Here is a 72,089-nt window from a genome sequence, read left to right on the forward strand (position 1 = left end):
CTGTGAATGTGGTTTTCCTTCCACAGGCTGCAGAATTGTAGTTCTTCTTGCTTCTGTTGTCTGCTCTCCAGTGGATGAGTCTATCTTAGAGGCTTGTGCAAGCTTCCTGATGGGAGAGACTGGTGGTGAGTAGAGCTGGGTGTTGCTTTGTTGGGCAGAGTTTTAATCCGCTTGTCTGCGGATTAAATAAAACTTTAATAAAATGTTTAATCCACTTGTCTGCTGATGCATGGGGCTGGGTTCCCTTTCTGTTGGTTGTTTGGCCTGAGGCAACCCAGCACTGGAGCCTACCTTGCTCTTGGTGGGGCTAATGACGGACTCTGGGAGGGCTCACACCAAGGAGTATTTCCCAGAACTTCTGCTGCCAGTGTCGTTGTCCTCACGGTGAGCCACAGCCACAGCCACCACCTGCCTCTGCAGAAGACCCTCTAAAACTAACAGGTAGTTCTGGTCATTCTCCTACGGGGTCACTGCTCCTTCCCCTGGGTCCTGATGTGCACACTACTTTGTGTGTGCTCTCCAAGAGTGGAGTGTCTGAGTGGAGTTGAGACTCTGAGACTCTGTATGGAGTCGCACAGACTCTGGGTCCTGTGAAGCTTCGATGTTTTGTGGTTCTAGAAATCCTATAGGAGACGGTCCACAGCAGGTGAAGCTAATGCTGTCAGTAGAGGTGATGAAGCCAAAGATCAGCAGTTCCGACTAGAGGTGCCAATGTACATACAGGACAAAATCATCTCGTGTGAATGTAGTTCAGGCATGTTTAAGATGAATGCAGCCATGTTAATGCCTACCATATTCTATCTTGAGCCTCTCCTCAGGGACCCCCTCCTCAGTTTCTGAGTCTCCTGTAAGTCATGTACAGGGGACTGGAGAGTGGACTCTGTCCAGTCTGAGCCCTGAGTTACGCTGTGTGTATCTTAGGATACTTTGTATTTCTGTGGTGTCTGTTGTAACATCATCTCTTTCATTTCAGATTTATTTGGGCCCTCTCTTTTTAAAAAAAAAACATACTACTGTTGTCTTTTATTCTTTACAGAAGTTTAATAAGTGTTTGATCTACTATCCTTACTCTATGTATACTTTTTGCAGTGAGATTTTTACTTTACTTTGTTGTCTTGTTACTATCAATAATTAGTGAGACTTCTTTTAAGCTATCTTCAACATTGCTTATAAAGCTGCTTTATTAGTGATGACAGAGCCTTAATGGAAGTCATGTTCTGGTTGTAAATTATGATGAAATGTGCCAGCAAAAAGCCCCTTAAGTTTATGTCTCATTACTTCTTGTTCTTTTTTTAATTTAATTTTTATTTTTTATCAGAACAAATTTGATTACAATGTTAGTTTCTTCTAGGTGTGCAAGATGTGGTTCTTTTAAACATATACATATATTTATTCTTCTTTGGATCATTTTACCATGTAGGTTATGACACAATGTTGAGTAATCTTCTCTTGGTATTCCATAGGTCTTCGGTGATTACATATTTCACATGTGTTTCTATAGCTATGTTAACCCCAATATCCTAATGTATCCAATCCTCACACCTTTCCATTTGGTGAACCATAAGTTTGTTTAATGAATCTGTGATTGCATTTCTCTGTGGAAATATCTTCATTGGTATCAATTTTTAGCTAAGACCTATAAGTGATACTATAGGATATGTGTCTTTTGCTTTCTGACTTAGTACAATTTGCCTGATTACCTCAAGAATCATACATGGTGCTGCAAATGGCATTGTTTCCTTTTTTCCCCTGGCTAATATTCCATCTGTACGTGTAACAGTTCTTCTTTGGCCACGCAACTCTTGATGGACTTTTTGGTTGCCTCCATGTCTTGGCTATTGTAATACTGCTGCAATGCACATTTGCTTGCCTGTGTCTTTCCAGTTTCATCTTCTTACGTTATAGGCCAAGGAGTGGGCTGACTGTATCATATGGTAGCTCAGTGTGTAAGTTTTAAAGGCACCACCATTCAGTTCTCATTAGTGGCTCTTTCCAGGTTACGTCCCACATAAAGTTGAGGGTATGCACTTCTCCACAGCACCTTCAGCATTTATTCTTTGTAGTTTTTTGCTGATGGTTATTTTGACTGGTGTGAGCTGATACCTCTTTGTGGTTGAATTTGCATGTGTCTCATAATGCGTTGAAATTGAGCTTTAAGACATGTGTTTTTTATTTTTCCAGCTGTGGTTAGAGCTTAGTTCTTCAAAGTGTTTACTTGAAGTATGTGTCACCTTTTGAAATATTTTGGCCATTACCTCCCTCAAGACATTCTGAGGGCAGGTTTCATTTACAGCCCTGCAGTACTAGTTCATATGAAGTGACCATTAGCTCAAGCTTTAAACCTGTTTTTGCAGGTAACGGCCAGAGGGCGGCAGCCTTTCCACGTTCCCCACGCTGGTACTAGGGAAACAGACCTACCAGCCAGTGGTGCTCTTCGGTTATAAATTAGAGTGGAATGTGCCCGGAGAAACCCACAAATGCTGATGTCTCTTTACATTTGTTTGTTTTTTAAATTTAATTTGTATTTTTTACTGGAGTACTGTTCCGTTGTATACATGGACCACTTCTTCTTGGTGCATTCCTCTGTTGATGGACATTTTCGTTGCTTCCATGTGTTGACTATGGTAAGTATTGCTGGCGTACAGGTTTGCCAGCCTGTGACTTTTTGATTCTCATTTTCTCAGGTGATAGGCTCAGCAGATGGTATGCTTGATTCACTGGTAGCTCAATGTTTACCTTTTCAAAGCACCTCCATTGTGTTTACAGTAATGGTTCTTACCACGTCCCCCTTAGAGCTCAGGGTACACATTTCTCCACAATCCCTTCAGCATGTATTGTTTGCAGCATTTTTGCTGATGGCCATTCTGACTGCTGTGAGCTGATAGGTATTTGTAATTTCGGTTTGCATATCTTTAAAAATTCCTAAACTTTATCATTTTCCCACGCCTTTTTCTTTTCACTTAAAAGAAAAAAACGTGTGTACAATATACCTCTTGAAATTGTCTTCTTCGAAGGTTGCCCTCTTTTGAATTTTTTGGTCGATTCTTGACCCCAGAAATTTTTTGGAGGGCAGGTGTCATTTACAGAACTGCAAGTTGGTGAATATTTAGTGACCTTTCGCAGTGGGTTTAAAGCTGCTGTTGTGGGAAACGGCCACAAGGAGGCAGCATTTCTCCATTCCCCAATCTGGGTATTAGGGCAGCAGAGCCTTTCTGGAAGTCGTTGTCTTAGGTTGTAAATTAGAATGGAATTTGCCAGGAGAAATCCCCATAAGTTTATGTCTCTTTACTTCTTCTTGTTTTTTAAATTTTTTTAATCAGAGTAAAGATTAGAATATTGTTTGTCCTAGGTGTACACAATCTGTTTCATTTGTACATTATGTATGTCTATTAATGTACAGATCCTCTTCCCATGTAAAATATTACAGTGTTCCATAGACCTCCCTTGCTATATGTTCGGTCTTTTTGATACATGTATATAATATGTATTTGTATACGTATAGTAACACTATTCTTCATTTATCAATTCCCCCCTCCTTTCCTTTTAGATGAGCATACTTTGTTTTCTAAGCCCGTAAGTGTCTTTCTCTTTGGAAATATGTTCATTTGTGTCAGTTATTAGATAATGCCATAAGTGATGTTATAGGATATAGGCCTTTGGCTTTCCGTCCTACTTCATGTTTTGTGATTATCTCCAGGCTCATGTATGGTGCCTCAAAGAGCAGTGCTTCAATGTTTTCCACGGCTAATATTCCATTGTGTACATGGACCACTTCTTCTTGGTGCATTCCTCTGTTGATGGACGTTTTAGTTGCTTCCAAGTGTTGCCTATGGTAAATATTGCTGGAGTGCAGGATTGCCAGCCTGTGACTTTTGGATTTTCATTTTCTCAAGTGATACCCCCAGCAGTGGGTATGATTGATTGACTGGTATGGTAGCTCAATGTTACCTTTTCAAGGCACCTCAATTGTGCTTTCATTAGTGGCTCTTACCACATCCCCCTTAGAATCGAGGGTACTCATTTCTCCACAATCACGTCAGCATTTATTGTTTGCAGCAGTTTTGTCGAGGGCCATTCTGACTGGTGTGAGCTGATAGGTTTTTGTAATTTGGGTTTACATGTCTTTAAAAATTCCTAAAATTCATCATTTTCCCACGCCTTTTTCTTTTCTGTTAAAAGAAAAAAGAAAAAAAAAGTGTGAGTACAAAATACCTCTTCAAATTGTCTTTTTGGAAGGTTGCACTCTTGAATTATTTGGTCGATTTTCGACCTCAGTATTTTTTGGAGGGCAGGTGTCATTTACAGAACTGAATTGGTGAATATTTCGTGACCTTTTGCAGTGGGTTTAAAGCTGCTGTTGTGGGAAACGGTCACAAGGAGGCAGCATTTCTCCATTCCCAAATATGGGTACTAGGGCAGCAGAGCCATTCTGGAAGTCGTTTACCTAGGTTGTAAATTTGAATGGAATGTGCCAGGAAATCCACCCATAAGTTTATGTCTCATTACTTTTAGTTCATTGTTTTAATTTTTTACATTGCGGTAATGGTTCGATGTTGTTTGTCCAAGGTGTACACACTCTGGTTCATTTACACATTATATATATCTATTTATGTAGAGATCCTCTTCCCAAGTAAATTATTACAGAGTGTTCCGTCAACCTCCCTTGCTATATGGTCGGTCGTTTTGATATATGTATATAATATGAATTTGTATACATATGGTAACGCTAATCTTCATTTATCCATTCCCCTCACCTTTCCTTTTAGATAAGCCTATTTTTTTTTATACGTCTGTGATTGCCTTTCTCTTTGGAAATATGTTCATTTGTGTCAGTTATTAGATAACGCCTATAAGTGATATCATAGGATATAGGACTTTTGATTTCCGACTTCCCTCATGTTCTGTGTTTATCTCCAAGATCATCTATGGTGCCTCAAAGAGCAGTGTTTCATTGTTTTCCATGGCTAGTATTCATTGTGTACATGGACCACTTCTTCTTTATCCCTTCATCTGTTGATGGACATTTTGGTTGCTTCACTGTCTTGTCTATTGTGAATAAGGCTGCAGTGCAGCTTTTGCAGCCCGGGTCTTCTTGATTCTGGTCTTCTCAGGTGAGAGGCCCATTGGTACGCCTGCTGGATTGAATGGTAACTCAATTTTTCCTTTGAAACGCAGCTCCTTTCTGTTCTCATTATTGGCTGTTAACCACTTTACATCTCACCAGCAGCTAGAGGGTACACAGTTCTCTAAAACCTCTTCAGCATTGATTATTTGTAGGCTTTTTGCTGAAGGTCAGTCGACTGGTGTGAGTTGAAAACTTTTGTAGATTAGATTGCATGAGTCTAATACTTCCTGAGGTTGAGCTTTTATCCATTTTCCTTTTTTAAAAAAGAGAGTGAGTAAAACTTATCTCTTCATACTATCTTCTTGAAAATTTTGCCTGTTTTGAATTGTTTTATCCATTCCCTACCTCAGCACAATTTTGAGGGCAGGTGTCCTTTACAGCCCTGAATCCTTGTGAATGTTAAGTGACCATTAGCTGTGGGTTAAAAGCTGCTCTTGCGGGAATGGGCCACAAGGCGGCAGCATTTCTCCTTTACCAAATCCGGTTACTAGGGCAACAGAGCCTTACTGGAAGTGGTGTTCTAGGTTGTAAATTAGAATGGAATGTGCCAGGAAAAAGCCTTTATGTTTATGTCGCATTACTTCTTGTTCGTAGTTTTAACTTAATTTTTATTTTTTATCACAGCAAACTTCATTACAATGTTTTGTTTATTCTAGGTGTGCAAGATGTGGTTCTTTCACACATATACATATACCTATTCTTCCTCAGATCCTTTTCGCATGTAGTGTATGACACAATGTTGAGTAGTATTCCCTTGGTATTCCGTAGATCTTTGGTGATTATATATTTCACATGTGTTTGTATCTCTCCGTTAACCTCAATATGGTAGTGTATCCAATCCTCACACCTTTCCATTTGGCGAACCATAAGTTTTTGTACTGAATCTGTAATTGCCTTTCTCTGTGGAAATATCTTCGTTTGTTTCAATTTTTAGGTAACACCTGTATGTGATATGATAGGATATGTGTCTTTCGCTGTCTCACTTACTACAAGTTGTGTGATTACTTCTAGACTCATCTATGGTGCTGCAAATGGCATTGTTTCATTTTTTCGCTAGCTCATATTCCATCTGTACATGTAGCAGTTCTTCTTTGTCCACCCATCTGTCGGTGGACTTTTGGGTTACTTCCATATCTTGGCTATTGTAATACTATGCAATGCAGATTTGCCTGCCTGTGTCTTTCCAATTCTGTCTTCTTAGGTTATAGGTCCAGGAATGGGTCTGTTGGATCATATGGTAGCTCAATGTTTACCTTTTAAAGGCACCTCCATTCTGTTCTCTTTAGTGGCTCTTTCCAGGTTACGTCCCACATAAAGTTGAGGGTATGCATTTCTCCACAGCCCCTTCAGCATTTATTCTTTGTAGTTTTTTGCTGATGGTTATTCTGACTGGTGTGAGCTGATACCTCTCTGTGGTTGAATTCGCATGTGTCTCATAATGCATTGAAATTGAGCTTTAAGACATGTGCTTTTTATTTTTCCAGCTGTGATTAGAGCTTAGTTCTGCAAAGTGTTTACTTAAAGTATGTGTCACCTTTTGAAATATGTTGGCCATTACCTCCCTCAAGACATTTTGAGGGCAGGTTTCTTTTACAGCCCGGCAGTACTAGTTCATATGAAGTGACCATTAGCTCAGGCTTTCAACCTGCTTTTGCAGGTAACGGCCAGAGGGCGGCAGCCTTTCTACGTTCCCTACGCTGGTACTAGGGAAACAGACCTACTAGCCAGTGGTGCTCTTCGGTTATAAATTAGAGTGGAATGTGCCCGGAGAAACCCACAAATGCTGATGTCTCCTTACATTTGTTTGTTTTTCACATTTAATTTATATTTTTTACTGGAGTACTATTCCGTTGTATACATGGACCACTTCTTCTTGGTGCATTCCTCTGTTGATGGACATTTTCGTTGCTTCCATGTGTTGACTATGGTAAGTATTGCTGGCATACAGATTTGCCAGCCTGTGACTTTTTGATTCTCATTTTCTCAGGTGATAGGCTCAGCAGATGGTATGCTTGATTCACTGGTAGCTCAATGTTTACCTTTTCAAAGCACCTCCATTGTGTTTACAGTAATGGTTCTTACCACGTCCCGCTTAGAGCTCAGGGTACACATTTCTCCACAATCCCTTCAGCATGTATTGTTTGCAGCATTTTTGCTGATGGCCATTCTGACTGCTGTGAGCTGATAGGTATTTGTAATTTCGATTTGCATATCTTTAAAAATTCCTAAACTTTTCATTTTCCCACGCCTTTTTCTTTTCTGTTAAAAGAAAAAAGAAAAAAAAAGTGTGAGTACAAAATACCTCTTCAAATTGTCTTTTTGGAAGGTTGCACTCTTGAATTATTTGGTCGATTTTCGACCTCAGTATTTTTTGGAGGGCAGGTGTCATTTACAGAACTGAATTGGTGAATATTTCGTGACCTTTTGCAGTGGGTTTAAAGCTGCTGTTGTGGGAAACGGTCACAAGGAGGCAGCATTTCTCCATTCCCAAATATGGGTACTAGGGCAGCAGAGCCATTCTGGAAGTCGTTTACCTAGGTTGTAAATTTGAATGGAATGTGCCAGGAAATCCACCCATAAGTTTATGTCTCATTACTTTTAGTTCATTGTTTTAATTTTTTACATTGCGGTAATGGTTCGATGTTGTTTGTCCAAGGTGTACACACTCTGGTTCATTTACACATTATATATATCTATTTATGTAGAGATCCTCTTCCCAAGTAAATTATTACAGAGTGTTCCGTCAACCTCCCTTGCTATATGGTCGGTCGTTTTGATATATGTATATAATATGAATTTGTATACATATGGTAACGCTAATCTTCATTTATCCATTCCCCTCACCTTTCCTTTTAGATAAGCATATTTTTTTTTATACGTCTGTGATTGCCTTTCTCTTTGGAAATATGTTCATTTGTGTCAGTTATTAGATAACGCCTATAAGTGATATCATAGGATATAGGACTTTTGATTTCCGACTTCCCTCATGTTCTGTGTTTATCTCCAAGATCATCTATGGTGCCTCAAAGAGCAGTGTTTCATTGTTTTCCATGGCTAGTATTCATTGTGTACATGGACCACTTCTTCTTTATCCCTTCATCTGTTGATGGACATTTTGGTTGCTTCACTGTCTTGTCTATTGTGAATAAGGCTGCAGTGCAGCTTTTGCAGCCCGGGTCTTCTTGATTCTGGTCTTCTCAGGTGAGAGGCCCATTGGTACGCCTGCTGGATTGAATGGTAACTCAATTTTTCCTTTGAAACGCAGCTCCTTTCTGTTCTCATTATTGGCTGTTAACCACTTTACATCTCACCAGCAGCTAGAGGGTACACAGTTCTCTAAAACCTCTTCAGCATTGATTATTTGTAGGCTTTTTGCTGAAGGTCAGTCGACTGGTGTGAGTTGAAAACTTTTGTAGATTAGATTGCATGAGTCTAATACTTCCTGAGGTTGAGCTTTTATCCATTTTCCTTTTTTAAAAAAGAGAGTGAGTAAAACTTATCTCTTCATACTATCTTCTTGAAAATTTTGCCTGTTTTGAATTGTTTTATCCATTCCCTACCTCAGCACAATTTTGAGGGCAGGTGTCCTTTACAGCCCTGAATCCTTGTGAATGTTAAGTGACCATTAGCTGTGGGTTAAAAGCTGCTCTTGCGGGAATGGGCCACAAGGCGGCAGCATTTCTCCTTTACCAAATCCGGTTACTAGGGCAACAGAGCCTTACTGGAAGTGGTGTTCTAGGTTGTAAATTAGAATGGAATGTGCCAGGAAAAAGCCTTTATGTTTATGTCGCATTACTTCTTGTTCGTAGTTTTAACTTAATTTTTATTTTTTATCACAGCAAACTTCATTACAATGTTTTGTTTATTCTAGGTGTGCAAGATGTGGTTCTTTCACACATATACATATACCTATTCTTCCTCAGATCCTTTTCGCATGTAGTGTATGACACAATGTTGAGTAGTATTCCCTTGGTATTCCGTAGATCTTTGGTGATTATATATTTCACATGTGTTTGTATCTCTCTGTTAACCTCAATATGGTAGTGTATCCAATCCTCACACCTTTCCATTTGGCGAACCATAAGTTTTTGTACTGAATCTGTAATTGCCTTTCTCTGTGGAAATATCTTCGTTTGTTTCAATTTTTAGGTAACACCTGTATGTGATATGATAGGATATGTGTCTTTCGCTGTCTCACTTACTACAAGTTGTGTGATTACTTCTAGACTCATCTATGGTGCTGCAAATGGCATTGTTTCATTTTTTCGCTAGCTCATATTCCATCTGTACATGTAGCAGTTCTTCTTTGTCCACCCATCTGTCGGTGGACTTTTGGGTTACTTCCATATCTTGGCTATTGTAATACTATGCAATGCAGATTTGCCTGCCTGTGTCTTTCCAATTCTGTCTTCTTAGGTTATAGGTCCAGGAATGGGTCTGTTGGATCATATGGTAGCTCAATGTTTACCTTTTAAAGGCACCTCCATTCTGTTCTCTTTAGTGGCTCTTTCCAGGTTACGTCCCACATAAAGTTGAGGGTATGCATTTCTCCACAGCCCCTTCAGCATTTATTCTTTGTAGTTTTTTGCTGATGGTTATTCTGACTGGTGTGAGCTGATACCTCTCTGTGGTTGAATTCGCATGTGTCTCATAATGCATTGAAATTGAGCTTTAAGACATGTGCTTTTTATTTTTCCAGCTGTGATTAGAGCTTAGTTCTGCAAAGTGTTTACTTAAAGTATGTGTCACCTTTTGAAATATGTTGGCCATTACCTCCCTCAAGACATTTTGAGGGCAGGTTTCTTTTACAGCCCGGCAGTACTAGTTCATATGAAGTGACCATTAGCTCAGGCTTTCAACCTGCTTTTGCAGGTAACGGCCAGAGGGCGGCAGCCTTTCTACGTTCCCTACGCTGGTACTAGGGAAACAGACCTACTAGCCAGTGGTGCTCTTCGGTTATAAATTAGAGTGGAATGTGCCCGGAGAAACCCACAAATGCTGATGTCTCCTTACATTTGTTTGTTTTTCACATTTAATTTATATTTTTTACTGGAGTACTATTCCGTTGTATACATGGACCACTTCTTCTTGGTGCATTCCTCTGTTGATGGACATTTTCGTTGCTTCCATGTGTTGACTATGGTAAGTATTGCTGGCATACAGATTTGCCAGCCTGTGACTTTTTGATTCTCATTTTCTCAGGTGATAGGCTCAGCAGATGGTATGCTTGATTCACTGGTAGCTCAATGTTTACCTTTTCAAAGCACCTCCATTGTGTTTACAGTAATGGTTCTTACCACGTCCCGCTTAGAGCTCAGGGTACACATTTCTCCACAATCCCTTCAGCATGTATTGTTTGCAGCATTTTTGCTGATGGCCATTCTGACTGCTGTGAGCTGATAGGTATTTGTAATTTCGATTTGCATATCTTTAAAAATTCCTAAACTTTTCATTTTCCCACGCCTTTTTCTTTTCACTTAAAAGAAAAAAACGTGTGTACAATATACCTCTTGAAATTGTCTTCTTCGAAGGTTGCCCTCTTTTGAATTTTTTGGTCGATTCTTGACCCCAGAAATTTTTTGGAGGGCAGGTGTCATTTACAGAACTGCAAGTTGGTGAATATTTAGTGACCTTTCGCAGTGGGTTTAAAGCTGCTGTTGTGGGAAACGGCCACAAGGAGGCAGCATTTCTCCATTCCCCAATCTGGGTATTAGGGCAGCAGAGCCTTTCTGGAAGTCGTTGTCTTAGGTTGTAAATTAGAATGGAATTTGCCAGGAGAAATCCCCATAAGTTTATGTCTCTTTACTTCTTCTTGGTTTTTTAAATTTTTTTAATCAGAGTAAAGATTAGAATATTGTTTGTCCTAGGTGTACACAATCTGGTTCATTTGTACATTATGTATGTCTATTAATGTACAGATCCTCTTCCCATGTAAAATATTACAGTGTTCCATAGACCTCCCTTGCTATATGTTCGGTCTTTTTGATACATGTATATAATATGTATTTGTATACGTATAGTAACACTATTCTTCATTTATCAATTCCCCCCTCCTTTCCTTTTAGATGAGCATAGTTTGTTTTCTAAGCCTGTGAGTGTCTTTCTCTTTGGAAATATGTTCATTTGTGTCAGTTAGTAGATAATGCCATAAGTGATATTATAGGATATAGGTCTTTTGCTTTCCGACCTACTTCATGTTTTGTGATTATCTCCAGGCTCATCTATGGTGCCTCAAAGAGCTGTGCTTCAATGTTTTCCATGGCTAATACTCCATTGTGTACATGGACCACTTCTTCTTGGTGCATTCCTCTGTTGATGGACATTTTCGTTGCTTCCAAGTGTTGCCTATGGTACCTATTGCGGGAGTTTAGGATTGCCAGCCTGTGACTTTTGGATTTTCATTTTCTCAGGTGATAGACCCAGCAGTGGGTATGACTGATTGACTGGTATGGTAGCTCAATGTTTACCTTTTCAAGGCACCACAATTGTGCTTTCATTAGTGGCTCTTACCACGTCCCCCTTAGAATCGAGGGTACGCATTTCTCCACAATCACGTCAGCATTTATTGTTTGCAGCAGTTTTGTTGATGGCCATTCTGACTGGTGTGAGCTGATAGGTTTTTGTAATTTGGGTTTACATGTCTTTAAAAATTCCTAAAATTCATCATTTTCCCACGCCTTTTTCTTTTGTGTTAAAAGAAAAAAGAAAAAAAAGTGTGAGTACAATCTACCTCTCCAAATTGTCTTTTTGGAAGGTTGCACTCTTGAATTTTTTGGTCGATTTTCGACCTCAGTATTTTTTGGAGGGCAGGTGTCATTTACAGAACTGAATTGGTGAATATTTCGTGACCTTTCGCAGTGGGTTTAAAGCTGCTGTTGTGGGAAACGGCCAGAAGGAGGCAGCATTTCTCCATTCCCAAATATGGGTACTAGGGCAGCAGAGCCGTTCTGGAAGTCGTTTACCTAGGTTGTAAATTTGAATGGAATGTGCCAGGAAAACCACCCATAAGTTTATGTCTCATTACTTGTAGTTCGTTGTTTTAATTTTTTACATTGGGGTAATGGTTCGAATGTTGTTTGTACACGGTGTACACACTCTGGTTCATTTACACATTATATATATCTATTTATGTAGAGATCCTCTTCCCATGTAAATTATTACAGAGTGTTCCATCAACCTCCCTTGCTATATGGTCGGTCTTTTTGATATATGTATATAATATGAATTTGTATACATATGGTAACGCTAATCTTCATTTATCCATTCCCCCCACCTTTCCTTTTAGGTAAGCATAGTTTTTTTTTATAAGTCTGTGATTGCCTTTCCCTGTGGAAATATGTTCATTTGTGTCAGTTATTAGATAACGCCTATAAGTGATATCATAGGATATAGGACTTTTGCTTTCCGACTTACCTCATGTTCTGTGATTATATCCAAGATCATCTATGGTGCCTCAAAGAGCAGTGTTTCATTGTTTTCCATGGCTAGTATTCATTGTGTACATGGACCACTTCTTCTTTATCCCTTCATCTGTTGATGGACATTTTGGTTGCTTCACTGTCTTGTCTATTGTGAATAAGGCTGCAGTGCAGCTTTTGCAGCCCGGGTCTTCTTGATTCTGGTCTTCTCAGGTGAGAGGCCCATTGGTGCGCCTGCTGGATTGAATGGTACCTCAATTTTTCCTTTTAAATGCAGCTCCTTTCTGTTCTCATTATTGGCTGTTAACCACTTTACATCTCACCAGCAGCTAGAGGGTACACAGTTCTCTAAAACCTCTTCAGCATTGATTGTTTGTAGGGTTTTTGCTGATGGTCAGTCGACTGGTGTGAGTTGAAAACTTTTTGTAGATTAGATTGCATGAGTCTAATACTTCCTGAGGTTGAGCTTTTATCCATTTTCCTTTCTTGAAAAAGAGAGTGAGTAAAACTTACCTCTTCATACTATCTTCTTGAAAATGTTGCCTGTTTTGAATTGTTTTATCCATTCCCTACCTCAGCACAATTTTGAGGGCAGGTGTCCTTTACAGCCGTGAGTCCTTGTGAATGTTAAGTGACCATTAGCTGTGGGTTAAAAGCTGCTCTTGCGGGAATGGGCCACAAGGCGGCAGCATTTCTCCTTTACCAAATCCGGTTACTAGGGCAACAGAGCCTTACTGGAAGTGGTGTTCTAGGTTGTAAATTAGAATGGAATGTGCCAGGAAAAAGCCCTTTAAGTTTATGTCTCATTACTTCTTGTTCGTAGTTTTAACTTAATTTTTATTTTTTATCACAGCAAACTTGATTACAATGTTTTGTTTGTTCTAGGTGTGCAAGATGTGGTTCTTTCACACATATACATATATCTATTGTTCTTCAGATCCTTTTCCCATGTAGGTTATGACACAATGTTGAGTAGTCTTCCCTTGGTATTCTGTAGATGTTTGCTGATTATATATATCACATGTGTTTGTATCTCTCCGTTAACCTCAATATGGTAGTGTATCCAATCCTCACACCTTTCCATTTGGCGAACCGTAAGTTTTTGTACTGAATCTGTGATTGCCTTTCTCTGTGGAAATATCTTCGTTTGTTTCAATTTTTAGGTAACACCTGTATGTGATATGATAGGATATGTGTCTTTCGCTGTCTCACTTACTACAAGTTGTGTGATTACTTCTAGACTCATCTATGGTGCTGCAAATGGCATTGTTTCATTTTTTCGCTAGCTCATATTCCATCTGTACATGTAGCAGTTCTTCTTTGTCCACCCATCTGTCGGTGGACTTTTTGGTTACTTCCCTATCTTGGCTATTGTAATACTATGCAATGCAGATTTGCCTGCCTGTGTCTTTCCAATTCTGTCTTCTTAGGTTATAGTTCCAGGAATGGGTCTGTTGGATCATATGGTAGCTCAATGTTTACCTTTTAAAGGCACCTCCATTCTGTTCTCTTTAGTGGCTCTTTCCAGGGTACGTCCCACGTAAATTTGAGGGTATGCACTTCTCCACAGCACCTTCAGCATGTATTCTTTGTAGTTTTTTGCTGATGGTTATTCTGACTGGTGTGAGCTGATACCTCTTTGTGGTTGAATTTGCATGTGTCTCATAATGCGTTGAAATTGAGCTTTAAGACATGTGCTTTTTATTTTTCCAGCTGTGATTAGAGCTTAGTTCTGCAAAGTGTTTACTTAAAGTATGTGTCACCTTTTGAAATATGTTGGCCATTACCTCCCTCAAGACATTTTGAGGGCAGGTTTCATTTACAGCCCTGCAGTACTAGTTCATATGAAGTGACCATTAGCTCAAGCTTTAAACCTGCTTTTGCAGGTAACAGCCAGAGGGCGGCAGCCTTTCTACGTTCCCCACGCTGGTACTAGGGAAACAGACCTACTAGCCAGTGGTGCTCTTCGGTTATAAATTAGAGTGGAATGTGCCCGGAGAAACCCACAAATGCTGATGTCTCCTTACATTTGTTTGTTTTTTAAATTTAATTTATATTTTTTACTGGAGTACTATTCCGTTGTATACATGGACCACTTCTTCTTGGTGCATTCCTCTGTTGATGGACATTTTCGTTGCTTCCATGTGTTGACTATGGTAAGTATTGCTGGCATACAGATTTGCCAGCCTGTGACTTTTTGATTCTCATTTTCTCAGGTGATAGGCTCAGCAGATGGTATGCTTGATTCACTGGTAGCTCAATGTTTACCTTTTCAAAGCACCTCCATTGTGTTTACAGTAATGGTTCTTACCACGTCCCCCTTAGAGCTCAGGGTACACATTTCTCCACAATTCCTTCAGCATGTATTGTTTGCAGCATTTTGCTGATGGCCATTCTGACTGCTGTGAGCTGATAGGTATTTGTAATTTCGATTTGCATATCTTTAAAAATTCCTAAACTTTATCATTTTCCCACGCCTTTTTCTTTTCACTTAAAAGAAAAAAACGTGTGTACAATATACCTCTTGAAATTGTCTTCTTCGAAGGTTGCCCTCTTTTGAATTTTTTGGTCGATTCTTGACCCCAGAAATTTTTTGGAGGGCAGGTGTCATTTACAGAACTGCAAGTTGGTGAATATTTAGTGACCTTTCGCAGTGGGTTTAAAGCTGCTGTTGTGGGAAACGGCCACAAGGAGGCAGCATTTCTCCATTCCCCAATCTGGGTATTAGGGCAGCAGAGCCTTTCTGGAAGTCGTTGTCTTAGGTTGTAAATTAGAATGGAATTTGCCAGGAGAAATCCCCATAAGTTTATGTCTCTTTACTTCTTCTTGGTTTTTTAAATTTTTTTATTCAGAGTAAAGATTAGAATATTGTTTGTCCTAGGTGTACACAATCTGGTTCATTTGTACATTATGTATGTCTATTAATGTACAGATCCTCTTCCCATGTAAAATATTACAGTGTTCCATAGACCTCCCTTGCTATATGTTCGGTCTTTTTGATACATGTATATAATATGTATTTGTATACGTATAGTAACACTATTCTTCATTTATCAATTCCCCCCTCCTTTCCTTTTAGATGAGCATAGTTTGTTTTCTAAGCCTGTGAGTGTCTTTCTCTTTGGAAATATGTTCATTTGTGTCAGTTAGTAGATAATGCCATAAGTGATATTATAGGATATAGGTCTTTTGCTTTCCGACCTACTTCATGTTTTGTGATTATCTCCAGGCTCATCTATGGTGCCTCAAAGAACAGTGCTTCAATGTTTTCCATGGCTAATATTCCATTGTGTACATGGACCACTTCTTCTTGGTGCATTCCTCTGTTGATGGACATTTTCGTTGCTTCCAAGTGTTGCCTATGGTACCTATTGCGGGAGTTTAGGATTGCCAGCCTGTGACTTTTGGATTTTCATTTTCTCAGGTGATAGACCCAGCAGTGGGTATGACTGATTGACTGGTATGGTAGCTCAATGTTTACCTTTTCAAGGCACCACAATTGTGCTTTCATTAGTGGCTCTTACCACGTCCCCCTTAGAATCGAGGGTACGCATTTCTCCACAATCACGTCAGCATTTATTGTTTGCAGCAGTTTTGTTGATGGCCATTCTGACTGGTGTGAGCTGATAGGTTTTTGTAATTTGGGTTTACATGTCTTTAAAAATTCCTAAAATTCATCATTTTCCCACGCCTTTTTCTTTTGTGTTAAAAGAAAAAAAAAAAAAGTGTGAGTACAATCTACCTCTCCAAATTGTCTTTTTGGAAGGTTGCACTCTTGAATTTTTTGGTCGATTTTCGACCTCAGTATTTTTTGGAGGGCAGGTGTCATTTACAGAACTGAATTGGTGAATATTTCGTGACCTTTCGCAGTGGGTTTAAAGCTGCTGTTGTGGGAAACGGCCACAAGGAGGCAGCATTTCTCCATTCCCAAATATGGGTACTAGGGCAGCAGAGCCGTTCTGGAAGTCGTTTACCTAGGTTGTAAATTTGAATGGAATGTGCCAGGAAAACCACCCATAAGTTTATGTCTCATTACTTGTAGTTCGTTGTTTTAATTTTTTACATTGGGGTAATGGTTCGAATGTTGTTTGTACACGGTGTACACACTCTGGTTCATTTACACATTATATATATCTATTTATGTAGAGATCCTCTTCCCATGTAAATTATTACAGAGTGTTCCATCAACCTCCCTTGCTATATGGTCGGTCTTTTTGATATATGTATATAATATGAATTTGTATACATATGGTAACGCTAATCTTCATTTATCCATTCCCCCCACCTTTCCTTTTAGGTAAGCATAGTTTTTTTTTATAAGTCTGTGATTGCCTTTCCCTGTGGAAATATGTTCATTTGTGTCAGTTATTAGATAACGCCTATAAGTGATATCATAGGATATAGGACTTTTGCTTTCCGACTTACCTCATGTTCTGTGATTATATCCAAGATCATCTATGGTGCCTCAAAGAGCAGTGTTTCATTGTTTTCCATGGCTAGTATTCATTGTGTACATGGACCACTTCTTCTTTATCCCTTCATCTGTTGATGGACATTTTGGTTGCTTCACTGTCTTGTCTATTGTGAATAAGGCTGCAGTGCAGCTTTTGCAGCCCGGGTCTTCTTGATTCTGGTCTTCTCAGGTGAGAGGCCCATTGGTGCGCCTGCTGGATTGAATGGTACCTCAATTTTTCCTTTTAAATGCAGCTCCTTTCTGTTCTCATTATTGGCTGTTAACCACTTTACATCTCACCAGCAGCTAGAGGGTACACAGTTCTCTAAAACCTCTTCAGCATTGATTGTTTGTAGGCTTTTTGCTGATGGTCAGTCGACTGGTGTGAGTTGAAAACTTTTTGTAGATTAGATTGCATGAGTCTAATACTTCCTGAGGTTGAGCTTTTATCCATTTTCCTTTCTTGAAAAAGAGAGTGAGTAAAACTTACCTCTTCATACTATCTTCTTGAAAATGTTGCCTGTTTTGAATTGTTTTATCCATTCCCTACCTCAGCACAATTTTGAGGGCAGGTGGCCTTTACAGCCCTGAGTCCTTGTGAATGTTAAGTGACCATTAGCTGTGGGTTGAAAGCTGCTCTTGCGGGAATGGGCCACAAGGCGGCAGCATTTCTCCTTTACCAAATCCGGTTACTAGGGCAACAGAGCCTTACTGGAAGTGGTGTTCTAGGTTGTAAATTAGAATGGAATGTGCCAGGAAAAAGCCCTTTAAGTTTATGTCTCATTACTTCTTGTTCGGAGTTTTAACTTAATTTTTATTTTTTATCACAGCAAACTTGATTACAATGTTTTGTTTGTTCTAGGTGTGCAAGATGTGGTTCTTTCACACATATACATATATCTATTGTTCTTCAGATCCTTTTCCCATGTAGGTTATGACACAATGTTGAGTAGTCTTCCCTTGGTATTCTGTAGATGTTTGCTGATTATATATATCACATGTGTTTGTATCTCTCCGTTAACCTCAATATGGTAGTGTATCCAATCCTCACACCTTTCCATTTGGCGAACCGTAAGTTTTTGTACTGAATCTGTGATTGCCTTTCTCTGTGGAAATATCTTCGTTTGTTTCAATTTTTAGGTAACACCTGTATGTGATATGATAGGATATGTGTCTTTCGCTGTCTCACTTACTACAAGTTGTGTGATTACTTCTAGACTCATCTATGGTGCTGCAAATGGCATTGTTTCATTTTTTCGCTAGCTCATATTCCATCTGTACATGTAGCAGTTCTTCTTTGTCCACCCATCTGTCGGTGGACTTTTTGGTTACTTCCCTATCTTGGCTATTGTAATACTATGCAATGCAGATTTGCCTGCCTGTGTCTTTCCAATTCTGTCTTCTTAGGTTATAGTTCCAGGAATGGGTCTGTTGGATCATATGGTAGCTCAATGTTTACCTTTTAAAGGCACCTCCATTCTGTTCTCTTTAGTGGCTCTTTCCAGGGTACGTCCCACGTAAATTTGAGGGTATGCACTTCTCCACAGCACCTTCAGCATGTATTCTTTGTAGTTTTTTGCTGATGGTTATTCTGACTGGTGTGAGCTGATACCTCTTTGTGGTTGAATTTGCATGTGTCTCATAATGCGTGGAAATTGAGCTTTAAGACATGTGCTTTTTATTTTTCCAGCTGTGATTAGAGCTTAGTTCTTCAAAGTGTTTACTTGAAGTATGTGTCAGCTTTTGAAATATTTTGGCCATTACCTCCCTCAAGACATTTTGAGGGCAGGTTTCATTTACAGCCCTGCAGTACTAGTTCATATGAAGTGACCATTAGCTCAAGCTTTAAACCTGCTTTTGCAGGTAACAGCCAGAGGGCGGCAGCCTTTCTACGTTCCCCACGCTGGTACTAGGGAAACAGACCTAGTAGCCAGTGGTGCTCTTCGGTTATAAATTAGAGTGGAATGTGCCCGGAGAAACCCACAAATGCTGATGTCTCCTTACATTTGTTTGTTTTTTAAATTTAATTTATATTTTTTACTGGAGTACTATTCCGTTGTATACATGGACCACTTCTTCTTGGTGCATTCCTCTGTTGATGGACATTTTCGTTGCTTCCATGTGTTGACTATGGTAAGTATTGCTGGCATACAGATTTGCCAGCCTGTGACTTTTTGATTCTCATTTTCTCAGGTGATAGGCTCAGCAGATGGTATGCTTGATTCACTGGTAGCTCAATGTTTACCTTTTCAAAGCACCTCCATTGTGTTTACAGTAATGGTTCTTACCACGTCCCCCTTAGAGCTCAGGGTACACATTTCTCCACAATTCCTTCAGCATGTATTGTTTGCAGCATTTTGCTGATGGCCATTCTGACTGCTGTGAGCTGATAGGTATTTGTAATTTCGATTTGCATATCTTTAAAAATTCCTAAACTTTATCATTTTCCCACGCCTTTTTCTTTTCACTTAAAAGAAAAAAACGTGTGTACAATATACCTCTTGAAATTGTCTTCTTCGAAGGTTGCCCTCTTTTGAATTTTTTGGTCGATTCTTGACCCCAGAAATTTTTTGGAGGGCAGGTGTCATTTACAGAACTGCAAGTTGGTGAATATTTAGTGACCTTTCGCAGTGGGTTTAAAGCTGCTGTTGTGGGAAACGGCCACAAGGAGGCAGCATTTCTCCATTCCCCAATCTGGGTATTAGGGCAGCAGAGCCTTTCTGGAAGTCGTTGTCTTAGCTTGTAAATTAGAATGGAATTTGCCAGGAGAAATCCCCATAAGTTTATGTCTCTTTACTTCTTCTTGGTTTTTTAAATTTTTTTAATCAGAGTAAAGATTAGAATATTGTTTGTCCTAGGTGTACACAATCTGGTTCATTTGTACATTATGTATGTCTATTAATGTACAGATCCTCTTCCCATGTAAAATATTACAGTGTTCCATAGACCTCCCTTGCTATATGTTCGGTCTTTTTGATACATGTATATAATATGTATTTGTATACGTATAGTAACACTATTCTTCATTTATCAATTCCCCCCTCCTTTCCTTTTAGATGAGCATAGTTTGTTTTCTAAGCCTGTGAGTGTCTTTCTCTTTGGAAATATGTTCATTTGTGTCAGTTAGTAGATAATGCCATAAGTGATATTATAGGATATAGGTCTTTTGCTTTCCGACCTACTTCATGTTTTGTGATTATCTCCAGGCTCATCTATGGTGCCTCAAAGAACAGTGCTTCAATGTTTTCCATGGCTAATATTCCATTGTGTACATGGACCACTTCTTCTTGGTGCATTCCTCTGTTGATGGACATTTTCGTTGCTTCCAAGTGTTGCCTATGGTACCTATTGCGGGAGTTTAGGATTGCCAGCCTGTGACTTTTGGATTTTCATTTTCTCAGGTGATAGACCCAGCAGTGGGTATGACTGATTGACTGGTATGGTAGCTCAATGTTTACCTTTTCAAGGCACCACAATTGTGCTTTCATTAGTGGCTCTTACCACGTCCCCCTTAGAATCGAGGGTACGCATTTCTCCACAATCACGTCAGCATTTATTGTTTGCAGCAGTTTTGTTGATGGCCATTCTGACTGGTGTGAGCTGATAGGTTTTTGTAATTTGGGTTTACATGTCTTTAAAAATTCCTAAAATTCATCATTTTCCCACGCCTTTTTCTTTTGTGTTAAAAGAAAAAAGAAAAAAAAGTGTGAGTACAATCTACCTCTCCAAATTGTCTTTTTGGAAGGTTGCACTCTTGAATTTTTTGGTCGATTTTCGACCTCAGTATTTTTTGGAGGGCAGGTGTCATTTACAGAACTGAATTGGTGAATATTTAGTGACCTTTCGCAGTGGGTTTAAAGCTGCTGTTGTGGGAAACGGCCAGAAGGAGGCAGCATTTCTCCATTCCCAAATATGGGTACTAGGGCAGCAGAGCCGTTCTGGAAGTCGTTTACCTAGGTTGTAAATTTGAATGGAATGTGCCAGGAAAACCACCCATAAGTTTATGTCTCATTACTTGTAGTTCGTTGTTTTAATTTTTTACATTGGGGTAATGGTTCGAATGTTGTTTGTACACGGTGTACACACTCTGGTTCATTTACACATTATATATATCTATTTATGTAGAGATCCTCTTCCCATGTAAATTATTACAGAGTGTTCCATCAACCTCCCTTGCTATATGGTCGGTCTTTTTGATATATGTATATAATATGAATTTGTATACATATGGTAACGCTAATCTTCATTTATCCATTCCCCCCACCTTTCCTTTTAGGTAAGCATAGTTTTTTTTATAAGTCTGTGATTGCCTTTCCCTGTGGAAATATGTTCATTTGTGTCAGTTATTAGATAACGCCTATAAGTGATATCATAGGATATAGGACTTTTGCTTTCCGACTTACCTCATGTTCTGTGATTATATCCAAGATCATCTATGGTGCCTCAAAGAGCAGTGTTTCATTGTTTTCCATGGCTAGTATTCATTGTGTACATGGACCACTTCTTCTTTATCCCTTCATCTGTTGATGGACATTTTGGTTGCTTCACTGTCTTGTCTATTGTGAATAAGGCTGCAGTGCAGCTTTTGCAGCCCGGGTCTTCTTGATTCTGGTCTTCTCAGGTGAGAGGCCCATTGGTGCGCCTGCTGGATTGAATGGTACCTCAATTTTTCCTTTTAAATGCAGCTCCTTTCTGTTCTCATTATTGGCTGTTAACCACTTTACATCTCACCAGCAGCTAGAGGGTACACAGTTCTCTAAAACCTCTTCAGCATTGATTGTTTGTAGGCTTTTTGCTGATGGTCAGTCGACTGGTGTGAGTTGAAAACTTTTTGTAGATTAGATTGCATGAGTCTAATACTTCCTGAGGTTGAGCTTTTATCCATTTTCCTTTTTTGAAAAAGAGAGTGAGTAAAACTTACCTCTTCATACTATCTTCTTGAAAATGTTGCCTGTTTTGAATTGTTTTATCCATTCCCTACCTCAGCACAATTTTGAGGGCAGGTGTCCTTTACAGCCCTGAGTCCTTGTGAATGTTAAGTGACCATTAGCTGTGGGTTAAAAGCTGCTCTTGCGGGAATGGGCCACAAGGCGGCAGCATTTCTCCTTTACCAAATCTGGTTACTAGGGCAACAGAGCCTTACTGGAAGTGGTGTTCTAGGTTGTAAATTAGAATGGAATGTGCCAGGAAAAAGCCCTTTAAGTTTATGTCTCATTACTTCTTGTTCGGAGTTTTAACTTAATTTTTATTTTTTATCACAGCAAACTTGATTACAATGTTTTGTTTGTTCTAGGTGTGCAAGATGTGGTTCTTTCACACATATACATATATCTATTGTTCTTCAGATCCTTTTCCCATGTAGGTTATGACACAATGTTGAGTAGTCTTCCCTTGGTATTCTGTAGATGTTTGCTGATTATATATATCACATGTGTTTGTATCTCTCCGTTAACCTCAATATGGTAGTGTATCCAATCCTCACACCTTTCCATTTGGCGAACCGTAAGTTTTTGTACTGAATCTGTGATTGCCTTTCTCTGTGGAAATATCTTCGTTTGTTTCAATTTTTAGGTAACACCTGTATGTGATATGATAGGATATGTGTCTTTCGCTGTCTCACTTACTACAAGTTGTGTGATTACTTCTAGACTCATCTATGGTGCTGCAAATGGCATTGTTTCATTTTTTCGCTAGCTCATATTCCATCTGTACATGTAGCAGTTCTTCTTTGTCCACCCATCTGTCGGTGGACTTTTTGGTTACTTCCCTATCTTGGCTATTGTAATACTATGCAATGCAGATTTGCCTGCCTGTGTCTTTCCAATTCTGTCTTCTTAGGTTATAGTTCCAGGAATGGGTCTGTTGGATCATATGGTAGCTCAATGTTTACCTTTTAAAGGCACCTCCATTCTGTTCTCTTTAGTGGCTCTTTCCAGGTTACGTCCCACATAAAGTTGAGGGTGTGCACTTCTCCACAGCACCTTCAGCATTTATTCTTTGTAGTTTTTTGCTGATGGTTATTCTGACTGGTGTGAGCTGATACCTCTTTGTGGTTGAATTTGCATGTGTCTCATAATGCGTGGAAATTGAGCTTTAAGACATGTGCTTTTTATTTTTCCAGCTGTGATTAGAGCTTAGTTCTTCAAAGTGTTTACTTGAAGTATGTGTCAGCTTTTGAAATATTTTGGCCATTACCTCCCTCAAGACATTTTGAGGGCAGGTTTCATTTACAGCCCTGCAGTACTAGTTCATATGAAGTGACCATTAGCTCAAGCTTTAAACCTGCTTTTGCAGGTAACGGCCAGAGGGCGGCAGGCTTTCTACGTTCCCCACGCTGGTACTAGGGAAACAGACCTACCAGCCAGTGGTGCTCTTCGGTTATAAATTAGAGTGGAATGTGCCTGGAGAAACCCACAAATGCTGATGTCTCTTTACATTTGTTTGTTTTTTAAATTTAATTTATATTTTTTACTGGAGTACTATTCTGTTGTATACATGGACCACTTCTTCTTGGTGCATTCCTGTGTTGATGGACATTTTCGTTGCTTCCATGTGTTGACTATGGTAAGTATTGCTGGCGTACAGTTTTGCCAGCCTGTGACTTATTGATTCTCATTTTCTCAGGTGATAGGCTCAGCAGATGGTATGCTTGATTCACTGGTAGCTCAATGTTTACCTTTTCAAAGCACCTCCATTGTGTTTACAGTAATGGTTCTTACCACGTCCCCCTTAGAGCTCAGGGTACACATTTCTCCACAATCCCTTCAGCATGTATTGTTTGCAGCATTTTTGCTGATGGCCATTCTGACTGCTGTGAGCTGATAGGTATTTGTAATTTCGGTTTGCATATCTTTAAAAATTCCTAAACTTTATCATTTTCCCACGCCTTTTTCTTTCACTTAAAAGAAAAAAACGTGTGTACAATATACCTCTTGAAATTGTCTTCTTCGAAGGTTGCCCTCTTTTGAATTTTTTGGTCGATTCTTGACCCCAGAAATTTTTTGGAGGGCAGGTGTCATTTACAGAACTGCAAGTTGGTGAATATTTAGTGACCTTTCGCAGTGGGTTTAAAGCTGCTGTTGTGGGAAACGGCCACAAGGAGGCAGCATTTCTCCAGTCCCCAATCTGGGTACTAGGGCAGCAGAGCCTTTCTGGAAGTCGTTGTCTTAGGTTGTAAATTAGAATGGAATTTGCCAGGAGAAATCCCCATAAGTTTAAGTCTCCTTACTTCTTCTTGGTTTTTTAAATTTTTTTAATCAGAGTAAAGATTAGAATATTGTTTGTCCTAGGCGTACACAATCTGGTTCATTTGTACATTATGTATGTCTATTAATGTACAGATCCTCTTCCCATGTAAAATATTACAGTGTTCCATAGACCTCCCTTGCTATATGTTCGGTCTTTTTGATACATGTATATAATATGTATTTGTATACGTATAGTAACACTATTCTTCATTTATCAATTCTCCCCTCCTTTCCTTTTAGATGAGCATAGTTTGTTTTCTAAGCCGTGAGTGTCTTTCTCTTTGGAAATATGTTCATTTGTGTCAGTTATTAGATAATGCCATAAGTGATATTATAAGATATAGGTCTTTTGCTTTCCGTCCTACTTCACGTTTTGTGATTATCTCCAGGCTCATGTATGGTGCCTCAAAGAGCAGTGCTTCAATGTTTTCCATGGCTAATATTCCATTGTGTACATGGACCACTTCTTCTTGGTGCATTCCTCTGTTGATGGACGTTTTCGTTGCTTCCAAGTGTTGCCTATGGTAAATATTGCTGGAGTGCAGGATTGCCAGCCTGTGACTTTTGGATTTTCATTTTCTCAGGTGATACCCCCAGCAGTGGGTATGATTGATTGACTGGTATGGTAGCTCAATGTTACCTTTTCAAGGCACCTCAATTGTGCTTTCATTAGTGGCTCTTACTACGTCCCCCTTAGAATCGAGGGTACTCATTTCTCCACAATCACTTCAGCATTTATTGTTTGCAGCATTTTTGTCGAGGGCCATTCTGACTGGTGTGAGCTGATAGGTTTTTGTAGTTTGGGTTTACATGTCTTTAAAAATTCCTAAAATTCATCATTTTTCCACGCCTTTTTCTTTTCTGTTAAAAGAAAAAAAAAGTGTGAGTACAATCTACCTCTTCAAATTGTCTTTTTGGAAGGTTGCACTCTTGAATTTTTTGGTCGATTTTCAACCTCAGTAGTTTTTGGAGGGCAGGTGTCATTTACAGAACTGAATTGGTGAATATTTAGTGACCTTTTGCAGTGGGTTTAAAGCTGCTGTTGTGGGAAACGGCCACAAGGAGGCAGCATTTCTCCATTTCCAAATCTGGGTACTAGGGCAGCAGAGCCATTCTGGAAGTCGTTTACCTATGTTGTAAATTTGAATGGAATGTGCCAGGAAAACCACCCATAAGTTTATGTGTCATTGCTTCTAGTTCATTGTTTTAATTTTTTACATTGCGGTAATGGTTCGAATGTTGTTTGTCCAAGGTGTACACACTCTGGTTCATTTACACATTATATATATCTATTTATGTAGAGATCCTCTTCTCATGTAAATTATTACAGAGTGTTCCGTCAACCTCCGTTGCTATATGGTCATTCTTTTTGATATATGTATATAATATGAATTTGTATACATACGGTAACGCTAATCTTCATTTATCCATTCCCCCCAATTTTCCTTTTAGATAAGCATATTTTTTTTATAAGTCTGTGATTGCCTTTCTCTGTGGAAATATGTTCATTTGTGTCAGTTATTAGATAACGCCTATAAGTGATATCATAGGATATAGGACTTTTGCTTTCCGACTTCCCTCATGTTCTGTGTTTATCTCCAAGATCATGTATGGTGCCTCAAAGAGCAGTGTTTCATTGTTTTCCATGGCTAGTATTCATTGTGTACATGGACCACTTCTTCTTTATCCCTTCATCTGTTGATGGACATTTTGGTTGCTTCACTGTCTTGTCTATTGTGAATAAGGCTGCAGTGCAGCTTTTGCAGCCCGGGTCTTCTTGATTCTGGTCTTCTCAGGTGAGAGACCCATTGGTGCGCCTGCGGGATTGAATGGTACCTGAATTTTTCCTTTTAAACGCAGCTCCTTTCTGTTCTCATTATTGGCTGTTAACCACTTTACATCTCACCAGCAGCTAAAGGGTACACAGTTCTCTAAAACCTCTTCAGCATTGATTGTTTGTAGGCTTTTTGCTGATGGTCAGTCGACTGGTGTGAGTTGAAAACTTTTTGTAGATTAGATTGCATGAGTCTAATACTTCCTGAGGTTGAGCTTTTATCCATTTTCCTTTTTTGAAAAAGAGAGTGAGTAAAACTTACCTCTTCATACTATCTTCTTGAAAATGTTGCCTGTTTTGAATTGTTTTATCCATTCCCTACGTCAGCACAATTTTGAGGGCAAGTGTCCTTTACAGCCCTGAGTCCTTGTGAATGTTAAGTGACCATTAGCTGTGGGTTAAAAGCTGCTCTTGTGGGAATGGGCCACAAGGCGGCAGCATTTCTCCTTTACCAAATCTGGGTACTAGGGCAACAGAGCCTTACTGGAAGTGGTGTTCTAGGTTGTAAATTAGAATGGAATGTGCCAGGAAAAAGCCCTTTAAGTTTATGTCTCATTACTTCTTGTTCAGAGTTTTAACTTAATTTTTATTTTTTATCACAGCAAACTTGATTACAATGTTTTGTTTGTTCTAGGTGTGCAAGATGTGGTTCTTTCACACATATACATATATCTATTGTTCTTCAGATCCTTTTCCCATGTAGGTTATGACACAATGTTGAGTAGTCTTCTCTTGGTATTCCGTAGGTCTTTGGTGATTATATATTTCACATGTGTTTGTATCTCTCCGTTAACCTCAATATGGTAGTGTATACAATCCTCACACCTTTCCATTTGGCGAACCATAAGTTTTTGTACTGAATCTGTGATTGCCTTTCTCTGTGGAAATATCTTCGTTTGTTTCAATTTTTAGGCAACACCTGTATGTGATATGATAGTATATGTGTCTTTCGCTGTCTCATTTACTACAAGTTGCGTGATTACTTCTAGACTCATCTATGGTGCTGCAAATGGCATTGTTTCATTTTTTCGCTAGCTCATATTCCATGTGTACGTGTAGCAGTTCTTCTTTGTCCACCCATCTGTCGGTGGACTTTTTGGTTACTTCCATATCTTGGCTATTGTAATACTATGCAATGCAGATTTGCCTGCCTGTGTCTTTCCAATTCTGTTTTCTTAGGTTATAGTTCCAGGAATGGGTCTGTTGGATCATATGGTAGCTCAATGTTTACCTTTTAAAGGCACCTCCATTCTGTTCTCTTTAGTGGCTCTTTCCAGGTTACGTCCCACATAAAGTTGAGGGTGTACACTTCTCCACAGCACCTTCAGCATTTATTCTTTGTAGTTTTTTGCTGATGGTTATTCTGACTGGTGTGAGCTGATACCTCTTTGTGGTTGAATTTGCATGTGTCTCATAATGCGTGGAAATTGAGCTTTAAGACATGTGCTTTTTATTTTTCCAGCTGTGATTAGAGCTTAGTTCTTCAAAGTGTTTACTTGAAGTATGTGTCACCTTTTGAAATATTTTGGCCATTACCTCCCTCAAGACATTTTGAGGGCAGGTTTCATTTACAGCCCTGCAGTACTAGTTCATATGAAGTGACCATTAGCTCAAGCTTTAAACCTGCTTTTGCAGGTAACGGCCAGAGGGCGGCAGACTTTTTACGTTCCCCACGCTGGTACTAGGGAAACAGACCTACCAGCCAGTGGTGCTCTTCGGTTATAAATTAGAGTGGAATGTGCCCGTAGAAACCCACAAATGCTGATGTCTCTTTACATTTGTTTGTTTTTTAAATTTAATTCATATTTTTTACTGGAGTACTATTCCGTTGTATACATGGACCACTTCTTCTTGGTGCATTCCTCTGTTGATGGACATTTTCGTTGCTTCCATGTGTTGACTATGGTAAGTATTGCTGGCGTACAGGTTTGCCAGCCTGTGACTTATTGATTCTCATTTTCTCAGGTGATAGGCTCAGCAGATGGTATGCTTGATTCACTGGTAGCTCAATGTTTACCTTTTCAAAGCACCTCCATTGTGTTTACAGTAATGGTTCTTACCACGTCCCCCTTAGAGCTCAGGGTACACATTTCTCCACAATCCCTTCAGCATGTATTGTTTGCAGCATTTTTGCTGATGGCCATTCTGACTGCTGTGAGCTGATAGGTATTTGTAATTTCGGTTTGCATATCTTTAAAAATTCCTAAACTTTATCATTTTCCCACGCCTTTTTCTTTCACTTAAAAGAAAAAAACGTGTGTACAATATACCTCTTGAAATTGTCTTCTTCGAAGGTTGCCCTCTTTTGAATTTTTTGGTCGATTCTTGACCCCAGAAATTTTTTGGAGGGCAGGTGTCATTTACAGAACTGCAAGTTGGTGAATATTTAGTGACCTTTCGCAGTGGGTTTAAAGCTGCTGTTGTGGGAAACGGCCACAAGGAGGCAGCATTTCTCCAGTCCCCAATCTGGGTACTAGGGCAGCAGAGCCTTTCTGGAAGTCGTTGTCTTAGGTTGTAAATTAGAATGGAATTTGCCAGGAGAAATCCCCATAAGTTTAAGTCTCTTTACTTCTTCTTGGTTTTTTAAATTTTTTTAATCAGAGTAAAGATTAGAATATTGTTTGTCCTAGGTGTACACAATCTGGTTCATTTGTACATTATGTATGTCTATTAATGTACAGATCCTCTTCCCATGTAAAATATTACAGTGTTCCATAGACCTCCCTTGCTATATGTTCGGTCTTTTTGATACATGTATATAATATGTACTTGTATACGTATAGTAACACTATTCTTCATTTATCAATTCCCCCCTCCTTTCCTTTTAGATGAGCATAGTTTGTTTTCTAAGCCGTGAGTGTCTTTCTCTTTGGAAATATGTTCATTTGTGTCAGTTATTAGATAATGCCATAAGTGATATTATAGGATATAGGTCTTTTGCTTTCCGTCCTACTTCATGTTTTGTGATTATCTCCAGGCTCATGTACGGTGCCTCAAAGAGCAGTGCTTCAGTGTTTTCCATGGCTAATATTCCATTGTGTACATGGACCACTTCTTCTTGGTGCATTCCTCTGTTGATGGACGTTTTCGTTGCTTCCAAGTGTTGCCTATGGTAAATATTGCTGGAGTGCAGGATTGCCAGCCTGTGACTTTTGGATTTTCATTTTCTCAGGTGATACCCCCAGCAGTGGGTATGATTGATTGACTGGTATGGTAGCTCAATGTTACCTTTTCAAGGCACCTCAATTGTGCTTTCATTAGTGGCTCTTACCACGTCCCCCTTAGAATCGAGGGTACTCATTTCTCCACAATCACGTCAGCATTTATTGTTTGCAGCATTTTTGTCGAGGGCCATTCTGACTGGTGTGAGCTGATAGGTTTTTGTAATTTGGGTTTACATGTCTTTAAAAATTCCTAAAATTCATCATTTTCCCACGCCTTTTTCTTTTCTGTTAAAAGAAAAAAAAAGTGTGAGTACAATCTACCTCTTCAAATTGTCTTTTTGGAAGGTTGCACTCTTGAATTTTTTGGTTGATTTTCGACCTCAGTATTTTTTGGAGGGCAGGTGTCATTTACAGAACTGAATTGGTGAATATTTAGTGACCTTTTGCAGTGGGTTTAAAGCTGCTGTTGTGGGAAACGGCCAGAAGGAGGCAGCATTTCTCCATTCCCAAATCTGGGTACTAGGGCAGCAGAGCCATTCTGGAAGTCATTTACCTAGGTTGTAAATTTGAATGGAATGTGCCAGGAAAACCACCCATAAGTTTATGTCTCATTACTTCTAGTTCATTGTTTTAATTTTTTACATTGCGGTAATGGTTCGAATGTTGTTTGTCCAAGGTGTACACACTCTGGTTCATTTACACATTATATATATCTATTTATGTAGAGATCCTCTTCCCATGTAAATTATTGCAGAGTGTTCCGTCAACCTCCGTTGCTATATGGTCGTTCTTTTTGATATATGTATATAATATGAATTTGTATACATACGGTAACGCTAATCTTCATTTATCCATTCCCCCCAATTTTCCTTTTAGATAAGCATATTTTTTTTATAAGTCTGTGATTGCCTTTCTCTGTGGAAATATGTTCATTTGTGTCAGTTATTAGATAACGCCTATAAGTGATATCATAGGATATAGGACTTTTGCTTTCCGACTTCCCTCATGTTCTGTGTTTATCTCCAAGATCATGTATGGTGCCTCAAAGAGCAGTGTTTCATTGTTTTCCATGGCTAGTATTCATTGTGTACATGGACCACTTCTTCTTTATCCCTTCATCTGTTGATGGACATTTTGGTTGCTTCACTGTCTTGTCTATTGTGAATAAGGCTGCAGTGCAGCTTTTGCAGCCCGGGTTTTCTTGATTCTGGTCTTCTCAGGTGAGAGACCCATTGGTGCGCCTGCGGGATTGAATGGTACCTCAATTTTTCCTTTTAAACGCAGCTCCTTTCTGTTCTCATTATTGGCTGTTAACCACTTTACATCTCACCAGCAGCTAAAGGGTACACAGTTCTCTAAAACCTCTTCAGCATTGATTGTTTGTAGGCTTTTTGCTGATGGTCAGTCGACTGGTGTGAGTTGAAAACTTTTTGTAGATTAGATTGCATGAGTCTAATACTTCCTGAGGTTGAGCTTTTATCCATTTTCCTTTTTTGAAAAAGAGAGTGAGTAAAACTTACCTCTTCATACTATCTTCTTGAAAATGTTGCCTGTTTTGAATTGTTTTATCCATTCCCTACCTCAGCACAATTTTGAGGGCAGGTGTCCTTTACAGCCCTGAGTCCTTGTGAATGTTAAGTGACCATTAGCTGTGGGTTAAAAGCTGCTCTTGTGGGAATGGGCCACAAGGCGGCAGCATTTCTCCTTTACCAAATCTGGGTACTAGGGCAACAGAGCCTTACTGGAAGTGGTGTTCTAGGTTGTAAATTAGAATGGAATGTGCCAGGAAAAAGCCCTTTAAGTTTATGTCTCATTACTTCTTGTTCAGAGTTTTAACTTAATTTTTATTTTTTATCACAGCAAACTTGATTACAATGTTTTGTGTGTTCTAGGTGTGCAAGATGTGGTTCTTTCACACATATACGTATATCTATTGTTCTTCAGATCCTTTTCCCATGTAGGTTATGACACAATGTTGAGTAGTCTTCTCTTGGTATTCCGTAGGTCTTTGGTGATTATATATTTCACATGTGTTTGTATCTCTCCGTTAACCTCAATATGGTAGTGTATCCAATCCTCACACCTTTCCATTTGGCGAACCATAAGTTTTTGTACTGAATCTGTGATTGCCTTTCTCTGTGGAAATATCTTCGTTTGTTTCAATTTTTAGGCAACACCTGTATGTGATATGATAGGATATGTGTCTTTCGCTGTCTCACTTACTACAAGTTGCGTGATTACTTCTAGACTCATCTATGGTGCTGCAAATGGCATTGTTTCATTTTTTCGCTAGCTCATATTCCATGTGTACGTGTAGCAGTTCTTCTTTGTCCACCCATCTGTCGGTGGACTTTTTGGTTACTTCCCTATCTTGGCTATTGTAATACTATGCAATGCAGATTTGCCTGCCTGTGTCTTTCCAATTCTGTCTTCTTAGGTTATAGTTCCAGGAATGGGTATGTTGGATCATATGGTAGCTCAATGTTTACCTTTTAAAGGCACCTCCATTCTGTTCTCTTTAGTGGCTCTTTCCAGGTTACGTCCCACATAAAGTTGAGGGTGTGCACTTCTCCACAGCACCTTCAGCATTTATTCTTTGTAGTTTTTTGCTGATGGTTATTCTGACTGGTGTGAGCTGATACCTCTTTGTGGTTGAATTTGCATGTGTCTCATAATGCGTGGAAATTGAGCTTTAAGACATGTGCTTTTTATTTTTCCAGCTGTGATTAGAGCTTAGTTCTTCAAAGTGTTTACTTGAAGTATGTGTCACCTTTTGAAATATTTTGGCCATTACCTCCCTCAAGACATTTTGAGGGCAGGTTTCATTTACAGCCCTGCAGTACTAGTTCATATGAAGTGACCATTAGCTCAAGCTTTAAACCTGCTTTTGCAGGTAACGGCCAGAGGGCGGCAGACTTTCTACGTTCCCCACGCTGGTACTAGGGAAACAGACCTACCAGCCAGTGGTGCTCTTCGGTTATAAATTAGAGTGGAATGTGCCCGGAGAAACCCACAAATGCTGATGTCTCTTTACATTTGTTTGTTTTTTAAATTTAATTTATATTTTTTACTGGAGTACTATTCCGTTGTATACATGGACCACTTCTTCTTGGTGCATTCCTCTGTTGATGGATATTTTCATTGCTTCCATGTGTTGACTATGGTAAGTATTGCTGGCGTACAGGTTTGCCAGCCTGTGACTTATTGATTCTCATTTTCTCAGGTGATAGGCTCAGCAGATGGTATGCTTGATTCACTGGTAGCTCAATGTTTACCTTTTCAAAGCACCTCCATTGTGTTTACAGTAATGGTTCTTACCACGTCCCCCTTAGAGCTCAGGGTACACATTTCTCCACAATCCCTTCAGCATGTATTGTTTGCAGCATTTTTGCTGATGGCCATTCTGACTGCTGTGAGCTGATAGGTATTTGTAATTTCGGTTTGCATATCTTTAAAAATTCCTAAACTTTATCATTTTCCCACGCCTTTTTCTTTTCACTTAAAAGAAAAAAACGTGTGTACAATATACCTCTTGAAATTGTCTTCTTCGAAGGTTGCCCTCTTTTGAATTTTTTGGTCGATTCTTGACCCCAGAAATTTTTTGGAGGGCAGGTGTCATTTACAGAACTGCAAGTTGGTGAATATTTAGTGACCTTTCGCAGTGGGTTTAAAGCTGCTGTTGTGGGAAATGGCCACAAGGAGGCAGCATTTCTCCAGTCCCCAATCTGGGTACTAGGGCAGCAGAGCCTTTCTGGAAGTCGTTGTCTTAGGTTGTAAATTAGAATGGAATTTGCCAGGAGAAATCCCCATAAGTTTAAGTCTCTTTACTTCTTCTTGGTTTTTTAAATTTTTTTAATCAGAGTAAAGATTAGAATATTGTTTGTCCTAGGTGTACACAATCTGGTTCATTTGTACATTATGTATGTCTATTAATGTACAGATCCTCTTCCCATGTAAAATATTACAGTGTTCCATAGACCTCCCTTGCTATATGTTCGGTCTTTTTGATACATGTATATAATATGTATTTGTATACGTATAGTAACACTATTCTTCATTTATCAATTCCCCCCTCCTTTCCTTTTAGATGAGCATAGTTTGTTTTCTAAGCCGTGAGTGTCTTTCTCTTTGGAAATATGTTCATTTGTGTCAGTTATTAGATAATGCCATAAGTGATATTATAGGATATAGGTCTTTTGCTTTCCGTCCTACTTCATGTTTTGTGATTATCTCCAGGCTCATGTACGGTGCCTCAAAGAGCAGTGCTTCAGTGTTTTCCATGGCTAATATTCCATTGTGTACATGGACCACTTCTTCTTGGTGCATTCCTCTGTTGATGGACGTTTTCGTTGCTTCCAAGTGTTGCCTATGGTAAATATTGCTGGAGTGCAGGATTGCCAGCCTGTGACTTTTGGATTTTCATTTTCTCAGGTGATACCCCCAGCAGTGGGTATGATTGATTGACTGGTATGGTAGCTCAATGTTACCTTTTCAAGGCACCTCAATTGTGCTTTCATTAGTGGCTCTTACCACGTCCCCCTTAGAATCGAGGGTACTCATTTCTCCACAATCACGTCAGCATTTATTGTTTGCAGCATTTTTGTCGAGGGCCATTCTGACTGGTGTGAGCTGATAGGTTTTTGTAATTTGGGTTTACATGTCTTTAAAAATTCCTAAAATTCATCATTTTCCCACGCCTTTTTCTTTTCTGTTAAAAGAAAAAAAAAGTGTGAGTACAATCTACCTCTTCAAATTGTCTTTTTGGAAGGTTGCACTCTTGAATTTTTTGGTCGATTTTCGACCTCAGTATTTTTTGGAGGGCAGGTGTCATTTACAGAACTGAATTGGTGAATATTTAGTGACCTTTCGCAGTGGGTTTAAAGCTGCTGTTGTGGGAAACGGCCAGAAGGAGGCAGCATTTCTCCATTCCCAAATCTGGGTACTAGGGCAGCAGAGCCATTCTGGAAGTCATTTACCTAGGTTGTAAATTTGAATGGAATGTGCCAGGAAAACCACCCATAAGTTTATGTCTCATTACTTCTAGTTCATTGTTTTAATTTTTTACATTGCGGTAATGGTTCGAATGTTGTTTGTCCAAGGTGTACACACTCTGGTTCATTTACACATTATATATATCTATTTATGTAGAGATCCTCTTCCCATGTAAATTATTGCAGAGTGTTCCGTCAACCTCCGTTGCTATATGGTCGTTCTTTTTGATATATGTATATAATATGAATTTGTATACATACGGTAACGCTAATCTTCATTTATCCATTCCCCCCAATTTTCCTTTTAGATAAGCATATTTTTTTTTATAAGTCTGTGATTGCCTTTCTCTGTGGAAATATGTTCATTTGTGTCAGTTATTAGATAACGCCTATAAGTGATATCATAGGATATAGGACTTTTGCTTTCCGACTTCCCTCATGTTCTGTGTTTATCTCCAAGATCATGTATGGTGCCTCAAAGAGCAGTGTTTCATTGTTTTCCATGGCTAGTATTCATTGTGTACATGGACCACTTCTTCTTTATCCCTTCATCTGTTGATGGACATTTTGGTTGCTTCACTGTCTTGTCTATTGTGAATAAGGCTGCAGTGCAGCTTTTGCAGCCCGGGTCTTCTTGATTCTGGTCTTCTCAGGTGAGAGACCCATTGGTGCGCCTGTGGGATTGAATGGTACCTGAATTTTTCCTTTTAAACGCAGCTCCTTTCTGTTCTCATTATTGGCTGTTAACCACTTTACATCTCACCAGCAGCTAAAGGGTACACAGTTCTCTAAAACCTCTTCAGCATTGATTGTTTGTAGGCTTTTTGCTGATGGTCAGTCGACTGGTGTGAGTTGAAAACTTTTTGTAGATTAGATTGCATGAGTCTAATACTTCCTGAGGTTGAGCTTTTATCCATTTTCCTTTTTTGAAAAAGAGAGTGAGTAAAACTTACCTCTTCATACTATCTTCTTGAAAATGTTGCCTGTTTTGAATTGTTTTATCCATTCCCTACCTCAGCACAATTTTGAGGGCAGGTGTCCTTTACAGCCCTGAGTCCTTGTGAATGTTAAGTGACCATTAGCTGTGGGTTAAAAGCTGCTCTTGTGGGAATGGGCCACAAGGCGGCAGCATTTCTCCTTTACCAAATCTGGGTACTAGGGCAACAGAGCCTTACTGGAAGTGGTGTTCTAGGTTGTAAATTAGAATGGAATGTGCCAGGAAAAAGCCCTTTAAGTTTATGTCTCATTACTTCTTGTTCAGAGTTTTAACTTAATTTTTATTTTTTATCACAGCAAACTTGATTACAATGTTTTGTTTGTTCTAGGTGTGCAAGATGTGGTTCTTTCACACATATACATATATGTATTGTTCTTCAGATCCTTTTCCCATGTAGGTTATGACACAATGTTGAGTAGTCTTCTCTTGGTATTCCGTAGGTCTTTGGTGATTATATATTTCACATGTGTTTGTATCTCTCCGTTAACCTCAATATGGTAGTGTATCCAATCCTCACACCTTTCCATTTGGCGAACCATAAGTTTTTGTACTGAATCTGTGATTGCCTTTCTCTGTGGAAATATCTTCGTTTGTTTCAGTTTTTAGGTAACACCTGTATGTGATATGATAAGATATGTGTCTTTCGCTGTCTCACTTACTACAAGTTGCGTGATTACTTCTAGACTCATCTATGGTGCTGCAAATGGCATTGTTTCATTTTTTCGCTAGCTCATATTCCATGTGTACGTGTAGCAGTTCTTCTTTGTCCACCCATCTGTCGGTGGACTTTTTGGTTACTTCCATATCTTGGCTATTGTAATACTATGCAATGCAGATTTGCCTGCCTGTGTCTTTCCAATTCTGTCTTCTTAGGTTATAGTTCCAGGAATGGGTCTGTTGGATCATATGGTAGCTCAATGTTTACCTTTTAAAGGCACCTCCATTCTGTTCTCTTTAGTGGCTCTTTCCAGGTTACGTCCCACATAAAGTTGAGGGTATGCACTTCTCCACAGCACCTTCAGCATGTATTCTTTGTAGTTTTTTGCTGATGGTTATTCTGACTGGTGTGAGCTGATACCTCTTTGTGGTTGAATTTGCATGTGTCTCATAATGCGTGGAAATTGAGCTTTAAGACATGTGCTTTTTATTTTTCCAGCTGTGATTAGAGCTTAGTTCTTCAAAGTGTTTACTTGAAGTATGTGTCACCTTTTGAAATATTTTGGCCATTACCTCCCTCAAGACATTTTGAGGGCAGGTTTCATTTACAGCCCTGCAGTACTAGTTCATATGAAGTGACCATTAGCTCAAGCTTTAAACCTGCTTTTGCAGGTAACGGCCAGAGGGCGGCAGCCTTTCTACGTTCCCCATGCTGGTACTAGGGAAACAGACCTACCAGCCAGTGGTGTTCTTCGGTTATAAATTAGAGTGGAATGTGCCTGGAGAAACCCACAGATGCTGATGTCTCCTTACATTTGTTTGTTTTTTAAATTTAATTTATATTTTTTACTGGAGTACTATTCCGTTGTATACATGGACCACTTCTTCTTGGTGCATTCCTCTGTTGATGGACATTTTCGTTGCTTCCATGTGTTGACTATGGTAAGTATTGCTGGCGTACAGGTTTGCCAGCCTGTGACTTTTTGATTCTCATTTTCTCAGGTGATAGGCTCAGCAGATGGTATGCTTGATTCACTGGTAGCTCAATGTTTACCTTTTCAAAGCACCTCCATTGTGTTTACAGTAATGGTTCTTACCACGTCCCCCTTAGAGCTCAGGGTACACATTTCTCCACAATCCCTTCAGCATGTATTGTTTGCAGCATTTTTGCTGATGGCCATTCTGACTGCTGTGAGCTGATAGGTATTTGTAATTTCGGTTTGCATATCTTTAAAAATTCCTAAACTTTATCATTTTCCCACGCCTTTTTCTTTTCACTTAAAAGAAAAAAACGTGTGTACAATATACCTCTTGAAATTGTCTTCTTTGAAGGTTGCCCTCTTTTGAATTTTTTGGTCGATTCTTGACCCCAGAAATTTTTTGGAGGGCAGGTGTCATTTACAGAACTGCAAGTTGGTGAATATTTAGTGACCTTTCGCAGTGGGTTTAAAGCTGCTGTTGTGGGAAACGGCCACAAGGAGGCAGCATTTCTCCAGTCCCCAATCTGGGTACTAGGGCAGCAGAGCCTTTCTGGAAGTCGTTGTCTTAGGTTGTAAATTAGAATGGAATTTGCCAGGAGAAATCCCCATAAGTTTAAGTCTCTTTACTTCTTCTTGGTTTTTTAAATTTTTTTAATCAGAGTAAAGATTAGAATATTGTTTGTCCTAGGTGTACACAGTCTGGTTCATTTGTACATTATGTATGTCTATTAATGTACAGATCCTCTTCCCATGTAAAATATTACAGTGTTCCATAGACCTCCCTTGCTATATGTTCAGTCTTTTTGATACATGTATATAATATGTATTTGTATACGTATAGTAACACTATTCTTCATTTATCAATTCCCCCCTCCTTTCCTTTTAGATGAGCATAGTTTGTTTTCTAAGCCGTGAGTGTCTTTCTCTTTGGAAATATGTTCATTTGTGTCAGTTATTAGATAATGCCATAAGTGATATTATAGGATATAGGTCTTTTGCTTTCCGTCCTACTTCATGTTTTGTGATTATCTCCAGGCTCATGTACGGTGCCTCAAAGAGCAGTGCTTCAGTGTTTTCCATGGCTAATATTCCATTGTGTACATGGACCACTTCTTCTTGGTGCATTCCTCTGTTGATGGACGTTTTCGTTGCTTCCAAGTGTTGCCTATGGTAAATATTGCTGGAGTGCAGGATTGCCAGCCTGTGACTTTTGGATTTTCATTTTCTCAGGTGATACCCCCAGCAGTGGGTATGATTGATTGACTGGTATGGTAGCTCAATGTTACCTTTTCAAGGCACCTCAATTGTGCTTTCATTAGTGGCTCTTACTACGTCCCCCTTAGAATCGAGGGTACTCATTTCTCCACAATCACGTCAGCATTTATTGTTTGCAGCATTTTTGTCGAGGGCCATTCTGACTGGTGTGAGCTGATAGGTTTTTGTAATTTGGGTTTACATGTCTTTAAAAATTCCTAAAATTCATCATTTTCCCACGCCTTTTTCTTTTCTGTTAAAAGAAAAAAAAGTGTGAGTACAATCTACCTCTTCAAATTGTCTTTTTGGAAGGTTGCACTCTTGAATTTTTTGGTCGATTTTCGACCTCAGTATTTTTTGGAGGGCAGGTGTCATTTACAGAACTGAATTGGTGAATATTTAGTGACCTTTCGCAGTGGGTTTAAAGCTGCTGTTGTGGGAAACGGCCAGAAGGAGGCAGCATTTCTCCATTCCCAAATCTGGGTACTAGGGCAGCAGAGCCATTCTGGAAGTCATTTACCTAGGTTGTAAATTTGAATGGAATGTGCCAGGAAAACCACCCATAAGTTTATGTCTCATTACTTCTAGTTCATTGTTTTAATTTTTTACATGGCGGTAATGGTTCGAATGTTGTTTGTCCAAGGTGTACACACTCTGGTTCATTTACACATTATATATATCTATTTATGTAGAGATCCTCTTCCCATGTAAATTATTGCAGAGTGTTCCGTCAACCTCCGTTGCTATATGGTCGTTCTTTTTGATATATGTATATAATATGAATTTGTATACATACGGTAACGCTAATCTTCATTTATCCATTCCCCCCAATTTTCCTTTTAGATAAGCATATTTTTTTTTATAAGTCTGTGATTGCCTTTCTCTGTGGAAATATGTTCATTTGTGTCAGTTATTAGATAACGCCTATAAGTGATATCATAGGATATAGGACTTTTGCTTTCCGACTTCCCTCATGTTCTGTGTTTATCTCCAAGATCATGTATGGTGCCTCAAAGAGCAGTGTTTCATTGTTTTCCATGGCTAGTATTCATTGTGTACATGGACCACTTCTTCTTTATCCCTTCATCTGTTGATGGACATTTTGGTTGCTTCACTGTCTTGTCTATTGTGAATAAGGCTGCAGTGCAGCTTTTGCAGCCCGGGTCTTCTTGATTCTGGTCTTCTCAGGTGAGAGACCCATTGGTGCGCCTGCGGGATTGAATGGTACCTGAATTTTTCCTTTTAAACGCAGCTCCTTTCTGTTCTCATTATTGGCTGTTAACCACTTTACATCTCACCAGCAGCTAAAGGGTACACAGTTCTCTAAAACCTCTTCAGCATTGATTGTTTGTAGGCTTTTTGCTGATGGTCAGTCGACTGGTGTGAGTTGAAAACTTTTTGTAGATTAGATTGCATGAGTCTAATACTTCCTGAGGTTGAGCTTTTATCCATTTTCCTTTTTTGAAAAAGAGAGTGAGTAAAACTTACCTCTTCATACTATCTTCTTGAAAATGTTGCCTGTTTTGAATTGTTTTATCCATTCCCTACCTCAGCACAATTTTGAGGGCAGGTGGCCTTTACAGCCCTGAGTCCTTGTGAATGTTAAGTGACCATTAGCTGTGGGTTGAAAGCTGCTCTTGCGGGAATGGGCCACAAGGCGGCAGCATTTCTCCTTTACCAAATCCGGTTACTAGGGCAACAGAGCCTTACTGGAAGTGGTGTTCTAGGTTGTAAATTAGAATGGAATGTGCCAGGAAAAAGCCCTTTAAGTTTATGTCTCATTACTTCTTGTTCGGAGTTTTAACTTAATTTTTATTTTTTATCACAGCAAACTTGATTACAATGTTTTGTTTGTTCTAGGTGTGCAAGATGTGGTTCTTTCACACATATACATATATCTATTGTTCTTCAGATCCTTTTCCCATGTAGGTTATGACACAATGTTGAGTAGTCTTCCCTTGGTATTCTGTAGATGTTTGCTGATTATATATATCACATGTGTTTGTATCTCTCCGTTAACCTCAATATGGTAGTGTATCCAATCCTCACACCTTTCCATTTGGCGAACCGTAAGTTTTTGTACTGAATCTGTGATTGCCTTTCTCTGTGGAAATATCTTCGTTTGTTTCAATTTTTAGGTAACACCTGTATGTGATATGATAGGATATGTGTCTTTCGCTGTCTCACTTACTACAAGTTGTGTGATTACTTCTAGACTCATCTATGGTGCTGCAAATGGCATTGTTTCATTTTTTCGCTAGCTCATATTCCATCTGTACATGTAGCAGTTCTTCTTTGTCCACCCATCTGTCGGTGGACTTTTTGGTTACTTCCCTATCTTGGCTATTGTAATACTATGCAATGCAGATTTGCCTGCCTGTGTCTTTCCAATTCTGTCTTCTTAGGTTATAGTTCCAGGAATGGGTCTGTTGGATCATATGGTAGCTCAATGTTTACCTTTTAAAGGCACCTCCATTCTGTTCTCTTTAGTGGCTCTTTCCAGGGTACGTCCCACGTAAATTTGAGGGTATGCACTTCTCCACAGCACCTTCAGCATGTATTCTTTGTAGTTTTTTGCTGATGGTTATTCTGACTGGTGTGAGCTGATACCTCTTTGTGGTTGAATTTGCATGTGTCTCATAATGCGTGGAAATTGAGCTTTAAGACATGTGCTTTTTATTTTTCCAGCTGTGATTAGAGCTTAGTTCTTCAAAGTGTTTACTTGAAGTATGTGTCAGCTTTTGAAATATTTTGGCCATTACCTCCCTCAAGACATTTTGAGGGCAGGTTTCATTTACAGCCCTGCAGTACTAGTTCATATGAAGTGACCATTAGCTCAAGCTTTAAACCTGCTTTTGCAGGTAACAGCCAGAGGGCGGCAGCCTTTCTACGTTCCCCACGCTGGTACTAGGGAAACAGACCTAGTAGCCAGTGGTGCTCTTCGGTTATAAATTAGAGTGGAATGTGCCCGGAGAAACCCACAAATGCTGATGTCTCCTTACATTTGTTTGTTTTTTAAATTTAATTTATATTTTTTACTGGAGTACTATTCCGTTGTATACATGGACCACTTCTTCTTGGTGCATTCCTCTGTTGATGGACATTTTCGTTGCTTCCATGTGTTGACTATGGTAAGTATTGCTGGCATACAGATTTGCCAGCCTGTGACTTTTTGATTCTCATTTTCTCAGGTGATAGGCTCAGCAGATGGTATGCTTGATTCACTGGTAGCTCAATGTTTACCTTTTCAAAGCACCTCCATTGTGTTTACAGTAATGGTTCTTACCACGTCCCCCTTAGAGCTCAGGGTACACATTTCTCCACAATTCCTTCAGCATGTATTGTTTGCAGCATTTTGCTGATGGCCATTCTGACTGCTGTGAGCTGATAGGTATTTGTAATTTCGATTTGCATATCTTTAAAAATTCCTAAACTTTATCATTTTCCCACGCCTTTTTCTTTTCACTTAAAAGAAAAAAACGTGTGTACAATATACCTCTTGAAATTGTCTTCTTCGAAGGTTGCCCTCTTTTGAATTTTTTGGTCGATTCTTGACCCCAGAAATTTTTTGGAGGGCAGGTGTCATTTACAGAACTGCAAGTTGGTGAATATTTAGTGACCTTTCGCAGTGGGTTTAAAGCTGCTGTTGTGGGAAACGGCCACAAGGAGGCAGCATTTCTCCATTCCCCAATCTGGGTATTAGGGCAGCAGAGCCTTTCTGGAAGTCGTTGTCTTAGGTTGTAAATTAGAATGGAATTTGCCAGGAGAAATCCCCATAAGTTTATGTCTCTTTACTTCTTCTTGGTTTTTTAAATTTTTTTAATCAGAGTAAAGATTAGAATATTGTTTGTCCTAGGTGTACACAATCTGGTTCATTTGTACATTATGTATGTCTATTAATGTACAGATCCTCTTCCCATGTAAAATATTACAGTGTTCCATAGACCTCCCTTGCTATATGTTCGGTCTTTTTGATACATGTATATAATATGTATTTGTATACGTATAGTAACACTATTCTTCATTTATCAATTCCCCCCTCCTTTCCTTTTAGATGAGCATAGTTTGTTTTCTAAGCCTGTGAGTGTCTTTCTCTTTGGAAATATGTTCATTTGTGTCAGTTAGTAGATAATGCCATAAGTGATATTATAGGATATAGGTCTTTTGCTTTCCGACCTACTTCATGTTTTGTGATTATCTCCAGGCTCATCTATGGTGCCTCAAAGAACAGTGCTTCAATGTTTTCCATGGCTAATATTCCATTGTGTACATGGACCACTTCTTCTTGGTGCATTCCTCTGTTGATGGACATTTTCGTTGCTTCCAAGTGTTGCCTATGGTACCTATTGCGGGAGTTTAGGATTGCCAGCCTGTGACTTTTGGATTTTCATTTTCTCAGGTGATAGACCCAGCAGTGGGTATGACTGATTGACTGGTATGGTAGCTCAATGTTTACCTTTTCAAGGCACCACAATTGTGCTTTCATTAGTGGCTCTTACCACGTCCCCCTTAGAATCGAGGGTACGCATTTCTCCACAATCACGTCAGCATTTATTGTTTGCAGCAGTTTTGTTGATGGCCATTCTGACTGGTGTGAGCTGATAGGTTTTTGTAATTTGGGTTTACATGTCTTTAAAAATTCCTAAAATTCATCATTTTCCCACGCCTTTTTCTTTTGTGTTAAAAGAAAAAAGAAAAAAAAGTGTGAGTACAATCTACCTCTCCAAATTGTCTTTTTGGAAGGTTGCACTCTTGAATTTTTTGGTCGATTTTCGACCTCAGTATTTTTTGGAGGGCAGGTGTCATTTACAGAACTGAATTGGTGAATATTTAGTGACCTTTCGCAGTGGGTTTAAAGCTGCTGTTGTGGGAAACGGCCAGAAGGAGGCAGCATTTCTCCATTCCCAAATATGGGTACTAGGGCAGCAGAGCCGTTCTGGAAGTCGTTTACCTAGGTTGTAAATTTGAATGGAATGTGCCAGGAAAACCACCCATAAGTTTATGTCTCATTACTTGTAGTTCGTTGTTTTAATTTTTTACATTGGGGTAATGGTTCGAATGTTGTTTGTACACGGTGTACACACTCTGGTTCATTTACACATTATATATATCTATTTATGTAGAGATCCTCTTCCCATGTAAATTATTACAGAGTGTTCCATCAACCTCCCTTGCTATATGGTCGGTCTTTTTGATATATGTATATAATATGAATTTGTATACATATGGTAACGCTAATCTTCATTTATCCATTCCCCCCACCTTTCCTTTTAGGTAAGCATAGTTTTTTTTTATAAGTCTGTGATTGCCTTTCCCTGTGGAAATATGTTCATTTGTGTCAGTTATTAGATAACGCCTATAAGTGATATCATAGGATATAGGACTTTTGCTTTCCGACTTACCTCATGTTCTGTGATTATATCCAAGATCATCTATGGTGCCTCAAAGAGCAGTGTTTCATTGTTTTCCATGGCTAGTATTCATTGTGTACATGGACCACTTCTTCTTTATCCCTTCATCTGTTGATGGACATTTTGGTTGCTTCACTGTCTTGTCTATTGTGAATAAGGCTGCAGTGCAGCTTTTGCAGCCCGGGTCTTCTTGATTCTGGTCTTCTCAGGTGAGAGGCCCATTGGTGCGCCTGCTGGATTGAATGGTACCTCAATTTTTCCTTTTAAATGCAGCTCCTTTCTGTTCTCATTATTGGCTGTTAACCACTTTACATCTCACCAGCAGCTAGAGGGTACACAGTTCTCTAAAACCTCTTCAGCATTGATTGTTTGTAGGCTTTTTGCTGATGGTCAGTCGACTGGTGTGAGTTGAAAACTTTTTGTAGATTAGATTGCATGAGTCTAATACTTCCTGAGGTTGAGCTTTTATCCATTTTCCTTTTTTGAAAAAGAGAGTGAGTAAAACTTACCTCTTCATACTATCTTCTTGAAAATGTTGCCTGTTTTGAATTGTTTTATCCATTCCCTACCTCAGCACAATTTTGAGGGCAGGTGTCCTTTACAGCCCTGAGTCCTTGTGAATGTTAAGTGACCATTAGCTGTGGGTTAAAAGCTGCTCTTGCGGGAATGGGCCACAAGGCGGCAGCATTTCTCCTTTACCAAATCTGGTTACTAGGGCAACAGAGCCTTACTGGAAGTGGTGTTCTAGGTTGTAAATTAGAATGGAATGTGCCAGGAAAAAGCCCTTTAAGTTTATGTCTCATTACTTCTTGTTCGGAGTTTTAACTTAATTTTTATTTTTTATCACAGCAAACTTGATTACAATGTTTTGTTTGTTCTAGGTGTGCAAGATGTGGTTCTTTCACACATATACATATATGTATTGTTCTTCAGATCCTTTTCCCATGTAGGTTATGACACAATGTTGAGTAGTCTTCTCTTGGTATTCCGTAGGTCTTTGGTGATTATATATTTCACATGTGTTTGTATCTCTCCGTTAACCTCAATATGGTAGTGTATCCAATCCTCACACCTTTCCATTTGGCGAACCATAAGTTTTTGTACTGAATCTGTGATTGCCTTTCTCTGTGGAAATATCTTCGTTTGTTTCAATTTTTAGGCAACACCTGTATGTGATATGATAGGATATGTGTCTTTCGCTGTCTCACTTACTACAAGTTGCGTGATTACTTCTAGACTCATCTATGGTGCTGCAAATGGCATTGTTTCATTTTTTCGCTAGCTCATATTCCATGTGTACGTGTAGCAGTTCTTCTTTGTCCACCCATCTGTCGGTGGACTTTTTGGTTACTTCCATATCTTGGCTATTGTAATACTATGCAATGCAGATTTGCCTGCCTGTGTCTTTCCAATTCTGTCTTCTTAGGTTATAGTTCCAGGAATGGGTCTGTTGGATCATATGGTAGCTCAATGTTTACCTTTTAAAGGCACCTCCATTCTGTTCTCTTTAGTGGCTCTTTCCAGGTTACGTCCCACATAAAGTTGAGGGTGTGCACTTCTCCACAGCACCTTCAGCATTTATTCTTTGTAGTTTTTTGCTGATGGTTATTCTGACTGGTGTGAGCAGATACCTCTTTGTGGTTGAATTTGCATGTGTCTCATAATGCGTGGAAATTGAGCTTTAAGACATGTGCTTTTTATTTTTCCAGCTGTGATTAGAGCTTAGTTCTTCAAAGTGTTTACTTGAAGTATGTGTCACCTTTTGAAATATTTTGGCCATTACCTCCCTCAAGACATTTTGAGGGCAGGTTTCATTTACAGCCCTGCAGTACTAGTTCATATGAAGTGACCATTAGCTCAAGCTTTAAACCTGCTTTTGCAGGTAACGGCCAGAGGGCGGCAGCCTTTCTACGTTCCCCACGCTGGTACTAGGGAAACAGACCTACCAGCCAGTGGTGTTCTTCAGTTATAAATTAGAGTGGAATGTGCCTGGAGAAACCCACAGATGCTGATGTCTCCTTACATTTGTTTGTTTTTTAAATTTAATTTATATTTTTTACTGGAGTACTATTCCGTTGTATACATGGACCACTTCTTCTTGGTGCATTCCTCTGTTGATGGACATTTTCGTTGCTTCCATGTGTTGACTATGGTAAGTATTGCTGGCGTACAGGTTTGCCAGCCTGTGACTTTTTGATTCTCATTTTCTCAGGTGATAGGCTCAGCAGATGGTATGCTTGATTCACTGGTAGCTCAATGTTTACCTTTTCAAAGCACCTCCATTGTGTTTACAGTAATGGTTCTTACCACGTCCCCCTTAGAGCTCAGGGTACACATTTCTCCACAATCCCTTCAGCATGTATTGTTTGCAGCATTTTTGCTGATGGCCATTCTGACTGCTGTGAGCTGATAGGTATTTGTAATTTCGGTTTGCATATCTTTAAAAATTCCTAAACTTTATCATTTTCCCACGCCTTTTTCTTTTCACTTAAAAGAAAAAAACGTGTGTACAATATACCTCTTGAAATTGTCTTCTTTGAAGGTTGCCCTCTTTTGAATTTTTTGGTCGATTCTTGACCCCAGAAATTTTTTGGAGGGCAGGTGTCATTTACAGAACTGCAAGTTGGTGAATATTTAGTGACCTTTCGCAGTGGGTTTAAAGCTGCTGTTGTGGGAAACGGCCACAAGGAGGCAGCATTTCTCCATTCCCCAATCTGGGTATTAGGGCAGCAGAGCCTTTCTGGAAGTCGTTGTCTTAGGTTGTAAATTAGAATGGAATTTGCCAGGAGAAATCCCCATAAGTTTATGTCTCTTTACTTCTTCTTGGTTTTTTAAATTTTTTTAATCAGAGTAAAGATTAGAATATTGTTTGTCCTAGGTGTACACAGTCTGGTTCATTTGTACATTATGTAAGTCTATTAATGTACAGATCCTCTTCCCATGTAAAATATTACAGTGTTCCATAGACCTCCCTTGCTATATGTTCGGTCTTTTTGATACATGTATATAATATGTATTTGTATACGAATAGTAACACTATTCTTCATTTATCAATTCCCCCCTCCTTTCCTTTTAGATGAGCATAGTTTGTTTTCTAAGCCGTGAGTGTCTTTCTCTTTGGAAATATGTTCATTTGTGTCAGTTATTAGATAATGCCATAAGTGATATTATAGGATATAGGTCTTTTGCTTTCCGTCCTACTTCATGTTTTGTGATTATCTCCAGGCTCATCTATGGTGCCTCAAAGAACAGTGCTTCAATGTTTTCCATGGCTAATATTCCATTGTGTACATGGACCACTTCTTCTTGGTGCATTCCTCTGTTGATGGACATTTTCGTTGCTTCCAAGTGTTGCCTATGGTACCTATTGCGGGAGTTTAGGATTGCCAGCCTGTGACTTTTGGATTTTCATTTTCTCAGGTGATACCCCCAGCAGTGGGTATGATTGATTGACTGGTATGGTAGCTCAATGTTACCTTTTCAAGGCACCTCAATTGTGCTTTCATTAGTGGCTCTTACTACGTCCCCCTTAGAATCGAGGGTACTCATTTCTCCACAATCACGTCAGCATTTATTGTTTGCAGCATTTTTGTCGAGGGCCATTCTGACTGGTGTGAGCTGATAGGTTTTTGTAATTTGGGTTTACATGTCTTTAAAAATTCCTAAAATTCATCATTTTCCCACGCCTTTTTCTTTTCTGTTAAAAGAAAAAAAAAGTGTGAGTACAATCTACCTCTTCAAATTGTCTTTTTGGAAGGTTGCACTCTTGAATTTTTTGGTCGATTTTCGACCTCAGTATTTTTTGGAGGGCAGGTGTCATTTACAGAACTGAATTGGTGAATATTTAGTGACCTTTCGCAGTGGGTTTAAAGCTGCTGTTGTGGGAAACGGCCAGAAGGAGGCAGCATTTCTCCATTCCCAAATCTGGGTACTAGGGCAGCAGAGCCATTCTGGAAGTCATTTACCTAGGTTGTAAATTTGAATGGAATGTGCCAGGAAAACCACCCATAAGTTTATGTCTCATTACTTCTAGTTCATTGTTTTAATTTTTTACATTGCGGTAATGGTTCGAATGTTGTTTGTCCAAGGTGTACACACTCTGGTTCATTTACACATTATATATATCTATTTATGTAGAGATCCTCCTCCCATGTAAATTATTGCAGAGTGTTCCGTCAACCTCCGTTGCTATATGGTCGGTCTTTTTGATATATGTATATAATATGAATTTGTATACATATGGTAACGCTAATCTTCATTTATCCATTCCCCCCAATTTTCCTTTTAGATAAGCATATTTTTTTTATAAGTCTGTGATTGCCTTTCTCTGTGGAAATATGTTCATTTGTGTCAGTTATTAGATAACGCCTATAAGTGATATCATAGGATATAGGACTTTTGCTTTCCGACTTCCCTCATGTTCTGTGTTTATCTCCAAGATCATGTATGGTGCCTCAAAGAGCAGTGTTTCATTGTTTTCCATGGCTAGTATTCATTGTGTACATGGACCACTTCTTCTTTATCCCTTCATCTGTTGATGGACATTTTGGTTGCTTCACTGTCTTGTCTATTGTGAATAAGGCTGCAGTGTAGCTTTTGCAGCCCGGGTCTTCTTGATTCTGGTCTTCTCAGGTGAGAGACCCATTGGTGCGCCTGCGGGATTGAATGGTACCTGAATTTTTCCTTTTAAATGCAGCTCCTTTCTGTTCTCATTATTCGCTGTTAACCACTTTACATCTCACCAGCAGCTAAAGGGTACACAGTTCTCTAAAACCTCTTCAGCATTGATTGTTTGTAGGCTTTTTGCTGATGGTCAGTCGACTGGTGTGAGTTGAAAACTTTTTGTAGATTAGATTGCATGAGTCTAATACTTCCTGAGGTTGAGCTTTTATCCATTTTCCATTTTTGAAAAAGAGAGTGAGTAAAACTTACCTCTTCATACTATCTTCTTGAAAATGTTGCCTGTTTTGAATTGTTTTATCCATTCCCTACCTCAGCACAATTTTGAGGGCAGGTGTCCTTTACAGCCCTGAGTCCTTGTGAATGTTAAGTGACCATTAGCTGTGGGTTAAAAGCTGCTCTTGCGGGAATGGGCCACAAGGCGGCAGCATTTCTCCTTTACCAAATCTGGTTACTAGGGCAACAGAGCCTTACTGGAAGTGGTGTTCTAGGTTGTAAATTAGAATGGAATGTGCCAGGAAAAAGCCCTTTAAGTTTATGTCTCATTACTTCTTGTTCGGAGTTTTAACTTAATTTTTATTTTTTATCACAGCAAACTTGATTACAATGTTTTGTTTGTTCTAGGTGTGCAAGATGTGGTTCTTTCACACATATACATATATCTATTGTTCTTCAGATCCTTTTCCCATGTAGGTTATGACACAATGTTGAGTAGTCTTCTCTTGGTATTCCGTAGGTCTTTGGTGATTATATATTTCACATGTGTTTGTATCTCTCCGTTAACCTCAATATGGTAGTGTATCCAATCCTCACACCTTTCCATTTGGCGAACCATAAGTTTTTGTACTGAATCTCTGATTGCCTTTCTCTGTGGAAATATCTTCGTTTGTTTCAATTTTTAGGCAACACCTGTATGTGATATGATAGGATATGTGTCTTTCGCTGTCTCACTTACTACAAGTTGCGTGATTACTTCTAGACTCATCTATGGTGCTGCAAATGGCATTGTTTCATTTTTTCGCTAGCTCATATTCCATGTGTACGTGTAGCAGTTCTTCTTTGTCCACCCATCTGTCGGTGGACTTTTTGGTTACTTCCATATCTTGGCTATTGTAATACTATGCAATGCAGATTTGCCTGCCTGTGTCTTTCCAATTCTGTCTTCTTAGGTTATAGTTCCAGGAATGGGTCTGTTGGATCATATGGTAGCTCAATGTTTACCTTTTAAAGGCACCTCCATTCTGTTCTCTTTAGTGGCTCTTTCCAGGTTACGTCCCACATAAAGTTGAGGGTGTGCACTTCTCCACAGCACCTTCAGCATTTATTCTTTGTAGTTTTTTGCTGATGGTTATTCTGACTGGTGTGAGCAGATACCTCTTTGTGGTTGAATTTGCATGTGTCTCATAATGCGTGGAAATTGAGCTTTAAGACATGTGCTTTTTATTTTTCCAGCTGTGATTAGAGCTTAGTTCTTCAAAGTGTTTACTTGAAGTATGTGTCACCTTTTGAAATATTTTGGCCATTACCTCCCTCAAGACATTTTGAGGGCAGGTTTCATTTACAGCCCTGCAGTACTAGTTCATATGAAGTGACCATTAGCTCAAGCTTTAAACCTGCTTTTGCAGGTAACGGCCAGAGGGCGGCAGCCTTTCTACGTTCCCCACGCTGGTACTAGGGAAACAGACCTACCAGCCAGTGGTGTTCTTCAGTTATAAATTAGAGTGGAATGTGCCTGGAGAAACCCACAGATGCTGATGTCTCCTTACATTTGTTTGTTTTTTAAATTTAATTTATATTTTTTACTGGAGTACTATTCCGTTGTATACATGGACCACTTCTTCTTGGTGCATTCCTCTGTTGATGGACATTTTCGTTGCTTCCATGTGTTGACTATGGTAAGTATTGCTGGCGTACAGGTTTGCCAGCCTGTGACTTTTTGATTCTCATTTTCTCAGGTGATAGGCTCAGCAGATGGTATGCTTGATTCACTGGTAGCTCAATGTTTACCTTTTCAAAGCACCTCCATTGTGTTTACAGTAATGGTTCTTACCACGTCCCCCTTAGAGCTCAGGGTACACATTTCTCCACAATCCCTTCAGCATGTATTGTTTGCAGCATTTTTGCTGATGGCCATTCTGACTGCTGTGAGCTGATAGGTATTTGTAATTTCGGTTTGCATATCTTTAAAAATTCCTAAACTTTATCATTTTCCCACGCCTTTTTCTTTTCACTTAAAAGAAAAAAACGTGTGTACAATATACCTCTTGAAATTGTCTTCTTTGAAGGTTGCCCTCTTTTGAATTTTTTGGTCGATTCTTGACCCCAGAAATTTTTTGGAGGGCAGGTGTCATTTACAGAACTGCAAGTTGGTGAATATTTAGTGACCTTTCGCAGTGGGTTTAAAGCTGCTGTTGTGGGAAACGGCCACAAGGAGGCAGCATTTCTCCATTCCCCAATCTGGGTATTAGGGCAGCAGAGCCTTTCTGGAAGTCGTTGTCTTAGGTTGTAAATTAGAATGGAATTTGCCAGGAGAAATCCCCATAAGTTTATGTCTCTTTACTTCTTCTTGGTTTTTTAAATTTTTTTAATCAGAGTAAAGATTAGAATATTGTTTGTCCTAGGTGTACACAGTCTGGTTCATTTGTACATTATGTAAGTCTATTAATGTACAGATCCTCTTCCCATGTAAAATATTACAGTGTTCCATAGACCTCCCTTGCTATATGTTCGGTCTTTTTGATACATGTATATAATATGTATTTGTATACGAATAGTAACACTATTCTTCATTTATCAATTCCCCCCTCCTTTCCTTTTAGATGAGCATAGTTTGTTTTCTAAGCCGTGAGTGTCTTTCTCTTTGGAAATATGTTCATTTGTGTCAGTTATTAGATAATGCCATAAGTGATATTATAGGATATAGGTCTTTTGCTTTCCGTCCTACTTCATGTTTTGTGATTATCTCCAGGCTCATCTATGGTGCCTCAAAGAACAGTGCTTCAATGTTTTCCATGGCTAATATTCCATTGTGTACATGGACCACTTCTTCTTGGTGCATTCCTCTGTTGATGGACATTTTCGTTGCTTCCAAGTGTTGCCTATGGTACCTATTGCGGGAGTTTAGGATTGCCAGCCTGTGACTTTTGGATTTTCATTTTCTCAGGTGATACCCCCAGCAGTGGGTATGATTGATTGACTGGTATGGTAGCTCAATGTTACCTTTTCAAGGCACCTCAATTGTGCTTTCATTAGTGGCTCTTACTACGTCCCCCTTAGAATCGAGGGTACTCATTTCTCCACAATCACGTCAGCATTTATTGTTTGCAGCATTTTTGTCGAGGGCCATTCTGACTGGTGTGAGCTGATAGGTTTTTGTAATTTGGGTTTACATGTCTTTAAAAATTCCTAAAATTCATCATTTTCCCACGCCTTTTTCTTTTCTGTTAAAAGAAAAAAAAAGTGTGAGTACAATCTACCTCTTCAAATTGTCTTTTTGGAAGGTTGCACTCTTGAATTTTTTGGTCGATTTTCGACCTCAGTATTTTTTGGAGGGCAGGTGTCATTTACAGAACTGAATTGGTGAATATTTAGTGACCTTTCGCAGTGGGTTTAAAGCTGCTGTTGTGGGAAACGGCCAGAAGGAGGCAGCATTTCTCCATTCCCAAATCTGGGTACTAGGGCAGCAGAGCCATTCTGGAAGTCATTTACCTAGGTTGTAAATTTGAATGGAATGTGCCAGGAAAACCACCCATAAGTTTATGTCTCATTACTTCTAGTTCATTGTTTTAATTTTTTACATTGCGGTAATGGTTCGAATGTTGTTTGTCCAAGGTGTACACACTCTGGTTCATTTACACATTATATATATCTATTTATGTAGAGATCCTCCTCCCATGTAAATTATTGCAGAGTGTTCCGTCAACCTCCGTTGCTATATGGTCGGTCTTTTTGATATATGTATATAATATGAATTTGTATACATATGGTAACGCTAATCTTCATTTATCCATTCCCCCCAATTTTCCTTTTAGATAAGCATATTTTTTTTATAAGTCTGTGATTGCCTTTCTCTGTGGAAATATGTTCATTTGTGTCAGTTATTAGATAACGCCTATAAGTGATATCATAGGATATAGGACTTTTGCTTTCCGACTTCCCTCATGTTCTGTGTTTATCTCCAAGATCATGTATGGTGCCTCAAAGAGCAGTGTTTCATTGTTTTCCATGGCTAGTATTCATTGTGTACATGGACCACTTCTTCTTTATCCCTTCATCTGTTGATGGACATTTTGGTTGCTTCACTGTCTTGTCTATTGTGAATAAGGCTGCAGTGTAGCTTTTGCAGCCCGGGTCTTCTTGATTCTGGTCTTCTCAGGTGAGAGACCCATTGGTGCGCCTGCGGGATTGAATGGTACCTGAATTTTTCCTTTTAAATGCAGCTCCTTTCTGTTCTCATTATTCGCTGTTAACCACTTTACATCTCACCAGCAGCTAAAGGGTACACAGTTCTCTAAAACCTCTTCAGCATTGATTGTTTGTAGGCTTTTTGCTGATGGTCAGTCGACTGGTGTGAGTTGAAAACTTTTTGTAGATTAGATTGCATGAGTCTAATACTTCCTGAGGTTGAGCTTTTATCCATTTTCCATTTTTGAAAAAGAGAGTGAGTAAAACTTACCTCTTCATACTATCTTCTTGAAAATGTTGCCTGTTTTGAATTGTTTTATCCATTCCCTACCTCAGCACAATTTTGAGGGCAGGTGTCCTTTACAGCCCTGAGTCCTTGTGAATGTTAAGTGACCATTAGCTGTGGGTTAAAAGCTGCTCTTGCGGGAATGGGCCACAAGGCGGCAGCATTTCTCCTTTACCAAATCTGGTTACTAGGGCAACAGAGCCTTACTGGAAGTGGTGTTCTAGGTTGTAAATTAGAATGGAATGTGCCAGGAAAAAGCCCTTTAAGTTTATGTCTCATTACTTCTTGTTCGGAGTTTTAACTTAATTTTTATTTTTTATCACAGCAAACTTGATTACAATGTTTTGTTTGTTCTAGGTGTGCAAGATGTGGTTCTTTCACACATATACATATATCTATTGTTCTTCAGATCCTTTTCCCATGTAGGTTATGACACAATGTTGAGTAGTCTTCTCTTGGTATTCCGTAGGTCTTTGGTGATTATATATTTCACATGTGTTTGTATCTCTCCGTTAACCTCAATATGGTAGTGTATCCAATCCTCACACCTTTCCATTTGGCGAACCATAAGTTTTTGTACTGAATCTCTGATTGCCTTTCTCTGTGGAAATATCTTCGTTTGTTTCAATTTTTAGGCAACACCTGTATGTGATATGATAGGATATGTGTCTTTCGCTGTCTCACTTACTACAAGTTGCGTGATTACTTCTAGACTCATCTATGGTGCTGCAAATGGCATTGTTTCATTTTTTCGCTAGCTCATATTCCATGTGTACGTGTAGCAGTTCTTCTTTGTCCACCCATCTGTCGGTGGACTTTTTGGTTACTTCCATATCTTGGCTATTGTAATACTATGCAATGCAGATTTGCCTGCCTGTGTCTTTCCAATTCTGTCTTCTTAGGTTATAGTTCCAGGAATGGGTCTGTTGGATCATATGGTAGCTCAATGTTTACCTTTTAAAGGCACCTCCATTCTGTTCTCTTTAGTGGCTCTTTCCAGGTTACGTCCCACATAAAGTTGAGGGTGTGCACTTCTCCACAGCACCTTCAGCATTTATTCTTTGTAGTTTTTTGCTGATGGTTATTCTGACTGGTGTGAGCAGATACCTCTTTGTGGTTGAATTTGCATGTGTCTCATAATGCGTGGAAATTGAGCTTTAAGACATGTGCTTTTTATTTTTCCAGCTGTGATTAGAGCTTAGTTCTTCAAAGTGTTTACTTGAAGTATGTGTCACCTTTTGAAATATTTTGGCCATTACCTCCCTCAAGGCATTTTGAGGGCAGGTTTCATTTACAGCCCTGCAGTACTAGTTCATATGAAGTGACCATTAGCTCAAGCTTTAAACCTGCTTTTGCAGGTAACGGCCAGAGGGCGGCAGCCTTTCTACGTTCCCCACGCTGGTACTAGGGAAACAGACCTACCAGCCAGTGGTGTTCTTCAGTTATAAATTAGAGTGGAATGTGCCTGGAGAAACCCACAGATGCTGATGTCTCCTTACATTTGTTTGTTTTTTAAATTTAATTTATATTTTTTACTGGAGTACTATTCCGTTGTATACATGGACCACTTCTTCTTGGTGCATTCCTCTGTTGATGGACATTTTCGTTGCTTCCATGTGTTGACTATGGTAAGTATTGCTGGCGTACAGGTTTGCCAGCCTGTGACTTTTTGATTCTCATTTTCTCAGGTGATAGGCTCAGCAGATGGTATGCTTGATTCACTGGTAGCTCAATGTTTACCTTTTCAAAGCACCTCCATTGTGTTTACAGTAATGGTTCTTACCACGTCCCCCTTAGAGCTCAGGGTACACATTTCTCCACAATCCCTTCAGCATGTATTGTTTGCAGCATTTTTGCTGATGGCCATTCTGACTGCTGTGAGCTGATAGGTATTTGTAATTTCGGTTTGCATATCTTTAAAAATTCCTAAACTTTATCATTTTCCCACGCCTTTTTCTTTTCACTTAAAAGAAAAAGACGTGTGTACAATATACCTCTTGAAATTGTCTTCTTTGAAGGTTGCCCTCTTTTGAATTTTTTGGTCGATTCTTGACCCCAGAAATTTTTTGGAGGGCAGGTGTCATTTACAGAACTGCAAGTTGGTGAATATTTAGTGACCTTTCGCAGTGGGTTTAAAGCTGCTGTTGTGGGAAACGGCCACAAGGAGGCAGCATTTCTCCAGTCCCCAATCTGGGTACTAGGGCAGCAGAGCCTTTCTGGAAGTCGTTGTCTTAGGTTGTAAATTAGAATGGAATTTGCCAGGAGAAATCCCCATAAGTTTAAGTCTCTTTACTTCTTCTTGGTTTTTTAAATTTTTTTAATCAGAGTAAAGATTAGAATATTGTTTGTCCTAGGTGTACACAATCTCGTTCATTTGTACATTATGTATGTCTATTAATGTACAGATCCTCTTCCCATGTAAAATATTACAGTGTTCCATAGACCTCCCTTGCTATATGTTCAGTCTTTTTGATACATGTATATAATATGTATTTGTATACGTATAGTAACACTATTCTTCATTTATCAATTCCCCCCTCCTTTCCTTTTAGATGAGCATAGTTTGTTTTCTAAGCCGTGAGTGTCTTTCTCTTTGGAAATATGTTCATTTGTGTCAGTTATTAGATAATGCCATAAGTAATATTATAGGATATAGGTCTTTTGCTTTCCGTCCTACTTCATGTTTTGTGATTATCTCCAGGCTCATGTACGGTGCCTCAAAGAGCAGTGCTTCAGTGTTTTCCATGGCTAATATTCCATTGTGTACATGGACCACTTCTTCTTGGTGCATTCCTCTGTTGATGGACGTTTTCGTTGCTTCCAAGTGTTGCCTATGGTAAATATTGCTGGAGTGCAGGATTGCCAGCCTGTGACTTTTGGATTTTCATTTTCTCAGGTGATACCCCCAGCAGTGGGTATGATTGATTGACTGGTATGGTAGCTCAATGTTACCTTTTCAAGGCACCTCAATTGTGCTTTCATTAGTGGCTCTTACTACGTCCCCCTTAGAATTGAGGGTACTCATTTCTCCACAATCACGTCAGCATTTATTGTTTGCAGCATTTTTGTCGAGGGCCATTCTGACTGGTGTGAGCTGATAGGTTTTTGTAATTTGGGTTTACATGTCTTTAAAAATTCCTAAAATTCATCATTTTCCCACGCCTTTTTCTTTTCTGTTAAAAGAAAAAAAAAGTATGAGTACAATCTACCTCTTCAAATTGTCTTTTTGGAAGGTTGCACTCTTGAATTTTTTGGTCGATTTTCGACCTCAGTATTTTTTGGAGGGCAGGTGTCATTTACAGAACTGAATTGGTGAATATTTCGTGACCTTTCGCAGTGGGTTTAAAGCTGCTGTTGTGGGAAACGGCCAGAAGGAGGCAGCATTTCTCCATTCCCAAATCTGGGTACTAGGGCAGCAGAGCCATTCTGGAAGTCATTTACCTAGGTTGTAAATTTGAATGGAATGTGCCAGGAAAACCACCCATAAGTTTATGTCTCATTACTTCTAGTTCGTTGTTTTAATTTTTTACATTGCGGTAATGGTTCGAATGTTGTTTGTCCAAGGTGTACACACTCTGGTTCATTTACACATTATATATATCTATTTATGTAGAGATCCTCTTCCCATGTAAATTATTGCAGAGTGTTCCGTCAACCTCCGTTGCTATATGGTCGTTCTTTTTGATATATGTATATAATATGAATTTGTATACATACGGTAACGCTAATCTTCATTTATCCATTCCCCCCAATTTTCCTTTTAGATAAGCATATTTTTTTTATAAGTCTGTGATTGCCTTTCTCTGTGGAAATATGTTCATTTGTGTCAGTTATTAGATAACGCCTATAAGTGATATCATAGGATATAGGACTTTTGCTTTCCGACTTCCCTCATGTTCTGTGTTTATCTCCAAGATCATGTATGGTGCCTCAAAGAGCAGTGTTTCATTGTTTTCCATGGCTAGTATTCATTGTGTACATGGACCACTTCTTCTTTATCCCTTCATCTGTTGATGGACATTTTGGTTGCTTCACTGTCTTGTCTATTGTGAATAAGGCTGCAGTGCAGCTTTTGCAGCCCGGGTCTTCTTGATTCTGGTCTTCTCAGGTGAGAGACCCATTGGTGCGCCTGCGGGATTGAATGGTACCTGAATTTTTCCTTTTAAACGCAGCTCCTTTCTGTTCTCATTATTGGCTGTTAACCACTTTACATCTCACCAGCAGCTAAAGGGTACACAGTTCTCTAAAACCTCTTCAGCATTGATTGTTTGTAGGCTTTTTGCTGATGGTCAGTCGACTGGTGTGAGTTGAAAACTTTTTGTAGATTAGATTGCATGAGTCCAATACTTCCTGAGGTTGAGCTTTTATCCATTTTCCTTTTTTGAAAAAGAGAGTGAGTAAAACTTACCTCTTCATACTATCTTCTTGAAAATGTTGCCTGTTTTGAATTGTTTTATCCATTCCCTACCTCAGCACAATTTTGAGGGCAGGTGTCCTTTACAGCCCTGAGTCCTTGTGAATGTTAAGTGACCATTAGCTGTGGGTTAAAAGCTGCTCTTGCGGGAATGGGCCACAAGGCGGCAGCATTTCTCCTTTACCAAATCTGGTTACTAGGGCAACAGAGCCTTACTGGAAGTGGTGTTCTAGGTTGTAAATTAGAATGGAATGTGCCAGGAAAAAGCCCTTTAAGTTTATGTCTCATTACTTCTTGTTCGGAGTTTTAACTTAATTTTTATTTTTTATCACAGCAAACTTGATTACAATGTTTTGTTTGTTCTAGGTGTGCAAGATGTGGTTCTTTCACACATATACATATATGTATTGTTCATCAGATCCTTTTCCCATGTAGGTTATGACACAATGTTGAGTAGTCTTCTCTTGGTATTCCGTAGGTCTTTGGTGATTATATATTTCACATGTGTTTGTATCTCTCCGTTAACCTCAATATGGTAGTGTATCCAATCCTCACACCTTTCCATTTGGCGAACCATAAGTTTTTGTACTGAATTTCTGATTGCCTTTCTCTGTGGAAATATCTTCGTTTGTTTCAATTTTTAGGCAACACCTGTATGTGATATGATAGGATATGTGTCTTTCGCTGTCTCACTTACTACAAGTTGCGTGATTACTTCTAGACTCATCTATGGTGCTGCAAATGGCATTGTTTCATTTTTTCGCTAGCTCATATTCCATGTGTACGTGTAGCAGTTCTTCTTTGTCCACCCATCTGTCGGTGGACTTTTTGGTTACTTCCATATCTTGGCTATTGTAATACTATGCAATGCAGATTTGCCTGCCTGTGTCTTTCCAATTCTGTCTTCTTAGGTTATAGTTCCAGGAATGGGTCTGTTGGATCATATGGTAGCTCAATGTTTACCTTTTAAAGGCACCTCCATTCTGTTCTCTTTAGTGGCTCTTTCCAGGTTACGTCCCACATAAAGTTGAGGGTGTGCACTTCTCCACAGCACCTTCAGCATTTATTCTTTGTAGTTTTTTGCTGATGGTTATTCTGACTGGTGTGAGCAGATACCTCTTTGTGGTTGAATTTGCATGTGTCTCATAATGCGTGGAAATTGAGCTTTAAGACATGTGCTTTTTATTTTTCCAGCTGTGATTAGAGCTTAGTTCTTCAAAGTGTTTACTTGAAGTATGTGTCACCTTTTGAAATATTTTGGCCATTACCTCCCTCAAGACATTTTGAGGGCAGGTTTCATTTACAGCCCTGCAGTACTAGTTCATATGAAGTGACCATTAGCTCAAGCTTTAAACCTGCTTTTGCAGGTAACGGCCAGAGGGCGGCAGCCTTTCTACGTTCCCCACGCTGGTACTAGGGAAACAGACCTACCAGCCAGTGGTGTTCTTCGGTTATAAATTAGAGTGGAATGTGCCTGGAGAAACCCACAGATGCTGATGTCTCCTTACATTTGTTTGTTTTTTAAATTTAATTTATATTTTTTACTGGAGTACTATTCCGTTGTATACATGGACCACTTCTTCTTGGTGCATTCCTCTGTTGATGGACATTTTCGTTGCTTCCATGTGTTGACTATGGTAAGTATTGCTGGCGTACAGGTTTGCCAGCCTGTGACTTTTTGATTCTCATTTTCTCAGGTGATAGGCTCAGCAGATGGTATGCTTGATTCACTGGTAGCTCAATGTTTACCTTTTCAAAGCACCTCCATTGTGTTTACAGTAATGGTTCTTACCACGTCCCCCTTAGAGCTCAGGGTACACATTTCTCCACAATCCCTTCAGCATGTATTGTTTGCAGCATTTTTGCTGATGGCCATTCTGACTGCTGTGAGCTGATAGGTATTTGTAATTTCGGTTTGCATATCTTTAAAAATTCCTAAACTTTATCATTTTCCCACGCCTTTTTCTTTTCACTTAAAAGAAAAAGACGTGTGTACAATATACCTCTTGAAATTGTCTTCTTTGAAGGTTGCCCTCTTTTGAATTTTTTGGTCGATTCTTGACCCCAGAAATTTTTTGGAGGGCAGGTGTCATTTACAGAACTGCAAGTTGGTGAATATTTAGTGACCTTTCGCAGTGGGTTTAAAGCTGCTGTTGTGGGAAACGGCCACAAGGAGGCAGCATTTCTCCAGTCCCCAATCTGGGTACTAGGGCAGCAGAGCCTTTCTGGAAGTCGTTGTCTTAGGTTGTAAATTAGAATGGAATTTGCCAGGAGAAATCCCCATAAGTTTAAGTCTCTTTACTTCTTCTTGGTTTTTTAAATTTTTTTAATCAGAGTAAAGATTAGAATATTGTTTGTCCTAGGTGTACACAATCTCGTTCATTTGTACATTATGTATGTCTATTAATGTACAGATCCTCTTCCCATGTAAAATATTACAGTGTTCCATAGACCTCCCTTGCTATATGTTCAGTCTTTTTGATACATGTATATAATATGTATTTGTATACGTATAGTAACACTATTCTTCATTTATCAATTCCCCCCTCCTTTCCTTTTAGATGAGCATAGTTTGTTTTCTAAGCCGTGAGTGTCTTTCTCTTTGGAAATATGTTCATTTGTGTCAGTTATTAGATAATGCCATAAGTAATATTATAGGATATAGGTCTTTTGCTTTCCGTCCTACTTCATGTTTTGTGATTATCTCCAGGCTCATGTACGGTGCCTCAAAGAGCAGTGCTTCAGTGTTTTCCATGGCTAATATTCCATTGTGTACATGGACCACTTCTTCTTGGTGCATTCCTCTGTTGATGGACGTTTTCGTTGCTTCCAAGTGTTGCCTATGGTAAATATTGCTGGAGTGCAGGATTGCCAGCCTGTGACTTTTGGATTTTCATTTTCTCAGGTGATACCCCCAGCAGTGGGTATGATTGATTGACTGGTATGGTAGCTCAATGTTACCTTTTCAAGGCACCTCAATTGTGCTTTCATTAGTGGCTCTTACTACGTCCCCCTTAGAATTGAGGGTACTCATTTCTCCACAATCACGTCAGCATTTATTGTTTGCAGCATTTTTGTCGAGGGCCATTCTGACTGGTGTGAGCTGATAGGTTTTTGTAATTTGGGTTTACATGTCTTTAAAAATTCCTAAAATTCATCATTTTCCCACGCCTTTTTCTTTTCTGTTAAAAGAAAAAAAAAGTGTGAGTACAATCTACCTCTTCAAATTGTCTTTTTGGAAGGTTGCACTCTTGAATTTTTTGGTCGATTTTCGACCTCAGTATTTTTTGGAGGGCAGGTGTCATTTACAGAACTGAATTGGTGAATATTTCGTGACCTTTCGCAGTGGGTTTAAAGCTGCTGTTGTGGGAAACGGCCAGAAGGAGGCAGCATTTCTCCATTCCCAAATCTGGGTACTAGGGCAGCAGAGCCATTCTGGAAGTCATTTACCTAGGTTGTAAATTTGAATGGAATGTGCCAGGAAAACCACCCATAAGTTTATGTCTCATTACTTCTAGTTCGTTGTTTTAATTTTTTACATTGCGATAATGGTTCGAATGTTGTTTGTCCAAGGTGTACACACTCTGGTTCATTTACACATTATATATATCTATTTATGTAGAGATCCTTTTCCCATGTAAATTATTGCAGAGTGTTCCGTCAACCTCCGTTGCTATATGGTCGTTCTTTTTGATATATGTATATAATATGAATTTGTATACATACGGTAACGCTAATCTTCATTTATCCATTCCCCCCAATTTTCCTTTTAGATAAGCATATTTTTTTTATAAGTCTGTGATTGCCTTTCTCTGTGGAAATATGTTCATTTGTGTCAGTTATTAGATAACGCCTATAAGTGATATCATAGGATATAGGACTTTTGCTTTCCGACTTCCCTCATGTTCTGTGTTTATCTCCAAGATCATGTATGGTGCCTCAAAGAGCAGTGTTTCATTGTTTTCCATGGCTAGTATTCATTGTGTACATGGACCACTTCTTCTTTATCCCTTCATCTGTTGATGGACATTTTGGTTGCTTCACTGTCTTGTCTATTGTGAATAAGGCTGCAGTGCAGCTTTTGCAGCCCGGGTCTTCTTGATTCTGGTCTTCTCAGGTGAGAGACCCATTGGTGCGCCTGCGGGATTGAATGGTACCTGAATTTTTCCTTTTAAACGCAGCTCCTTTCTGTTCTCATTATTGGCTGTTAACCACTTTACATCTCACCAGCAGCTAAAGGGTACACAGTTCTCTAAAACCTCTTCAGCATTGATTGTTTGTAGGCTTTTTGCTGATGGTCAGTCGACTGGTGTGAGTTGAAAACTTTTTGTAGATTAGATTGCATGAGTCCAATACTTCCTGAGGTTGAGCTTTTATCCATTTTCCTTTTTTGAAAAAGAGAGTGAGTAAAACTTACCTCTTCATACTATCTTCTTGAAAATGTTGCCTGTTTTGAATTGTTTTATCCATTCCCTACCTCAGCACAATTTTGAGGGCAGGTGTCCTTTACAGCCCTGAGTCCTTGTGAATGTTAAGTGACCATTAGCTGTGGGTTAAAAGCTGCTCTTGCGGGAATGGGCCACAAGGCGGCAGCATTTCTCCTTTACCAAATCTGGTTACTAGGGCAACAGAGCCTTACTGGAAGTGGTGTTCTAGGTTGTAAATTAGAATGGAATGTGCCAGGAAAAAGCCCTTTAAGTTTATGTCTCATTACTTCTTGTTCGGAGTTTTAACTTAATTTTTATTTTTTATCACAGCAAACTTGATTACAATGTTTTGTTTGTTCTAGGTGTGCAAGATGTGGTTCTTTCACACATATACATATATGTATTGTTCTTCAGATCCTTTTCCCATGTAGGTTATGACACAATGTTGAGTAGTCTTCTCTTGGTATTCCGTAGGTCTTTGGTGATTATATATTTCACATGTGTTTGTATCTCTCCGTTAACCTCAATATGGTAGTGTATCCAATCCTCACACCTTTCCATTTGGCGAACCATAAGTTTTTGTACTGAATCTCTGATTGCCTTTCTCTGTGGAAATATCTTCGTTTGTTTCAATTTTTAGGCAACACCTGTATGTGATATGATAGGATATGTGTCTTTCGCTGTCTCACTTACTACAAGTTGCGTGATTACTTCTAGACTCATCTATGGTGCTGCAAATGGCATTGTTTCATTTTTTCGCTAGCTCATATTCCATGTGTACGTGTAGCAGTTCTTCTTTGTCCACCCATCTGTCGGTGGACTTTTTGGTTACTTCCATATCTTGGCTATTGTAATACTATGCAATGCAGATTTGCCTGCCTGTGTCTTTCCAATTCTGTCTTCTTAGGTTATAGTTCCAGGAATGGGTCTGTTGGATCATATGGTAGCTCAATGTTTACCTTTTAAAGGCACCTCCATTCTGTTCTCTTTAGTGGCTCTTTCCAGGTTACGTCCCACATAAAGTTGAGGGTATGCACTTCTCCACAGCACCTTCAGCATGTATTCTTTGTAGTTTTTTGCTGATGGTTATTCTGACTGGTGTGAGCTGATACCTCTTTGTGGTTGAATTTGCATGTGTCTCATAATGCGTGGAAATTGAGCTTTAAGACATGTGCTTTTTATTTTTCCAGCTGTGATTAGAGCTTAGTTCTTCAAAGTGTTTACTTGAAGTATGTGTCAGCTTTTGAAATATTTTGGCCATTACCTCCCTCAAGACATTTTGAGGGCAGGTTTCATTTACAGCCCTGCAGTACTAGTTCATATGAAGTGACCATTAGCTCAAGCTTTAAACCTGCTTTTGCAGGTAACGGCCAGAGGGCGGCAGCCTTTCTACGTTCCCCACGCTGGTACTAGGGAAACAGACCTACCAGCCAGTGGTGTTCTTCGGTTATAAATTAGAGTGGAATGTGCCTGGAGAAACCCACAGATGCTGATGTCTCCTTACATTTGTTTGTTTTTTAAATTTAATTTATATTTTTTACTGGAGTACTATTCCGTTGTATACATGGACCACTTCTTCTTGGTGCATTCCTCTGTTGATGGACATTTTCGTTGCTTCCATGTGTTGACTATGGTAAGTATTGCTGGCGTACAGGTTTGCCAGCCTGTGACTTTTTGATTCTCATTTTCTCAGGTGATAGGCTCAGCAGATGGTATGCTTGATTCACTGGTAGCTCAATGTTTACCTTTTCAAAGCACCTCCATTGTGTTTACAGTAATGGTTCTTACCACGTCCCCCTTAGAGCTCAGGGTACACATTTCTCCACAATCCCTTCAGCATGTATTGTTTGCAGCATTTTTGCTGATGGCCATTCTGACTGCTGTGAGCTGATAGGTATTTGTAATTTCGGTTTGCATATCTTTAAAAATTCCTAAACTTTATCATTTTCCCACGCCTTTTTCTTTTCACTTAAAAGAAAAAAACGTGTGTACAATATACCTCTTGAAATTGTCTTCTTTGAAGGTTGCCCTCTTTTGAATTTTTTGGTCGATTCTTGACCCCAGAAATTTTTTGGAGGGCAGGTGTCATTTACAGAACTGCAAGTTGGTGAATATTTAGTGACCTTTCGCAGTGGGTTTAAAGCTGCTGTTGTGGGAAACGGCCACAAGGAGGCAGCATTTCTCCAGTCCCCAATCTGGGTACTAGGGCAGCAGAGCCTTTCTGGAAGTCGTTGTCTTAGGTTGTAAATTAGAATGGAATTTGCCAGGAGAAATCCCCATAAGTTTAAGTCTCTTTACTTCTTCTTGGTTTTTTAAATTTTTTTAATCAGAGTAAAGATTAGAATATTGTTTGTCCTAGGGGTACACAATCTGGTTCATTTGTACATTATGTATGTCTATTAATGTACAGATCCTCTTCCCATGTAAAATATTACAGTGTTCCATAGACCTCCCTTGCTATATGTTCGGTCTTTTTGATACATGTATATAATATGTATTTGTATACGTATAGTAACACTATTCTTCATTCATCAATTCCCCCTTCCTTTCCTTTTAGATGAGCATAGTTTGTTTTCTAAGCCGTGAGTGTCTTTCTCTTTGGAAATATGTTCATTTGTGTCAGTTATTAGATAATGCCATAAGTGATATTATAGGATATAGGTCTTTTGCTTTCCGTCCTACTTCATGTTTTGTGATTATCTCCAGGCTCATGTACGGTGCCTCAAAGAGCAGTGCTTCAATGTTTTCCATGGCTAATATTCCATTGTGTACATGGACCACTTCTTCTTGGTGCATTCCTCTGTTGATGGACGTTTTCGTTGCTTCCAAGTGTTGCCTATGGTAAATATTGCTGGAGTGCAGGATTGCCAGCCTGTGACTTTTGGATTTTCATTTTCTCAGGTGATACCCCCAGCAGTGGGTATGATTGATTGACTGGTATGGTAGCTCAATGTTACCTTTTCAAGGCACCTCAATTGTGCTTTCATTAGTGGCTCTTACTACGTCCCCCTTAGAATCGAGGGTACTCATTTCTCCACAATCACGTCAGCATTTATTGTTTGCAGCATTTTTGTCGAGGGCCATTCTGACTGGTGTGAGCTGATAGGTTTTTGTAATTTGGGTTTACATGTCTTTAAAAATTCCTAAAATTCATCATTTTCCCACGCCTTTTTCTTTTCTGTTAAAAGAAAAAAAAAGTGTGAGTACAATCTACCTCTTCAAATTGTCTTTTTGGAAGTTTGCACTCTTGAATTTTTTGGTCGATTTTCGACCTCAGTATTTTTTGGAGGGCAGGTCATTTACAGAACTGAATTGGTGAATATTTAGTGACCTTTTGCAGTGGGTTTAAAGCTGCTGTTGTGGGAAACGGCCACAAGGAGGCAGCATTTCTCCATTCCCAAATATGGGTACTAGGGCAGCAGAGCCGTTCTGGAAGTTGTTTACCTAGGTTGTAAATTTGAATGGAATGTGCCAGGAAAACCACCCATAAGTTTATGTCTCATTACTTGTAGTTCGTTGTTTTAATTTTTTACATTGGGGTAATGGTTCGAATGTTGTTTGTACACGGTGTACACACTCTGGTTCATTTACACATTATATATATCTATTTATGTAGAGATCCTCTTCCCATGTAAATTATTACAGAGTGTTCCATCAACCTCCCTTGCTATATGGTCGGTCTTTTTGATATATGTATATAATATGAATTTGTATACATATGGTAACGCTAATCTTCATTTATCCATTCCCCCCACCTTTCCTTTTAGGTAAGCATAGTTTTTTTTTATAAGTCTGTGATTGCCTTTCCCTGTGGAAATATGTTCATTTGTGTCAGTTATTAGATAACGCCTATAAGTGATATCATAGGATATAGGACTTTTGCTTTCCGACTTACCTCATGTTCTGTGATTATATCCAAGATCATGTATGGTGCCTCAAAGAGCAGTGTTTCATTGTTTTCCATGGCTAGTATTCATTGTGTTCATGGACCACTTCTTCTTTATCCCTTCATCTGTTGATGGACATTTTGGTTGCTTCACTGTCTTGTCTATTGTGAATAAGGCTGCAGTGCAGCTTTTGCAGCCCGGGTCTTCTTGATTCTGGTCTTCTCAGGTGAGAGGCCCATTGGTGCGCCTGCTGGATTGAATGGTACCTCAATTTTTCCTTTTAAATGCAGCTCCTTTCTGTTCTCATTATTGGCTGTTAACCACTTTACATCTCACCAGCAGCTAGAGGGTACACAGTTCTCTAAAACCTCTTCAGCATTGATTGTTTGTAGGCTTTTTGCTGATGGTCAGTCGACTGGTGTGAGTTGAAAACTTTTTGTAGATTAGATTGCATGAGTCCAATACTTCCTGAGGTTGAGCTTTTATCCATTTTCCTTTTTTGAAAAAGAGAGTGAGTAAAACTTACCTCTTCATACTATCTTCTTGAAAATGTTGCCTGTTTTGAATTGTTTTATCCATTCCCTACCTCAGCACAATTTTGAGGGCAGGTGTCCTTTACAGCCCTGAGTCCTTGTGAATGTTAAGTGACCATTAGCTGTGGGTTAAAAGCTGCTCTTGCGGGAATGGGCCACAAGGCGGCAGCATTTCTCCTTTACCAAATCTGGTTACTAGGGCAACAGAGCCTTACTGGAAGTGGTGTTCTAGGTTGTAAATTAGAATGGAATGTGCCAGGAAAAAGCCCTTTAAGTTTATGTCTCATTACTTCTTGTTCGGAGTTTTAACTTAATTTTTATTTTTTATCACAGCAAACTTGATTACAATGTTTTGTTTGTTCTAGGTGTGCAAGATGTGGTTCTTTCACACATATACATATATCTATTGTTCTTCAGATCCTTTTCCCATGTAGGTTATGACACAATGTTGAGTAGTCTTCCCTTGCTATTCTGTAGATGTTTGCTGATTATATATATCACATGTGTTTGTATCTCTCCGTTAACCTCAATATGGTAGTGTATCCAATCCTCACACCTTTCCATTTGGCGAACCGTAAGTTTTTGTACTGAATCTGTGATTGCCTTTCTCTGTGGAAATATCTTCGTTTGTTTCAATTTTTAGGTAACACCTGTATGTGATATGATAGGATATGTGTCTTTCGCTGTCTCACTTACTACAAGTTGTGTGATTACTTCTAGACTCATCTATGGTGCTGCAAATGGCATTGTTTCATTTTTTCGCTAGCTCATATTCCATCTGTACATGTAGCAGTTCTTCTTTGTCCACCCATCTGTCGGTGGACTTTTTGGTTACTTCCCTATCTTGGCTATTGTAATACTATGCAATGCAGATTTGCCTGCCTGTGTCTTTCCAATTCTGTCTTCTTAGGTTATAGTTCCAGGAATGGGTCTGTTGGATCATATGGTAGCTCAATGTTTACCTTTTAAAGGCACCTCCATTCTGTTCTCTTTAGTGGCTCTTTCCAGGTTACGTCCCACATAAAGTTGAGGGTATGCACTTCTCCACAGCACCTTCAGCATGTATTCTTTGTAGTTTTTTGCTGATGGTTATTCTGACTGGTGTGAGCTGATACCTCTTTGTGGTTGAATTTGCATGTGTCTCATAATGCGTGGAAATTGAGCTTTAAGACATGTGCTTTTTATTTTTCCAGCTGTGATTAGAGCTTAGTTCTTCAAAGTGTTTACTTGAAGTATGTGTCAGCTTTTGAAATATTTTGGCCATTACCTCCCTCAAGACATTTTGAGGGCAGGTTTCATTTACAGCCCTGCAGTACTAGTTCATATGAAGTGACCATTAGCTCAAGCTTTAAACCTGCTTTTGCAGGTAACGGCCAGAGGGCGGCAGCCTTTCTACGTTCCCCACGCTGGTACTAGGGAAACAGACCTACCAGCCAGTGGTGTTCTTCGGTTATAAATTAGAGTGGAATGTGCCTGGAGAAACCCACAGATGCTGATGTCTCCTTACATTTGTTTGTTTTTTAAATTTAATTTATATTTTTTACTGGAGTACTATTCCGTTGTATACATGGACCACTTCTTCTTGGTGCATTCCTCTGTTGATGGACATTTTCGTTGCTTCCATGTGTTGACTATGGTAAGTATTGCTGGCGTACAGGTTTGCCAGCCTGTGACTTTTTGATTCTCATTTTCTCAGGTGATAGGCTCAGCAGATGGTATGCTTGATTCACTGGTAGCTCAATGTTTACCTTTTCAAAGCACCTCCATTGTGTTTACAGTAATGGTTCTTACCACGTCCCCCTTAGAGCTCAGGGTACACATTTCTCCACAATCCCTTCAACATGTATTGTTTGCAGCATTTTTGCTGATGGCCATTCTGACTGCTGTGAGCTGATAGGTATTTGTAATTTCGGTTTGCATATCTTTAAAAATTCCTAAACTTTATCATTTTCCCACGCCTTTTTCTTTTCACTTAAAAGAAAAAAACGTGTGTACAATATACCTCTTGAAATTGTCTTCTTTGAAGGTTGCCCTCTTTTGAATTTTTTGGTCGATTCTTGACCCCAGAAATTTTTTGGAGGGCAGGTGTCATTTACAGAACTGCAAGTTGGTGAATATTTAGTGACCTTTCGCAGTGGGTTTAAAGCTGCTGTTGTGGGAAACGGCCACAAGGAGGCAGCATTTCTCCAGTCCCCAATCTGGGTACTAGGGCAGCAGAGCCTTTCTGGAAGTCGTTGTCTTAGGTTGTAAATTAGAATGGAATTTGCCAGGAGAAATCCCCATAAGTTTAAGTCTCTTTACTTCTTCTTGGTTTTTTAAATTTTTTTAATCAGAGTAAAGATTAGAATATTGTTTGTCCTAGGTGTACACAATCTGGTTCATTTGTACATTATGTATGTCTATTAATGTACAGATCCTCTTCCCATGTAAAATATTACAGTGTTCCATAGACCTCCCTTGCTATATGTTCGGTCTTTTTGATACATGTATATAATATGTATTTGTATACGTATAGTAACACTATTCTTCATTCATCAATTCCCCCTTCCTTTCCTTTTAGATGAGCATAGTTTGTTTTCTAAGCCGTGAGTGTCTTTCTCTTTGGAAATATGTTCATTTGTGTCAGTTATTAGATAATGCCATAAGTGATATTATAGGATATAGGTCTTTTGCTTTCCGTCCTACTTCATGTTTTGTGATTATCTCCAGGCTCATGTACGGTGCCTCAAAGAGCAGTGCTTCAGTGTTTTCCATGGCTAATATTCCATTGTGTACATGGACCACTTCTTCTTGGTGCATTCCTCTGTTGATGGACGTTTTCGTTGCTTCCAAGTGTTGCCTATGGTAAATATTGCTGGAGTGCAGGATTGCCAGCCTGTGACTTTTGGATTTTCATTTTCTCAGGTGATACCCCCAGCAGTGGGTATGATTGATTGACTGGTATGGTAGCTCAATGTTACCTTTTCAAGGCACCTCAATTGTGCTTTCATTAGTGGCTCTTACTACGTCCCCCTTAGAATCGAGGGTACTCATTTCTCCACAATCACGTCAGCATTTATTGTTTGCAGCATTTTTGTCGAGGGCCATTCTGACTGGTGTGAGCTGATAGGTTTTTGTAATTTGGGTTTACATGTCTTTAAAAATTCCTAAAATTCATCATTTTCCCACGCCTTTTTCTTTTCTGTTAAAAGAAAAAAAAAGTGTGAGTACAATCTACCTCTTCAAATTGTCTTTTTGGAAGTTTGCACTCTTGAATTTTTTGGTCGATTTTCGACCTCAGTATTTTTTGGAGGGCAGGTGTCATTTACAGAACTGAATTGGTGAATATTTAGTGACCTTTTGCAGTGGGTTTAAAGCTGCTGTTGTGGGAAACGGCCACAAGGAGGCAGCATTTCTCCATTCCCAAATATGGGTACTAGGGCAGCAGAGCCGTTCTGGAAGTTGTTTACCTAGGTTGTAAATTTGAATGGAATGTGCCAGGAAAACCACCCATAAGTTTATGTCTCATTACTTGTAGTTCGTTGTTTTAATTTTTTACATTGGGGTAATGGTTCGAATGTTGTTTGTACACGGTGTACACACTCTGGTTCATTTACACATTATATATATCTATTTATGTAGAGATCCTCTTCCCATGTAAATTATTACAGAGTGTTCCATCAACCTCCCTTGCTATATGGTCGGTCTTTTTGATATATGTATATAATATGAATTTGTATACATATGGTAACGCTAATCTTCATTTATCCATTCCCCCCACCTTTCCTTTTAGGTAAGCATAGTTTTTTTTTATAAGTCTGTGATTGCCTTTCCCTGTGGAAATATGTTCATTTGTGTCAGTTATTAGATAACGCCTATAAGTGATATCATAGGATATAGGACTTTTGCTTTCCGACTTACCTCATGTTCTGTGATTATATCCAAGATCATCTATGGTGCCTCAAAGAGCAGTGTTTCATTGTTTTCCATGGCTAGTATTCATTGTGTACATGGACCACTTCTTCTTTATCCCTTCATCTGTTGATGGACATTTTGGTTGCTTCACTGTCTTGTCTATTGTGAATAAGGCTGCAGTGCAGCTTTTGCAGCCCGGGTCTTCTTGATTCTGGTCTTCTCAGGTGAGAGGCCCATTGGTGCGCCTGCTGGATTGAATGGTACCTCAATTTTTCCTTTTAAATGCAGCTCCTTTCTGTTCTCATTATTGGCTGTTAACCACTTTACATCTCACCAGCAGCTAGAGGGTACACAGTTCTCTAAAACCTCTTCAGCATTGATTGTTTGTAGGCTTTTTGCTGATGGTCAGTCGACTGGTGTGAGTTGAAAACTTTTTGTAGATTAGATTGCATGAGTCCAATACTTCCTGAGGTTGAGCTTTTATCCATTTTCCTTTTTTGAAAAAGAGAGTGAGTAAAACTTACCTCTTCATACTATCTTCTTGAAAATGTTGCCTGTTTTGAATTGTTTTATCCATTCCCTACCTCAGCACAATTTTGAGGGCAGGTGTCCTTTACAGCCCTGAGTCCTTGTGAATGTTAAGTGACCATTAGCTGTGGGTTAAAAGCTGCTCTTGTGGGAATGGGCCACAAGGCGGCAGCATTTCTCCTTTACCAAATCTGGTTACTAGGGCAACAGAGCCTTACTGGAAGTGGTGTTCTAGGTTGTAAATTAGAATGGAATGTGCCAGGAAAAAGCCCTTTAAGTTTATGTCTCATTACTTCTTGTTCGGAGTTTTAACTTAATTTTTATTTTTTATCACAGCAAACTTGATTACAATGTTTTGTTTGTTCTAGGTGTGCAAGATGTGGTTCTTTCACACATATACATATATCTATTGTTCTTCAGATCCTTTTCCCATATAGGTTATGACACAATGTTGAGTAGTCTTCCCTTGCTATTCTGTAGATGTTTGCTGATTATATATATCACATGTGTTTGTATCTCTCCGTTAACCTCAATATGGTAGTGTATCCAATCCTCACACCTTTCCATTTGGCGAACCGTAAGTTTTTGTACTGAATCTGTGATTGCCTTTCTCTGTGGAAATATCTTCGTTTGTTTCAATTTTTAGGTAACACCTGTATGTGATATGATAGGATATGTGTCTTTCGCTGTCTCACTTACTACAAGTTGTGTGATTACTTCTAGACTCATCTATGGTGCTGCAAATGGCATTGTTTCATTTTTTCGCTAGCTCATATTCCATCTGTACATGTAGCAGTTCTTCTTTGTCCACCCATCTGTCGGTGGACTTTTTGGTTACTTCCCTATCTTGGCTATTGTAATACTGTGCAATGCAGATTTGCCTGCCTGTGTCTTTCCAATTCTGTCTTCTTAGGTTATAGTTCCAGGAATGGGTCTGTTGGATCATATGGTAGCTCAATGTTTACCTTTTAAAGGCACCTCCATTCTGTTCTCTTTAGTGGCTCTTTCCAGGTTACGTCCCATGTAAATTTGAGGGTATGCACTTCTCCACAGCACCTTCAGCATGTATTCTTTGTAGTTTTTTGCTGATGGTTATTCTGACTGGTGTGAGCTGATACCTCTTTGTGGTTGAATTTGCATGTGTCTCATAATGCGTGGAAATTGAGCTTTAAGACATGTGCTTTTTATTTTTCCAGCTGTGATTAGAGCTTAGTTCTTCAAAGTGTTTACTTGAAGTATGTGTCAGCTTTTGAAATATTTTGGCCATTACCTCCCTCAAGACATTTTGAGGGCAGGTTTCATTTACAGCCCTGCAGTACTAGTTCATATGAAGTGACCATTAGCTCAAGCTTTAAACCTGCTTTTGCAGGTAACAGCCAGAGGGCGGCAGCCTTTCTACGTTCCCCACGCTGGTACTAGGGAAACAGACCTACTAGCCAGTGGTGCTCTTCGGTTATAAATTAGAGTGGAATGTGCCCGGAGAAACCCACAAATACTGATGTCTC

Source organism: Eubalaena glacialis, chromosome 12, assembly GCF_028564815.1.
Source record: "Eubalaena glacialis isolate mEubGla1 chromosome 12, mEubGla1.1.hap2.+ XY, whole genome shotgun sequence".
Lineage (NCBI taxonomy): Eukaryota > Metazoa > Chordata > Mammalia > Artiodactyla > Balaenidae > Eubalaena > Eubalaena glacialis.